At 41.2% G+C, this 60,948-nt stretch overlaps 1 protein-coding gene across 2 annotated transcripts; it reads left to right on the forward strand.

The window, feature by feature from the left end:
• Positions 1 to 19,455: 19,455 nt before the first annotated feature.
• Positions 19,456 to 60,478, forward strand: TMPRSS7 (transmembrane serine protease 7). 2 transcript variants are annotated; one of them, XM_059884624.1, is made up of 16 exons: positions 19,456 to 19,586; positions 23,901 to 23,968; positions 25,226 to 25,419; positions 26,929 to 26,967; positions 27,703 to 27,931; positions 29,374 to 29,504; positions 31,902 to 32,014; positions 40,067 to 40,173; positions 44,527 to 44,663; positions 46,538 to 46,645; positions 49,148 to 49,258; positions 50,188 to 50,304; positions 51,565 to 51,736; positions 53,684 to 53,952; positions 55,781 to 55,917; positions 59,926 to 60,478. In XM_059884624.1, the coding sequence occupies exons 1-16, from the start codon at positions 19,494 to 19,496 to the stop codon at positions 60,094 to 60,096; spliced, it is 2,196 nt and encodes a 731-aa protein (XP_059740607.1). In that variant the 5' UTR covers positions 19,456 to 19,493; the 3' UTR covers positions 60,097 to 60,478. The 2 variants fall into 2 exon arrangements, with proteins under 2 accessions (XP_059740607.1, NP_001192821.1); NM_001205892.1 differs by lacking the exon at positions 26,929 to 26,967 and having other exon boundaries at positions 19,494 to 19,586; positions 25,229 to 25,419; positions 59,926 to 60,195.
• Positions 60,479 to 60,948: the final 470 nt, after the last annotated feature.

Below are 60,948 nucleotides of genomic sequence, written 5' to 3' on the forward strand. Positions count from 1 at the left end.
CATTTAATGAGGGATTTTTCATTTGCCATTTGTGAATTAAGTCAAAGCTGTTGGGGTCTCTAATTGTGAATAATTAGGATAATGAGCAAATAGTCAGACAGTATGTATTTCAGATTTCAGAAACATGCACACAGCCCATGAGGAAGTTGAAATGCCAAGGGCTAAACTCCAAAGGAACTTGGAGCGTTGGACAGCATGAGAGATGAAACTGGTAGACAAGCTATTCCTAAAGAAAGCAGTGTAGACCATGGCTGTGCTGAAAAGAGAGGGTGTTCTCCAGGCCAAATTATGCCACGGAATACACATTTAAAATGTGTTAGTTGCTCCTATGCCTTTGCTTTCTTCCCCTCTTGTTTTTATTCCTCCTTTCCCTCCACCCTGCCCTATGCCACATGCTTTTTTGATTCCATTGTTTTCTTTCATACTTTTTATCCTAATTGTTCTCATTTTTTTTATCATCTGTCATTTCCCCAATCTTATCCTTTCAATCTGATTCATCTCATTTTTAGAATTGTTTTAAAATAAAGAATTTCTTTGTATTCCAGTGACCTTTGCATAATTTCCAAGATCAATACTTTCTAGTACAGGAGATTCACTCCTTCCTCAAACATTGAGTTGATTCAGTGCCTACAGCAAGCCAGAACTCTACCAGCTCAATGTGTTCATCGCTTTCTGTGACACTGTTATTTGCCAGCTTGGGCCAATCTGACTTTAGGGTTTATCCACTAAGGGATATGCTATAGAATGACTTCTGGTCTAGTTTACTAAGTGCCCCTTAGCCCAACCACTTGTTTCTGCTGAAATGAGTACTCTTTATATCGCACACTTAGAAGAGAAAAGAGATCTCTAATATATCTGTTGAACCAGAAAGAAAAGTCACAGTGGCCATCCATGCCCTTATTCTCCTGTTACTGGTCTGATGCAGGACAGTCTTGTCTGAACATTAGTCCCTTGGTATTGATATGACTGATCATGGATGATGATCAGCTCCTTCTGGACCATGACTGGGTCATACTGTACTATACTTCCCCCTCCTCATCAGGGAGGGAAAAGGAATCAGAAGAGCATGGCAAGGTTCAGGATAACATCTAGATAACATGATTAGATGCCACCTGCAGCTTCCCCAGACTATGAACAGACTCTAGAATTTTTGCAATACTGTCTACTTGCAAAACTTGAAAGCAAGTTTACTCTGTTGGAGTGACTGCCCTCCAAGAGTCCCTTCCATTCTTACAGACCTTGCATGGTGTTTTGGGTTTGTGTCATTTATTTCAGAAGATAAGTTGAAGTTTGAACTCCTACAACCTTAGAACATGACCTTATTTGGAAATAGGGTCATTGCAGATGTAACTGGTTAGTATGAGGTCAAGGAACGTGGAGACAGAATATACAGATGATAAGCTAAATAATCAACATGACAACACTGAGAAATGTCGCAGTGTTTGATGGATTATTCTAACAATATTTAAGTCTCAAGTACTGGTATGCACAATGAAGACTATGAGTTGGGGGAAGAAGAGAGTGCTGTGGGCTGGGGTGAAAAAGTAGGTAGAAAAGTAGGCTATTGAAAGTGGTAAGGACTTGAATAAGGTCATGTGGACGGGGGCGGGAAGCAGGACACAGCAAGATTGAGAGGAGAGGACTGCTGATATCAGCCTCCTCTATGATTCTAGGGCGTTTTGTTGACATATCTTTTATAGAAACTATTATATAATGTTATAGCCTCTATTGAGAGCTTTTATTTTTTGCTTTAAAATTTTTTTTAATTATGAAAGTATAGCACATTTACAGGAGACTTGGAAAATACAGAACAAATCTACATATAGTTCCACTATATATTGCAATTAATTTTTAAGTAGATAAATTAAGATTTCTAGTTGGAGTTTCAATATCAAACTCTATTGAGAGCTTTCTAAGGGCAGAGATATAGTTAATTCACTTGAAAAATATTTGGCATCTATAATATAGTAGGCATGCAATAAGTGTTGAGTTAACAGACAGATGGGTGAATAAATGGAGGAATAAAGGCTGAAACTGCATGATTTGACAGGCTACTTTGTAGCCTGGTACCACACTGAGGAGGACCCTGAATATCAGGCTAGGGGGCTAAACAAAAGAAGATCTGGCTGCCATTGTCAAAGATGGAGGTGACACTGGAGAGTTATTTTAGAAAGATGTATTTATTAGTGATAAACACATGGAAGGGATGAGCCCAGAGAAGGAAAACTTATTAAGGAAATATTTCAATGGTACAGACCTAGGGATTCTCTAAGATGTTCCACATCACTTCATTTTTAAAAAAGATCCATATGATGTTATGTAAAGAATTACTATCAGGTTCCCTGTGAGTCAGCAGGAGAGGAGAAGCTAGGATCACTCTAGTGTCCTTTATTACAGGACACCAGGAGAGAATGTTAAGTGGCTGGCTGACTTGCCAGGCTCCTTGTGCAACCTTGTGTTTGCTCAGAATTCACTCCCCTCTGCAGAGACCTTGGTGGTAAGTGATGATCAGATGGCGACTTTGCACATGGCCATTGGTCATAATGGAGGGAAGTGGATCCTAAGTGCAGTTCAGTTGCTCAGTCGTGTCCAACTGTTTGTGACCCCATGGACTGCAGCACGCCAGGCCTCCCTGTCCATCACCAACTCCCAGAGTTTACTCAAACTCATGTTCTTTGAGTCAGTGATGCCATCCAACCATCTCATCTTCCGTCGTCCCCTTCAATCTTTCCCAGCATCAGGGGCTTTTCCAATGAGTCAGTTCTTCATATTAGGTGGCCAAAGTATTGGAGTTTCAGCTTCAGCATCAGTCCTTCCAATGAATATTCAGGACTGATTTCCTTTAGGATGGACTGGTTGGATCTCCTTGCAGTTCAAGGGACTCTCAAGAGTCTTCTCCAACACCACAGTTCAAAAGCATCAATTCTTCAGAGCTCAGCTTTCTTCATAGTCCAACTCTCACATCCATACATGACTACTGGATAAACCATAGCTTTGACTAAATGGACCTTTGTTATGTCTCTGCTTTTTAATATGCTGTCTAGGTTGGTCATAACTTTTCTTCCAAGGAGTAAGCGTCTTTTAATTTCATGGCTGCAGTCACCGTCTGCAGTGCTTTGGGAGCCCCAAAAATAAAGTCTGTCACTGTTTCCAATGTTTCTCCATCTCTTTGCCGTGATCTTAGCTTTCTGAATGTTGAGCTTTAAGCCAACTTTTTCATTCTCGTCTTTCACTTTCATCAGAGGCCCTTTAGTTCTTCTCTGCTTTCTGCCATAAGGGTGAAGTCATCTGCATATCTGAGGTTATTGGTATTGCTCCCGGCAATCTTGATTCCAGCTTGTGCTTCTTCCAGCCCAGCGTTTCTCATGATGTACTCTAAAGTTAAGTAACCTAGGTGACAATATACAGCTTTGACATACTCCTTTCTCAATTTAGGACCAGTCTGTTGTTCCATGTCCAGTTCTAACTGTTGCTTCCTGACCTGCATACAAATTTCTCAAGAAGGTCAGGTGGTCTGGTATTCCCATCTCTTGAAGAATTTTCCACAGATTGTTGTGATCCACACAGTCAAGGGCTTTGGCATAGTCAATAAAGCAGAAGTAGATGTTTTTCTGGAAGTCTCATGCTTTTCCATGATCCAACGGATGTTGGCAATTTGATCTCTGGTTCCTCTGCCTTTTCTAAATCCAGCTTGAACATCTGGAAGTTCACGGTTCATGTACTACTGAAGTGTGGCTTGGAGAATTTTAAGCATTACTAGCATTACTAGAGTGTGAGATGAGTGCAACTGTGTTGCAGTTTGAGGATTCTTTGGCATTGCATATCTTTGGGATTGGAATGAAAACTGACTTTTCCAGTCCTATGGCCACTGCTGAGTTTTCCAAATTTGCTGGCATATTGAGTGCAGCACTTTCACAGCATCACCTTTTAGGATTTGAAATAGCTCAGCTGGAATTCCACCACCTCCACTAGCTTTGTTTGTAGTGATGCTTCCTAAAGCCCACTTGACTTCACATTCCAGGAGGTCTGGCTGTAGGTGAGTGATCACACCATTGTGGTTCTCTGGGTCATGAAGATCTTTTTTGTGTAGTTCTTCTGTGTATTCTTGCCACCTCTTCTTAATATCTTTTGCTTCTGTTAGGTCCATACCATTTCTGCCCTTTATTGTGCCCATCTTTGCATGAAATATGCCCTTGGTATCTCAAATTTTCTTTAAGAGATCTCTAGTCTCTCTTATTCTATTGTTTTCCTCTATTTCTTTGCATTGATCCCTGAGGAAGGCTTTCTTATCTCTCCTTGCTATTCTTTGGAACTCTGCATTCAAATGGGTATATCTTTCCTTTTCTCCTTTGCCCTTTGCTTCTCTTCTTTTCACAGCTATTTGTAAGGCCTCCTCAGACAACAATTTGCCTTTTTGCATTTCTTTTTCTTGGGTATGGTCTTGATCCCTGCTTCCTGTACAGTGTCACGAACCTCTGTCCATAGTTCTTCAGGCACTCTGTCTATCAGATCTAATCCCTTGAATCTATTTCTCACTTCCACTGTATGATCATAAGGGATTTGATTTAGGTCATACCTGAATGGTCTAGTGGTTTCCCCTACTTTTTTCAATTTAAGTCTAAATATGGCAATAAGGAATTCATGATCTGAGTCACAGTTAGCTCCTGGTCTTGTTTTTGCTGACTGTATAGAGCTTCTCCATCTTGGGCTGCAAAGAATAAAATCAATTGGATTATTGACCATCTGGTGATGTCCATGTGTAGAGTCTTCTCTTGTGTTTTTGGAAGAGGGTGTTTGCTATGACCAGTGTTTTTTCCTGGCAAAACGTTATTAGCCTTTGCTCTGCTTAATTCTGTACTCCAAGGCCAAATTTGCCTGTTATTCCAGGTATTTCTTGATTTCCTACTTTTTCATTCCAGTCCCCTATAATGAAAAGGACATCTTTTTTGAGTGTTAGTTCTAGAAAGTCTTGTAGGTCTTCATAGAACCGTTCAACTTCAGCTTCTTCAGCATTACTGGTCAGAGCATAGACTTGGATTACTGTGATATTGAATGGTTTGCTCTGGAAATGAACAGACATCATTCTGTCATTTCTGAGACTGCATCCAAGTACTGCATTTCAGACTCTTGTTGACCATGATGGCTGCTCCATTTCTTCTAAGGGATTCTTGCCCACAGTAGTGGATATAATGGTCATCTGAGTTAAATTCACCCATTCCAGTCCATTTTAGTTCATTGATTCCTAAAATGTCAATGTTCACTCTTGTCATCTCCTGTTTGACCACTTCCAATTTGCCTTGATTCATGGACCTAACATTCCAGTTTCCTATGCACCCCATTCCAGTACTCTTGCCTGGAGAATCCCATGGACAGAGGAGCCTGGTGGGCTGCAGTCCATGGGGTCGCGGAGAGTCAGACATGACTGAGCGACTTCCCTTTCACTTTTCACTTCCATGCATTGGAGAAGGAAATGGCAACCCACTCCAGTGTTCTTGCCTGGAGAATCCCAGGGACGGGGGAGCCTGGTGGGCTGCCGTCTATGGGGTCGCACAGAATTGGACACGATTGAAGTGACTTAGCAGTAGCAGTAGCAGTATGCAATATTGCTCTTTATAGCATCGGAATTTACTTCCATCACAAGTCACATTCACAACTGCGTGTTGGTTTTGCTTTGGCTCCATCTCTTCATTCTTTCTGGAGTTATTTTTCCACTGATCTCCAGTAGCATATTGGGCACCTACAGACCTGGGGAGTTCATCTTTCAGTGTCCTATCTTTTTGCCTTTTCATGCTATTCATGAGGTTCTCAAGGCAAGAATGCTGAAGTGGCTTGCTATTCCCTTCTCCAGTGGACCACATTTTGTCAGAGTCGCAGAAATGAACTTTGTTGGTTTCAAGACAACTGGCCTCTCCTCTGGTTAGGCAAGGGTCAAAGTGCCACAGCCCCAACCCTACTCCCTGGTAGGAGCCCTCCATGCCAGGGGTTTAGAATCTTGCTCATGTTAGATGGATGACTTGGCCCCACCTCTGACATGCTAAGCTCATCTTGCAGCCAAAGTCTGAAGCACTGCAAGTATTTTCATGTGGTGCATTGGTGTGTTGAGTTGTGTGCTTCCCACAATCACTACGGAATCCAATGGGGAGATGTCTCTCCTCCCATCAGGGCACTGCACACTATCTGCTCACCAGCCAGTGGGCAGACACCTGCCTCGCTTCCCTCAGCAAAAGGATCTTTGTTCCTGGGAAAGAAAAGAAATCCCTTAACTCTCTTTGAAAGCTGTTTCAAGCACCAACCTACATCTGGCCATTGGGATTGTCTTTGGCCATGTGTTCTGGCAATTGAAGGGATTTTTGCACCAGAACTTCCATCCCAATAAAAGCAAAAGGAGATGAATGAAAACTCATTCACCAAGACGTTACCCTGTACCCCAGCTGCCTTTGCTATTACCTCTCAAAACCAATGATTTATCTAGTGTTTTGACTCCTGGAGATGATAATTTTCTCTCCAATATTTAATCAAGAAAAATTTCAGAATATAGTTGAAAGAAATCTGTAGTGTAAATGCATATAACCACATCTAGATTCCAACATTAGTATTTTTTATACTTGCTTTATCATTTATCTGTCCACTTGGAGGGAATTGTTTTTAAACAAGCCCTGTCTTAATACAATGAACACATTTTCTGTAATAATCACGAAATAAAATGAATAATAATATCTAGAAAACAGAGTGAAAAGGTTTATTGGATTTTGTGTAATTTTGCTAGCAAAAATAAAATTAACAAAATAAATATTGCATACAAAATATTATATATAAAATATTATACCTTGCAGCTCACATTCAGTTCCCACTCTTGCTTTACATTTTAAATATAAATTAATTTTGAATGATCACATGAAATTAGCAAATGTGAAATAGTTGCAATTGTTTCTTCGTCTTTACAATCATCATTCTATTATTGCTTATTTGAATATTCTCTCTAAGTGCAGGAATTTGTAGTCCCACAGAGGTTTTTGGAAGCAGGAATTCTGCCCCAGTCAGTCAGTCAGTTCAGTCGCTCAGTAGTGTCTGACTCTTTGTGACCCCATGGACTGCAGCATGCCAGGCTTCCCTGTTCATCACCAACTCCCAGAGCTTGCTCAGACTCAAGCCCATCGAGTGGTGATGCCATCCAACCATCTCATCTTCCTTCGTCTCCTTCTCCTCCTGCCTTCCATCTTTCCCAGCATCAGGGTCTTTTCCAGTGAGTCAGTTCTTCCCATCAGGTGGCCAAAGTACCGGAGTTTCAGCTTCAACATCAGTCCTCCAATGAATATTCAGGACTGAAATGCTGAAATGCAAAAATTCTGCGCCAGGTGAGTTCAAGTGATTCCAAACTGTTAGAAACTTACTTTCAAAATGAACATGTTCAATAGAGTCCTTTTGTGTTTGAGGTCAACTATACAAATGGGTAGAGAATTTGCCTGCAGTGGAGACCCATTGATTCCTGGGTCAGGAAGATCCCCTAGATAAGGAAATAGCAACTCACTCCAGTATTCTCGTCTGGAGAGTCTCGTGGACAGTGGAGCCTGGCGGGCTATAGTCCGTGGGGTCGCAAAGAGTGGGACAAGACTGAGTGACTAACACGTTCACTTTCACACAAATGGGAGTTCTTCAAATTAACTTCTATATAACATTCCTTATTTATTAAATAATGAATAATAAAAATGTGCCATTTGAAGCTTATATATATATTATTAAAACTTAATTGTAATGGAAGCAATTGTTTAGAATTTACAACAAAGATTTTTTTTTCAGAGAAGAACATTTTTATCACTGACATTATTCAGAACTGTTGGCAAATAGAGATTTAAAAAATCAGCCTGTAGTTGGTTTCATGATTGTTTTAAAATTCTATACATATAGTGCAACCTCCTGTGATTTGCTGCCCCTTCCCATTCTTGGTGTTTCAAACACATAGTTGAAAGAATTCTATTCAAAGAGAATGGTGTAATAGGGGGAAGAGATTTCAGAATAGAACTTGGCTCAATTCCAGATTGAATAAAGACAGCTGGTTGTTGCTGCTGTTTATTGCTGTCATGTTGGACTCTTTGCAACGCCATAGATGGTACCCCTCCAGGCTCCTCTGTCCTTGAGATTTTTCAGGCAAGAATACTGGAGTACATTGCCATTTCCTTCTCCAGGGAATCTTCCTGACCCAGGGATACAACTTGAGTTTCCAGCATTGGCAGGTGGATTCTTTACTGCTGAGACACCAGAAAAGCCCCAAAGATAGCAAATGTATAGGGTGAGGGTATCAATGGATAGAAAACTACTAAGAAGAAACCTCAAATGTCAAGGGATTCTTACTAAAGGCAGGCCAAAGATTGAGATTCTCTACATCAAAGGTAGAGATTGAGGAACTTAATCAACTATCAGGGGTAATCAGATATCAAGGTAGTGGGATTTTCTCCATGTTGACAGCAGGATTCTTTCTACATTTGGGAAGGCAGATGAGATAAGGATCCCAGAATGAGGCCTGGCCATAAAGAGGGCTCAGAAGAGACTGTCTAAAGTTTGATTCTCAAGGAGAGGGTCTTTTCAGTGGCCACTGCCCAGCACATATATTTTACTTATATTTGTGAAATGAGTAGTTCTAAAAATATAGGAAATAAATACAAAAAGGACAGGCAATTAAAAAGGACTTCAATTTAAAATTCCCTGTCTTACCATTATAAAGCTTAAAGCATTCTTAGTCATTTTATCACTGCTAGTAATAAATAAAAAAGCCAGGAAGCAAATGTGTACAACATGACATAATTCGTTTGTCAGGCTTTACTTAGCTATCTTCCACCCCTTTCAGTAGGCAGTTTCTCACTTGCTTTCTGATGACTGTCCCCTGAATGATGCAGAGTTGTGTCCAGATCAGCAGAGCAGTGCTTCCCCTTTAAAGGGCGATTGATCAACTTTCCACTGATGCCCACTGCCCAGAGGGAATCATGCCTGTCTCACAGGGACAAGGGGAGCAATGTGTGAGCCTTATTCAACCCTCAAAATTGCAGCTTTACCTTGAATCTAATTCAGGTTGACCTGGGGAAGAATAGGAGAAATGGAAACAGGGGACTTTCATCAGCAAGGGCCTGGGTTTTCTGAGGACTGCAAGAGGAGAGGGGGTAAAAAAGGAAACCAAAAAACCTCTTGAACAGGGATTTTTAGAGAGTGTAGCTAGAAAGCTGAGAGCAGAATTAGAAAGTGAGGCTTCTGGAGTTGGCATGAGATACCAGCCAAAAAAATGGGTCTGTGTGTGGGTGGGGAAGAATTTTTTAAAAATATTTATTTATTTGGCTGCATTGGATCTTAGTTGGGGCACTTGGAATCTTTAGTTGCTGTATGCAAAATAAATTCTTAGTTGTGGCATGTGGGATCTAGTTCCTGAGCCCCCTGCCCTGGGAGGGTGAGTCTTAGCCACTAGACCACCAGGGAAGTCTCTCTCTCTTTTTTTTTAATTGAGGCAAAACTGGCATGAAACATTATATAATTTCAGATGTACAACATTATAAATTGATATTTATATACATTACAAAAGGGGTTGTCTCCTAAGTCTAATCACGACCCATCACCATACAATTGACCTCCTTTATGCATTTCACCCTTCTCTGGGCAGTGTGGGGATTTCTAAGAAGCAATGCTGAGGGTTAGAAGTTAGATTTCTTAATATTCCTTTGTAGATGCAGGCAAACATTTAAAAGACTTGTAAATATCTGGGGATTGTTGGCCTGTATCCTCCTGAGGCAAACTTGCCTTGAGGCTGGGCTCTAGGAGGCCTGATTCAGAGTAACATGAAGAAGCCTTTAGTTTGGATTTGCGAAGCTCTCTGCTAGGTCCCTTTAACATTCACTATACAGCAATGAGGCAGCTTCGGTTTCTGAACTGGACCCGGTGGAGGTAAATTGACTCCGTCCCTCTAGCTAGCTTGAATATGGCAACCAGTTCTTTTCAAGCGGGAATGTAAGGGACTGAAAAGCTGGCTCTGAGGCACCTCTGGATGTTCACCTGCAGAACATCTAAAAATGGACAAAGAAAACAGTCATATTTCATCCAAACCTGTTGATGTGAATGTAAGTACATTGTGAGAAACCTTCTCTGTTACTTGAATGCCATTTATTGTTGACCTTGTTAGTAAAATGAGACTGAGTCACTTTACAAAAATGAAGGAAACAATAATAAAATACTTAACCTTCCTTTGGTACTTAATGGACTTTACAAATATGAGCTTGTTTTAAAGTGCTATACTTGGTAATTGATTTGCAGCTGTTTTTCTAAAACTCCAGGGAAATTGTACTGATCTCTACACAAACTCCATTTTAAAATTTAATCAGGGCTAACTGAGACTGCCTGTAACGTGTTCCCGCACTTAAAGACCCAACTTTGGCCTTGTTAGTTCATCATGGCCTAGCACTTCTCTATGTTTTCCTTTTTTACTTGTTGGGGGGTATATTTTAAAGGAGCTTGACACCGTAGTCAACTCATCCTATAAGAGAATGTTTTCTTTTTAGAAACACCACCCTCAGTCCTACAGAACATCACATTAGATGAACTCTGGTCTAGTTCAATTTCACTGGGAGGCATGCAGGCTACATTTCACTCCAGGGGTTGACAAGAGTGTTTGGCACAAAGAATGAGGGAGCCATGAATAATTTAGAATGTTCTTGGCCACACATTATCCCATTAATTGGTAGCATTAAAGACTGGAAGACATGTACTTTGTAGGGAACAGTGAGAGAGAGTAAGAGAGAATGAGAAGACTCTTAGAGGAGAGCTCGAAAGAGGAATTATTTCTTTAACATTGGTGTTCCGCATTCTTGCCTTTAAAAGAATGTGTGGTTAAAAGTTATTTCATCATTGATGTTTAGTTACCTTGACATGTATAAATCTCTCCTTCAAAGAAGCTGAACTCTCACTTACATTATTAAAGAATTCACAGCATCAAATGACAGAGGGTAGAGGAGAAAAAAAAGAGGAAGGCAAAGAGGTAAATAATATACTTTTTTTTCCTGTTGCACACAACACTTTTTATGTCAGTGTGCTAAAACTGGTAATTTTTTAATCTAACATGAGTCTCCTATTTCATTCTTTATTTTTTGATCATTTTTTCATTTGTGATTGAGAAACTGAATTATTGTTCAGTCCAGTCACTGACTTCTAGAGCATGCCTGTGAGGTGATGGTAAAACAAGCACTTGACCCCTGTCCTTCATCACTACACAAACTGAAGGAGGAAAGGAACAGGCCGAGCTGACTCCATCTTGAAAAAGGAGGAAGCTCCATCTTACATTCCCAGTGAACTTTGGATTTTCAGTGAACTTTGGACTATGTGCCTGGTAGCCATGGAGATAACATAACCTACAGCAGAACAGGCCTCCCAGACAGATAAACACCAGATTCCATACCAAGATTTCCCATAGTCAGAAAGAATGCAGTAATCCCCTATGTAGTCAATCACCTTTATAATCTTTATGGCACCCATTGGTGTAGGCTACAATGTATAACCAGCTGACCCTTCTGATTATGAATCATGGCTGTAACCTGATTGTATCTCCCTTTAACATTTTCCAGGCTAGGTTTAGGGAATTTGGGGATGGGATCTTGAGCACATACACTTCAGGTATATAAGGTTTTCACAAAAGTCGGTCAGGGTCCCTGACTAAAGAGGAAACTCTGCCTCGGACCTGCCAGTGTAATACACTGCACTCCACTATCCACTCTGTCCTTCTGAGTGAGTTTGCTTCCCAGAGCGTTTGGCTACAACAAAACAAGAGAATCATTCTGAACTTTTCTCTTTACTGAAGCCAAACCCAGCCTCTGTACTTGGACAAAGAATTGATTTTCAGTGACAGTTTTTGGTGAAGTAGGAAAAAATAGCTTTATTGCTTTGTTAGTCAAAAGGAGCCACACTGGGCTAATGTCCTCAGAATTGTGTGTCCCAACCTGGAGGGGATAGTGAGAAATTTTATAGTAATGGTTCAAAGAGGTTATGACCAGTTTGTGGACCACCTTCTGATTGGTTGGTAGTGAGGTAAGTGGGAGTCAGCATCATTAACCTTCTGGTTCCAACCAGTCTGGGATTTACATGCTCGTGAGCAGCATACCATTAATTTCTCCTACCTGGTAGGGATTTCAGTATCTGCAAAATGGCTAAAAAATATTGTTATGTGTATCCCTTGATGGAGAACCAAAACTCTGAGCCAAGGCTGGACTATTGTTCCTCCCGTGTCTCTGCATCCACCCTTCCCTAGTTAGCAACAGTTTGAACCTGCTTGTTGGAACTCAGGAAAGGTAATGGACGCTGAATGAAGCCCATTTCCTGTAATCAAGAAATTGGAGACACAGAACAGCTTTTGTGTTCAGGAACTCCATAGGATCCTGCTTGGTTTCATGACCACCGGTTCATGAAGCCGTAATTAGGAAATCAATTCATTTCTCTGAGGAACTCACTTCTATTCTTACTGTCAATCCTGCCTCAGCCTAGAAGACACTGATTGTGGGAGGAAAACTATATATATTGCAAACACACACATCCCCAGAGATGTGGACTCATGAATCAACCCACATAGAATCCTAACTGTCTGCCCTTTAGGTCCTCTAGTCTTCACTACATAAAATTCAGGTCTATCCTCTCTAGCATCTATTTAGCAGAGTTGGAGAGTTGAGGGGAGAACCTGGATACAATTTCAATGGATTTCATATACTGTCTGTTTTTTTTTTCTGATTGGTCTTAATTGTGTGATTCAGTGCAAGTAGTTGCTTGTGTAAATCATTTGATTTATGCAGGCCTTTTAGCACTAATTTTCTCCTGACTGAGTGGTTGTATTTAAGCCCTAGACTACTTCTAATTGTTAACACATCTTTCATTCTTTTGAAGATATCCAATATCTCAGTTCAGGTGGTCAATACCCCAGGGAAGTTGCCAGGGAGACGACCACCAAGAAAACCCATCGCCAGAGCCAAACCCAAGAAGCAACTCAAGAAGAAAGCTCCCTTTTGGAACGTCCAAAACAAAATCATTCTCTTCACAGTATTTTTATTCATCCTAGCAGTCATAGCCTGGACGCTGCTGTGGCTCTACATCGGTGAGTTGAAATCCCTGATACCTTTGGTGTTAGGGCTTGCCCTGAGGGTTCTATTGGCAGTGCGGGTCCCATCTGCCCCTGGGTGTTACTGATAGAATTTTCTTACTTCTCAGACTGAAAGCCATTTTCAAAACTGTTGAGGTTTTAAGGAAGAAGCCAGAATTGTCTTTCCCATTTCTTATTTTACCACCACTGCTTTCTTCCCAGAGGAGCAGAGATGCCAGAATGAGAAAACTGAGGAAAATGCTTGGGAGCTTTTGACTGGTTCAGAAATGTAACGCATCTTTAGCTGTGAAAAATGAATGGAATGCTAAGCTGTTTTATTTCCTCATCCACCCGCTCAGGCCTGTTGCTAGGCAACTTCATGCTTCCAGCTCCCTGCACTTCAGTTTACTAATGCACCTTTCTCTTCTTTGTTTTTATGTTGTTTATCCAGTTGATTATGTTTTTGTCAATCTTACTGATGGTTTTGGATGGGAGTAATAACTAAGTTCTTCCTTAGAGAGTAGTTACCCAAGCAGCTCAGTAACTACAGCATTTATTGATTTATGCTGGACTTCCCACCCTACACATTATTATATTTAATGCAAGATACTCTCAAGGATATTAAAATTTGATTGGAAAACTAGATTATAGGCAAAGAATTAATGAATATTCTTGAGCAGTTCAGGTCAATTATATATAGAAATTGATCCCTATGATTTTTGTGGCACGACGTAAGATATCAGGCACACCAAGATGCATCTCCTACTTTTAAAAAGCTCAGAGATGCATTTTCTACTTTCAAAAAACTCACAGCTCAGTGCTGGAGAGGGAGTGAGGATTGATTTTTTTTTTTCCTTAAGCAATTACTTTGCCATCACAGAAGGGAGGCATTGAACAACCTGTTCAGGGATCGAGTCTAGATAAGGCTTCATGAAGTGGCTTCTGAAAATTCATTTGACACAACTTGGGAGTGCCCACTATGAGCTGGACCCTGTAAAAGGCATGGAACAGAGTGGTAGACAGGAAAGAATCTGTCTTTACAGACTAGCTGAGGCAGTCAAGTCAATGAGCAGTTAAGACAAACACAAAAGACACACAGCCCCATCCCAGAGCAAACCAACTTAGTTCCCATCAGTTCTCTGCCAGCCCTAAACTGATGTATTTGCATTGCCTAAGAGTCGGACACAACTGAGCGACTTCACTTTCACTTTTCACTTGCATGCATTGGAGAAGGCAATGGCAACCCACTCCAGTGTTCTTGCCTGGAGAATCCCAGGGACGGGGGAGCCTGGTGGGCTGCCGTCTATGGGGTCGCACAGAGTCAGACACGACTGAAGTGACTTAGCAGCAGCAGCAGCACATTCGTATAAAGTTTTGGGATGTCACTATGATGAGGTAATTTGTTTGTTGTCTAAACATCAGAGAAGGGCATTTCAGAAAGACAGGCTAGTATGAGGAAAGGAAAACAGGTATGAATAAGAGAATTGTTTCACAAACAACAGAGGTTAGTTTTGATAACATGAAATTTGAGCATGGAGGGTGGCCTTGAAAAAAAAAACAAAAATTCAACCAAGTAAATCTAGTGATATAACTGGCTTTATGCAGTTGCTCATGAATCATAGCATCCCATCTATTAATAGTTAATAAAATAGTAAATGGTAAATACTAGCAAGAAATCCCATGGACAGAGGAGCCTGGTAGGCTGCAGTCCATGAGGTCCCAAAGAGTTGGACACAACTGAGCGACTTCACTTTCACTTTTCACTTTCATGCATTGGAGAAGGAAATGGCAACCCACTCCAGTGTTCTTGCCTGGAGAATCCCAGGGACGGGGGAGCCTGGTGGGCTGCCGTCTATGGGGTTGCACAGAGTCGGACACGACTGAAGTGACTTAGCAGCAGCAGCAGCAAGAAAAAGTAAATAATAACAAATAAATCAATAAATACTATTTTATTTAATAGTAAATAAAAACCTTGGAGCTGATGAACAAAATGGAAGCTTTTATAGGTAGAAGGAGGGTGGGGCAAGGAAGCTACTAGCAGAAGAAAAGACAGGATTGTTTCTGGGTAGGCCCTCAGATCTTGGGGGAGCAGGGGTCTTTATCATAAAGTTTGCCTCTCTAGTGTTGATCAGGAAATTTCAAATTGTCTGTTTAAAGGTCACATTCCCGGGAGAGAGTGAAACTGCAATTAAGCCTTTTTCTTTACAATTTTATTTATTTATTATTTTTAATTTATTTTTTGGTTGTGCTGGGTCTTTGTTTCTTTGTGCAGGCTTTCTCTTGTGCATGGGGGAAGGGGGCTTCTCATTGTGGTGGTTTCTCATCGCTGCAGAGCACAGGCTCCAGGGTGCATGGGCTTTAGTAGTTGTGGTGCATGGGCAGGGCATGTGGCATCTTCCCAGACCAGGGATCAAGCCTGTGTCCCCTGCACTGTCAGTCAGATTCTTATCCACTGCACCCCTAGAGAAGTTCTGCAATTAAGTCTTAATTTGCAATCATGGGGGCAAAAGACTCCATTTGGGGCTTGTGGTTTTTTTTTTTTTTTTGGATGCACCTTGAGGCTTGTGAGATTTTATTTCCAGAGTCCAAACTCTGTCCATTAGCAGTGAGAGCATGTAGTCCTAACCACTGGAGCAACAGGAAATTTCCATGTGATTTTTTTTTTTTTAACAGAAATGAGGTAGACAGCTCATCTGGAATACCATTTCTTGTTGAATGCAAGCTTGCTCAATGTACCGTGAGGCCAAATAAACCGTAATATTGGAGGTTGGAGCAGAGAAAGGTTTATTGCAGGGCTCAGCAAGGAGAATGGGTGACTTATGCTCTTAACTCCCTGATAGTTTGCAGGGAGAAGTTATTACAGGTAAAATCTGGAGTGAGGACTGCGGGGTATACAACTATCCTCTAATTGGTTGGTTAGCTAACAGGGTGGTATTTAAGGATTATTGTGCTTAGCCTGAAGTTACCATCCTCCATCTGTATAGGTGGCTCCTGCAGAAGAACCAGGATCCTGGACTATAGTTTGTTGATCGTTCCTTTGTTTCTGCATTCCTTTACTTCCCTGATTTTTTATGAATAAGAAAACAGGGAACACAGAAAGGCTTTTGTGCCTAGGAGGGCCCCACAGGGTCCTGCTCAGTTTCACAAGCAGGGATTGTATGTTGACCTGAGCAGAAGAGATAGATAAATGTAAGCTGGCTAAACTGAACTCTCTTGCATTGTTTATCCCTTGAATACCTACGGATAGAAGAAGGATGTGTGTGAGCTTCCAGGTGGTCAGAGCTTTCATTTAAATTTTAAGAATCTGCAACAGGAAAAAAAAAAAAAAAAGAAACACCCAAGGATGACTTTCTGGGTAAAATCAGAGACAGAAACAAATGTTTCTTTATACAAAAGGCTTAATGAGGCAAAGCGGTGTGTCCAAGGTTACATAACTGTTGTTGAACCCAAGTTCATGTGCCCAACTCACAGTGAAGCCAAGCAAACTGCAATGTCAGAATTTGGAGCAAGAAAGGTTTATTTTATGAGCCAAGCAAAGAGAATGGGCAGCTCATGCTCAAAAGATGCTAACTCCCTGATGGTCTTCAAGGAAAAGTTTTTAAAGGAAAATTTTGTGAATGTGGGCTGAGGGGTGTGTGACTTTCTTCTGATGGTTGGTGGTGAGATAACAGGATGGCATGTGAGAAATCTCAACCTTCTGGTTCAATCTGTTTCAATCTCAGCCTTCTGGTTCAAGCCAGTCTGGAGTCCACATGTTTGTGCTCAGCCTGAATTCACCATTTTCCACCTGTTTGGGGGCCTTAATTCCTATCAGTTCCTATAGAAGAACTCAAAGATGTAGACCAGATTGTGATTGTTAGGCAGTAAGAATAGGAAAAAGGAGTCCAGAATGGCAGTGGCTAAAAGACAAGGAAAGGAAAAGCCCTCGAAAATAGAACAAAGGAAGGTCTGAGGACCAGAGTGAGGACCTCAGGTAGAGCAAACAGCACTCCTGGCTAGCCGAATTTACATAGGGCAAGTCCAGGGGGAGGAGAAAAAACATATAAAAAGAGGAGCCAAAGGGCCAGGGCTCTCTCTCTGTCTCTGTCTCTTCTCTTTGTGTCTTCTGGGTCGGCAAGCCCTCATGCCTCGAGGATGTATTTTCCTTTATTTTCTAATAAAACTGAGCTGTGACACTGGCCTGTCCGAGGGCTGTAACACCGGTCTGCCACTTCAAACTTTTGTTGTGACGAAACAGAACTGAGGAAATTACACACTCCCCCGACATGATGTGTATCCCTTGAGGAGGAACTAGGTCTCTGCTTTATCACTGAACTATTTGTTTCATGACCACATTTCCTTTATTTCTGCATTCCTACATTTCTAACTGGTAACTATTTGAATCTACCTTTTGTAATTCAGGGAAGGTCTGGGAGGATGAATCCTTTTTCCTACAAAAAAGAAATGGGGAAAACAGAAAGGCTTCTATACCCAAGAGGGTCCCACAGGGTCCTTCTCTGTTTCAGTTCCCTCTTTTCTTTGAGGTGAACAGTTGTAGGACAAGAAAAGGAAGAGAGTTTGGGGCAGAAAGGTTAGTCCTAAACTTGGCAGAGGAATTCAGTTTTAGGAGGCTCAGCTTCATAACTTGAAAGAATAAATTTAGGACAGGAGCTCAGGTCTCTGGCCCCTCTCCCACCCTCCACAGCCTCACCACATGGCTAACGTGACCCCTGAATGGATCACACAGGGAGGTGGCCCCCCACCTTCACACAGGTTGCGCCTTCTTTTATTTTTTCCTTTTAATATTTGTTCCGCTGTGTCTGGTCTCAGCTATGGCATGCATGGTGATCTTTGTTGCATCATTCCAGACCTTCCGTTGTGGCACACAGACTCTCTACTAGTGGTGTGCTGGCTCAGTGGTTGTGGCACATGGGCACGTGGAATTCTAGTTCCCTGACCAGGGATTGAACCTGTGTCCTCTGCATTGCAAGGCAGATTCTTAACCACTGGACCACCAAGGAAATCCTGGTTGCACCTTCTTTTAATTCAGCCATCACTTATTTAGCATTTCCAGGTGCTGGGCATTGTACTAAGAGAGACTATTTCTTTTCCTCTTCCCTTCCTTCCCACCGACATTTATTGGGCTTGAAATCTAAGTCAGGCACTCACTACCCTATGTTAGGGGCTGAGGGACAAAAAAATTTACTGTTCATTTAGAAAGGCAGAAATGCAGATAGAAGTTCTGATACCATGGGACATGTGTCTCAGGAAAGAAATATACCATGGCCATGAGAGCCTGGGGGTGATGCCTCATAGCAATAAAACCTTGTAACAAAAAGGAACATTTGAAAAGAGAGTCCCTCATCTCCCTAGGCTATTCTCAGGGACCTGAAGGCATCTCAAACATGGCAATATCCTTGTCTGTCTTGGCAGCAGTTTCTGGCCCAAATGATACCCAGTCCCGTGGTCCTCCTTGGACAGAATCTTTGAGCAGGAGTTATCTGACACTGGACTGAGGACCACTCTTTGTGAATAAGCTCTCCATGAATTTCTCAGAGCTAAAGATCGGCCCAGCACCCGGGGCATCATCCACAAAAGTCAGAAAGGGGATGAGAGACTTGGGGCTGAGTGGAGGTCAACTGGGGGAGTCCTTCCCTCTTCACCACTGTGCTCATGACACTCCAGAGCTTGGCAGTGTACATTTCTTACCTCCTCACCTGCCACAGATGCGAGACTTGTGAACATTGTTTATGCTCTATGTTTCTGGCCCCTTAGTGACTCTGAAAGTGAGAGTTGCTCAGTCCTGTTGGGCTGTTTGTGACCCCATGGACTAAACAGTCTATGTAATTTTCCAGGCCAGAATACTGGAGGGGGTAGCTTTTCCCTTCTCCAGGGGATCTCCCCAACCCAAGGATTGAACCCAGGTTTCCTGCATTGCAGATGGATTCTTTACCAGCTGAGCCACAAGGGAAGCCCAAGAATACTGGAGTGGGTAGCCTATCCCTTCTCCAGTGGATCTTCCCGACCCAGGAATTGAATCAGGGTCTCCTGTATTGCAAGCGGACTCTACCAACTGAGCTATCAAAAATCCTTATTTAGTGACTCCAGGACAGATGTAAAGTCAAAGAAGTCTGTGACCTTAAATTCTTATTCTTAAGCATTTGCCAGAAGATGATAGAAAGATTAGAATATAAAGGGCTATGATGATTACTGCTGATGGAAGAGATGTTGTAAACTACATTTAGAGCTTCTCAGGCTACGACCAGTAAAATACAGAACTGTCTAAAATAAAAGCATTTTAGAACGGTGATACAGACATAGATCATGCCTTACCACCCCACAGATGGGAAAGCCTCCTGACCACCTTCCCTCCTGTCTTACAGGTAAGACAGAAAGCAGAGATGCTTTTTACTTTGCTGGGATGTTTCGCATCACCAACATTGAGTTTCTTCCTGAATACCGACAGAAGGAGTCCAGGGAGTTTCTGTCAGTGGCGCGAACTGTGCAGCAAGTGGTGAGGTGATGGCGGGAGCTGGGAGAGGCTGGGAAAGGTGAGGTCAGTGGGGGAGGGACGGGGGCTGAAGGAAGAACTCAGGAAAACATGGGATTTAGCTCATCATGGTTGTAAGATAAAATGCTATTTTATAAAATTATTTCTTTTTTTTCTACTGAAAATAAAAAGAAATGACTTCCTGAGCTTCAGTTTTTCTTATCTATAAAGTAAAGTAATTGGATCAGGTGAACTTTAAAATGCCTTCTAGTACAGAAATTACATGCGTACTGATTAATTCTGTGACCCATACACATTTATTTCAACACTGATACACTGGCATCTCTTCACTTAAAAAAACCCACTTTTCCTATTATAGAACTAATTTGTATTATTATAAACATTTATAAAATTTAGAAAAAGTATTTAAAAAATAAAACCTCCTTTAATACAATCTCCAGAGATACAGCCTCTTTTGACTTTCGACCACACAGACATAGGATATAGCACAGAACTGGAGTATTAGTAGATATTCAGTTTTACAATCTGACTTTTTCTTCTTAATATTGCATGTTTCTATGTGAGTACATAGTCTTTGGGGGAAAAAAACATAAATTTTGATAGCTTTGAGGTTGGCAAGTCCCTTTTTATTAGATATTTAAGTTGTTTCCGATTTTTGCTGTTACAGGGAAGCTGTGTGTCTCTGATTACTTCCTTAGCTGAGTTCCTAAAAGTATAACTGGTCGAACAGAAAAATATCTGTCATGGCCTTTCCTAAACATCAATGATCTCTCCAATTAGCCCAAAGAGGGAGGCATTCTTTTTAAATCTCCTTAACGTTTTTTCCAATCCCAGGCAGTATTCCTCTATCCCCACCCAAAATCATTCCTCTCTACCGCTGGAGTGATCCTTCAACAATAACATTTCTCCTTTGGCATAAGGATAACATACTGATTCTGAAGAATGGCAGGCAAACACTTTTCTAAATCTGTCCCCTGATCATCCCAGTCTCATTTTTCACCACTTTCTCCCACAGAAACTTTGTGAAATAAGGCAATCTTTGCTTGGTATGAATAATCGTTGCAGGTTATGAATAATTGTTGCACTTACATGTCTGGTGGCTCTGATTTCTCGTGTTACTCACTTTGGACCTAAACCTTTCTGTCCAACCTCTAGGTAATGAAATTCCACCCATCATTCATGACCCATCCAAAAAACCTCTTTCTCAAAGCAACCTTCCTTGGCCTCCTGCAAACTCAATGCTGGCTTTGTGTAGACCCTGTTTGTATAGTTAGTACTGTGCTCAACCCATTTAACTATAACTATTTATCATCCCACCCAAAGAAGTAGGCATTTTTATCACCTCTTTACAGAATTAAAAAGAGAGAAGGCAGCGGGGGAAAGGAAGCTCAGTAGGCCAAGGTAACATGTTCTGTGTTGCATAGTGAATTTAAACTCCATGGATCATATTTTTCCATGATGCTGTATTATTTCTAAGGTTTTGGGAGTTTTGTGATTTTCTCATGGGTCATTTGTTGTTCAGTCATGTGTGACTCTTTGCAACCCCATGGACTGCAGCACTCCAGGCTTCCCTATCCATCATCATCTTCCAGAGCTTGTTCAAACTCATGTCCATTGGCTGGGTCATGCCATCCAACCATTTTGTCCTCTGTTGTCCCCTTCTCCTCCTGCCTTCAACCTTTCCTAGCATCAGGGTCTTTTCTAATGAATTGGCTCTTCACATCAGGTAGCCAAAGTATTGGAGCTTCAGTTTCAGCATCAGTCCCACCAATGAATATTCAGGATTGATTTCCTTCAGTATTGACTGGTTTGATCTCCTTGCAGTCCAAGGGACTCTCAAGAGTCTTCTCCAACACCACAGTTCAAAAGTATCAATTCTTCAGCACTCAGCCTTCTTTATGGTCCAACTCTCACATCCATACATGACTACTGGAAAAACCATAACATTGACTAGATGGACCTTTGTTGGCAAAGTAATGTCTCTGCTTTTTAATATGCTGTCTAGGTTGGTCATAGCTTTTCTTCCAAGGAACAAGTATCTTTTAATTTCATGGCTGCAGTCACCATCTTCAGTGATTTTGGAGCCCAAGAAAATAAAATCCATTACTGTTTCCATTGTTTCCCCATCTACTTGCCATGAAGTAATGGGACCAGATGCCATGAACTTAGTTTTTTGAAAGTTGAGTTTTAAGCCAGCTTTTCCACTCTCCTCTCACCTTCATAAAGAGGCTCTGGTAGGTTAGGTAGGTGATTTTGCTACTATGTATCTACTATGTAAGAATGCTCAAACTACCACACAATTGCACTCATCTCACATGCTAGTAATGCTCAAAATTCTCCAAGCCAGGCTTCAGCAGTATGTGAACTGTGAACTTCCAGATGTTCAAGCTAGTTTTAGAAAAAGCAGAGGAACCAGAGATCAAATTGCCAACATCGGCTGGATCATCGAAAAAGCAAGAGAGTTCCAGAAAAACATCTATTTCTGCTTTATGGACTATGTCAAAGCCTTTGACTGTGTGGATCACAATAAACTGTGGAAAATTCTGAAAGAAATGGGAATACCAGACCACCTGACCTGCCTCTTGAGAAACCTATATGCAGGTCAGGAAGCAACAGTTAGAATTGGACATGGAACAACAGACTGGTTCCAAATAGGAAAAGAAGTACGTCAAGGCTGTATATTGTCACCCTGCTTATTTAACTTCTATGCAGAGTACATCATGAGAAACGCTGGACTGGAAGAAGCACAAGCTGGAATCAAGATTGCCGGGAGAAATATCAATAACCTCAGATATGCAGATGATACCACCCTTATGGCAGAAAGTGAAGAGGAACTAAAAAGCCTCTTGATGAAAGTGAAAGAGGAGAGTGAAAAAGTGGGTTTAAAGCTCAACGTTCAGAAAACGAAGATCATGGCATCTGGTCCCATCACTTCAAGGGAAATAGATGGGGAAACAGTGGAAACAGTGTCAGACTTTATTTTTCTGGGCTCCAAAATCACTACAGATGGTGACTGCAGCCATGAAATTAAAAGACGCTTACTCCTTGGAAGGAAAGTTATGACCAACCTAGGTAATATATTGAAAAGCAGAGATATTACTTTGCCAATAAAGGTCCGTGTAGTCAAGGCTATGGTTTTTCCAGTGGTCATGTATGGATGTGAGAGTTGGACTGTGAAAAAAGCTGAGCACCAAAGAATTGATGCTTTTGAACTGTGGTGTTGGAGAAGACTCTTGAGAGTCCCTTGGACTGCAAGGAGATCCAACCAGTCCATCCTAAAGGAGATCAGTCCTGGTTGTTCATTGGAAGGACTGATGCTGAAGCTGAAACTCCAGTATTTTGGCCACCTCATGCAAAGAGTTGACTCATTGGAAAAGGCCCTGATGCTGGGAGGGATTGGGGGCAGGAGGAGAAGGGGACGACAGAGGATGAGATGGCTGGATGGCATCACCAATTCGATGGACATGAGTCTGAGTGAACTTTGGGAGTTGATGATGGACAGGGAGGCCTGGAGTGCTGCGATTCATGGGGTCACAAAGAGTCGGACACGACTGAGCAACTGAACTGAACTGAGGAAGGGGAACCCACTCCAGTGTTCTTGCCTGGAGAATCCCAGGGATGGAGGAACCTGGTGGATTACCTTTTATGGGGTCACACAGAGTCAGACACGACTGAAGGACGCAGCAGCAGCAGCAGCAGCAGGAAGGGGAATACAGGGGAAGACTTGGTAGAAGAAACTGGTTTTAGAAATGCTCAGTAAGGGCACACCATGTCAGTTGATTGAAGTAGCTCTCTTTTTGAGATCCATTTATGGTGTTAAAAAAAAAAATTCCTGGAGACTGGAGAGTTCTGAAGGGAGATTTAAGACCCTACCGTGGGTATTACTCGCCCTCTAGTGGCTAATTTAGGAATATGTCCTTGAGAATATACATTTTCCACGGTGTACACTGATTGAAGAGATGGAGTCAAATACTTTGAAAATGTGCTTAAAGGAATTTTACTTATTGTGGGGAAAATTTACTATTGGAGTAGCATAGTTCTGAAGTTAAGCTTGATTAAGGTATCTAAATACAGCAATAAATGAATAAAGGTAACTGATTAATTTTCACCAACAGCAGAATGACAGAAACTCTGATACAGGAAGTAATAAATTATTTTAATCCAAAGAATAATGCCTGAGTTTGGCATTAGAAGCCTTTAGTTTGAGCCTGGCTTTTCTCCTTGATAACTGTCAAAGCTTGGACCTATAGAACGCTGGGTACTGTGCATGGAAGCCAAGTTTGAAAGACTTCAGATACCTTTGTTCTTCTTTTGCAGATAAACCTGGTTTACACAACATCTGCCTTCTCCAAATTTTACAAGCAGTCTGTAGTTGCAGATGTCAGGTATGGAAAGTCCCTTGCTTTGGGACTTCTACATTCACTGCTGTAAATTCCTCACAACAGTGTGGAAGGGCTGTAATAACATCATTTTCAAGTAACTTCTTGGGGATAGTTGTGGGTTAATACCCTTTTAGCACAATTATGACCCAGATCTTTGTCATGCTGAGTTTTTCTGTTCATTTACCAAAACTCACCAGGAACTCCCCTGGAGAAGGAAATGGCAACTCATTCCAGTATTTTTGCTGGGAAAATCCCATGGACAGGGGAGCTTGGTGGGCTAAAGCCCATGGAGTCACAAAGAGTCAAACACGACTGAGAGACTGAACAAACATAAACACCAGGAATTAACCTGGACCTCTGTACTAATGCTGCTAGGCAAAATGGCCATAAACGTGTCCACTAGTATTAGGTGAAGGCAAAAATAAAACACTGATCGATGCATTTCAAAATATGTTCAGTAAAAAACGAGTTGCTAGAAATCTTCTGAGAAAAAAGCATCCCATGTTCAAATGGTTTTTAGGAAAATTTGTGTGCTGTGTCCTGTATCTTGCCTTCCCCCACTTCTGCTATATCTACAGAGATTCACAATTCATTTTGGCAGATTAAAGGCACTAAGAAAGTCTTGTAGTAAAGCAATTTGTTTCCTTTCCTTCACTTTCCATTTCCCAAAATATGTGTGGTAGAACACTATCTTATGTTTTTTTTTCATAAAACATGACAATATTTATGTCTTCGGAGATTCTGCTCCAAGAGCAAACTGAAGCAGGAGCAGCTACCTGAAAACCAAGTTAGGCTTGAATTCTAGATTTGTTACTCAGCAGCTGTATGATTTCGAGTTGACCCTCATTTCTTCATGTGTAAATTTGGAAGAGTAATAGGACCTTCCTCACAGGATTAATGGGATGAAGCAGGTTTAACACTGTGTCTAAAGCTCCTGAGGTATCAAGCATTCTAACTGTTGTTATTTGTAGTGACAGTGAACATTAATTGATACCCATAGAAACAGTGTATTCTCCATGGAGATGCAAAATATACTAATGGTTCTAGATTTGAACCCAGCACAAGAATACACAGATCAAGATGCTTTTCTTTCTAAATTCCCATAAAAGTGGTCAATGGCTTCCTAAAGAAGGAAGTTATGTTTATTGAAGGGTGTGCTCATTGGCTTCATCTTGAATTTATCAGCTGGGTCACTGGCTCCTTGTGAATGTCTGCTTCCTAAGAGGTATATCCCTGAACTTCTTTCTCTTTTCACTGTAGCAGTAACAACAAAGGTGGCCTCCTTGTCCACTTTTGGCTTGTATTTGTCATGCCTCATGCCAAGGGCCACATCTTCTGTGAGGACTGTGTGGCTGCCATCTTGAAGGACTCCATCCAGACGAGCATCATAAACCGGACCTCTGTGGGGAGCCTGCAGGGTCTGGCTGTGGACATGGACTCTGTGGTATTAAATGGTGATTATTGGGTAATTCTCCTTCAAGCTCTCCTTCCAGCAGTACTCTTGATACTGTTTTATTGTAATCAATGTTGTCACGAAGTACAGTCTTCCCTCTGTATCCACGGACTCTGCATTCATGGATTCAACCAACCATGGGTTGAAAATATTCAGAAAAAAAAATCCAGAAAGTTCCAAAAAGCGAAACTTGAATTTGCCGCCGGCTGGCAAATTTACACAGCATTTATGTTGAATTAGCTACTATAAGTAATCTTGAGATGTTCTGAAGTATACTGGAGGATGTGCATGGATTTTAATGCAAATACTATTCCACTTTATACACTTTATACTTGAGTGTCCTTGGATTTTGGCATCCTTGGGGATGGGGATGCATAGTCTTGGATCCAGTTCCTCGTGGATACTGAGGAATGACTGTATTCTTTTCCACAATCTCAGTGGAACAGGATTAGCTAAAGACTCTGGAGCTACATTGATAAAGAAAGTTGCTAAATGTTGTATACAATGATTAGACAATAGAATTGGAGTCAAATATATTTATGAAATTAAATTTATTAAAGGATACCCTTCCCTATGGGGCTTCCCTCGTGGCCCAGTAGTAAAGAACTTGCCTGCCAATGCAGGAGACATGGCTTCAATCTCTGGGTCTGGAAGATCCCCTGGAGAAGGAAATGGCAACCTGCTCCAGTATTCTTGCCTGCAATATCCCAAGGACAGAGGAGCCTGGCAGGCTACAGTCCATGGAGTCGCAAAAGAGTCGGATAGGACTGAGTGACTAAACAACAAACCCTTCTCTATACTTAATTTGGCTTCAGGCATCTTCAAACCGAGGCTCCAAGGGACAAAGTCCTGAAGAAGGAAAGTTTTGCTGAGGTTTACTTTCCTTGTTTCTTCGTTCAGACAGAACTGTGTCTATGTTCTATAGTGTGTTCCAATGCTCCAAAATGGCCTGCTCCATAGCACAGTCAAAATGCAAACTCCATCACTTGTCTTAACAGAAAAGTGGTTTAATTATTGTTTAACCCCAAATTTATGCACCTTTCTATTTTGATTTAAATTAGATAGATAGATATGTGGGCATGTAGTAGGTAGATGAAAAGTATTTGGAATAAGTAATGAATGAATGGAAAATGTCTAGTGGAAAATTCTGTACCACATACACTATTTCAGATGCAAAAGCAGTTATTTTCATATTTTGTTGGGGTATTTTTTGTCATAAAAAGTGTTTAAAACTTGTTACTACAGATGATTTGAAGCATAAAAGTAAAGAGAATAGTTTAATGAACTCTTACACCCTTTATTCAGCTTCAACAACTATCAACTCATTACTGTTCTATTTGATCTCTAAATACCCACATGACCTCCTTTACCTTACAGGATTATTTTAAAGCAAATCTCAGATACACTGATTGCTTTTAAATGACTGAAAATATTTTTACTAAGCAAAATTCTGACAAATTGATTTCTGGGACTGACAGGTTTTTTTTTTCTGTGTACTTTTTCATTGCAGCTGGTCTTCGGTCAGATTACTCTTCAACCATAGGATCTAGTAAGTTCTATCTGTGGTTTCTTCCCTGCCCTTCCTCCCCCCACCCATGTCCCTGCCTACAAATCTACATCCTTTCTGGCTGTAGCTTTCCTGTTCAGTGGTATTTGTTAGTGTTCTTTCAGTTGCAAGTGACAGATGGATATTCAAACTAGGTTAAGCATGAAAGAAACTTGATTGACTCATATAACTGGGACATACATGGAGTATGTTGGCTGCAGGCATGGTTGGGTCCAGGTTCTAAGATAAAATGTCATCAGGACTCTGCATTCTTGCTTTCTTCTGTTGAGGCTTCATCAAGTGGTTCTTCCAGTGTGGTGGCGTAAATGGCCACTAGCAGATCCAAGCTTATAATTTATCAGTTTAGCAACCATGATGGAAAAAAAGAAAATCTCACCTATATTTCATGATAGTTTCTGCAGAAGTCCTGGCACTAAGTCTCATTGTCTCAAACTGGCTGATATGCCGCCTCTTTGCTTCTTTGGCTCTGATTGGTCAGTCTGGATTGTGTGCTCACCTCTGGATCTAGGGGTGAGTTTAACCCCAATGAAGCCATGTAGAGGATGGTTTCTCAAAGTAAAATCTAGGCACTGTTATCAGAAGATATGAGAGTGGATTCTAGGCTGGCAAAAGCAGCAGATGTTCTCCATGTGAGCTCTTTTGTTTATTTTTTATAAAGATTTCTAGAAAAATCATTCCTAAAACAAAACAAAGCAAAACCCAGTGCTGTCTCCGCAGACAAAGGCTGCTCCCAGGACTTCTACGCAGATCATCTGTCTCTCCGCTACCCTCTGGAGATTTCAACAACCTCAGGGAGGCTGATGTGCCACTTCAAGCTGGTGGCCACAGTGGGCCATCTGATCCGACTCTCGATAGAGTCTGTCCAGATTGAAGCCGACAACTGTGTCACTGACTCCCTGACCATTTATGACTCTCTCTTGCCAATCCGGAGCACCATCTTGTACAGGTATGATGCCGGCACTCTAGTTGGCAAGTGAAAAGAGTTTTTATAATGTCTCTCTTTTACAATGTCGGGGTTGCCCTTGGATTTTTTTTTTTAACCATTTTTGTGTATGTTCATGAGGTCAGAGGTTGACCCATGACTTAGTGCCCCACGGATTAGCCAGAGCCTATCAGACTCTGTTTCTTTTCATTTATAGCATACAACAGTCAAAATCAGTACAGTGGGAACTTCGGTCAATAGTTTTGATATATAAAGATTTCTGGGGGGTGGGGAACCTTAATTTTACTTCATTACAATCACAATGAAGACCATTGTTTCAATAGAATGTTTAAATATGCTCTCCTCCAGGGGATCTTCCTGACCCAGGGATTCAACCCACAACTCTATGTCTCCTGCATTGGCAGGTGGGTTCTTTATCACTAGAGCCACCTGGGAAGCCCATTTGAATAAATATTCTATTATGATTACATAGCTGTAGAAAAATAAATTTTTTCCTTATTATAAAGATAACACAATGTTCAATGTGAAAGTGAGGTCAATCAGAGAAAACAATGTCAATTATTTTGCATTTCCATTACCCAGAAAAAATAAATGTTATATTTTTGCATACATTTTTTCATTCATACATGTACATTATTCTACACGTATATACATATACATATCTTAGTTTTTTCTACTTACTAGTAGACATCTTTTTGTGATTGCTTAATAGTTTGATAACATAGTAACGTCAGTTAGGCTTTATTAAGAATTTGTTATTTTTACTCATTGTGCTAAGAGACGTACAAATTATCTTATCATTTTTAATAATGTTTATGCATGTATAGAATAATATTTTTGTAAGTGTTATTTCTTCATATTTTGGTGGTGAATGAACATGTTAAAAATTCAGTGTCTAAAAATTTGTAATGAAAAGTACTTGTGACTACTTCTCATCCCTCAATCATTGTTATTGGTTTCTTTCCACTATTCCCAGACATAGTTAGTTATTATCTCATTTAATCCCCATCACAATGCTATGAGGAGTATACCATTATTATTACTACCATTTCAGAGTTGTGAAAGTGTCATTTATGAAGAATTAGTTACTTCATTGCTCAGTTAAGTGATGGAGCTAAGTTTCGAGCCCAGTTTTCCCTGGTGAAGAGCTGATGAATTTTGCCATTAAATACCCTTCAGGTATACCTTGTTTGCTCTCAAGGAGGGTCCAGGGACAGCCATCCAGAATTCTTCCATAGTCACTGGACAAAAATTTCTGTACCTAGATCAGCTCCCCTCCATCTGTAGTGCCCTGTGGCAACTAACTGATGAAGACCTGGCTGGCAAAGTCCAAGACATGAGAATCGTGCAGAGGGCCCAAGAAATGTGCAGAAGTAGTGGCGAATGAAGGTCCAACCCTCAACAACCTATTATTTATGTGCTTTTGTTTTGTTATCTGGTTTCAGAATTTGTGAACCTGCAAGAACATTAAAATCATTTGTTTCCACAAATAATCTCATGTTGGTGACATTTAAGTCTCCTCAGGTATGGAGGCTATCAGGAATTTGGGCATATTTTGAAGTCATCCCAGAGCAAAGTAAGTCTTTCCCAGTTGAAATAAGTTATGGGAAATACTTGTTTTGATAAGATACTCCAGTCATATCTCTCCTGAGGCTATGTTGTAATACTAGTTGCATTAAGTCAGGATCCTGAGTCAGGGTCTAGTCAGAAGAGGGAGATCTTACTAGTTATTCTAACAGAGAGGATTTAATATAAAGAACTCTTAGCTCAGTGCAAAGATGTGAAAATGGGTATCTCACAAGGCAAAAAACAAAAAAATCCCATAAAAACATGAAAACAAAAAGACTGTAAGTTATCACAGATGTAACACATGGTAGGAAGCAACTACTATTGGTAGATTTGGAGGAACAAATAAAAGCAATTGGAATGATTACAGTTTAGGACTTGGAGGAGGGGGTCTGTGGAATGAAATTCAGGCCTCTGAGGAGGGGGTCCTGCCTAGCTGGTGTTCATGTCTATGATTTCGGAAGTTCATTAACTTGGGACCCAGGCCTTTGAGGGGAGGGTGCCAGACAGCTGAGCTGGTATCTTTGAGGGAGACACAATAAAGTGGGAGTGGGAAAACTGCTAGCAGTATTCAATTCTGCTACAAGAAGGAAGAGAACCTGCAGGGGTGAAGCGGCATTGCTGGCAGAAATAAGAAACAGGCACAAGTCTTGTTCTTCCTCTCCAGATTTCTAGCCTCTCTTTAGCACCCCTTACTGGCAGAGCCTGTGTACGTGCCTGCTAAATTGCTTCAGTCGTGTCCGACTCTCTGCAACTCTATGGGCTGTAGCCCTCTAGTCTCTTACGTCCCTGGGATTCTCCAGGCAAGAATACTGGAGTGGGTTGCCATGCCCTCTCTAGGGGATCTTCCCAACCCAAGGATCGAACCCTCATCTCTCACGTCTCCTGCATTGGCAAGTGGATTCTTACCACTAGTGTCACCTGGGAAGCCCTCTGGCAGAGTCTATCAGGGGGTAAAAGAGAGAAGTTTGCAGAGTGCCAGACCAGCCTTGCAGAGCAGAGAGGGATGGGTTTGGAGCTGAGGGACAGTGGCTCAGCAGAGCACATTCTTTTAGCACCTTCTTTTGTAAATTCCTATTTACAGTAATGCACATGAGTGCCAGGCTTCCAGGTGGTGCTAGTGCTAAAGAACCAGCCTGCCAACGCAGGAGACAGAAGAGATGTGGGTTTGATCCCTGCACTGAGAATGCCCCCTGCAGAAGGACGTCACAGCCCGTCCCAGTGTTCTTGCCTGTAGAATCCTATGAACAGAGGAGCCTGGCAGGCTACAGTCCATAGGGTCGCAAAGAGTCGGACACAACCAAAGCGACTTAGCATGCGTGCACATGAGTGCCATCCTAGAAGGTGCTTGTGATGTAAAACCCAGAGGTTTTCTAGTGAGCAAAAAGTGACCTTTGTCTTCATTCTTCTTTTTTTGACTTGGGTTGAAATAGTCAAACAGAACAGAATGAAAAGAGCCCTCACTGAAACTCTCATGATTTTATAACATTTGTTGCCTTGGAAACTGCTCAAATCTTACAGGTCATGTTCTGCTGACTTTTTTATGAACATCAACAGAAAGATCAGAATGGGAGATGAGGGTAAGGAGGGAAGAGAATTTGGCTTAAATAGATGGTGAGAGCTACAGATTCATCGATTTTTTAGGACAGTGGCTCATTTTGATAAATTTTTACAAAACCAAATGTAAAATTAATTTATTGAACAAAATTGAACTCGATATTTGAGATATTGTTGCTTTGAAAGTTATCTGTAACTCCAATGGTTAAAAAAAAGAATTATAACAGAAATATGGTACTGGAATTTGTCTTTTCACTCAAAATATACTTATTGAATGTCTGTTGTATGCCAGGAACTACTTAGGTGTTGGGAAAATAATAAGCGAAATAGATAAAAAAAATCAGTGCTCTCAGACAGCTTATATTCCAGCAGAGGGATGACTGTATCAGTAAGAATAGACATTTAGATTGTCTTAAAGAGTATAACATGTTATGTAAACTGGGTATACCCTTGACAACAAATACACACTAATTTGAACAAAATTAACTCAGAGCTTTAGAAATATATATTTATAGTGCTGTGTCAAAATATATATACAGGGTTAATATTTTAATTATAGCTCAATAAAACTGGAAGAAAAAATATATTTAAACCATGTTTTTTAAAGAAAGGAATAGCATCCTATAGATCTGTAACCAAAATAAATTATTTGAAAAAAAGTGTAGACTTTGAACAGTATAATAGCTATATATCCTAGGGTACTATTTCTTTTTAAAAAGTAGCTTACATTTCAAAGATAAGTATTTATTGATCAAGAAAATGTGTATTTATTGTTAAAGAAATGTATGCTATCTATTTCTCATAATTTCACAACTGCAAATCACTGTGTGTTACTGGATATTTTTTTCAGAATGTGAAAACACAGTGTTGGTCAAAGAAATCACTGGTTTTGAAGGGAAAATTTCAAGTCCATATTACCCAAGCTACTGTCCTCCGAAATGCAAGTGTACCTGGAAATTTCAGGTAGCCTAGTTTTACCACTATCTTAGAAAAAATATTGTTATCTTATTCTTAGTAACAATTTATCTCTGAATTTAATTATACTGATTGTTTAAATGATTGAAAAGAATGTTAGTTTTATAATATTTAAGCTTTATTAAAATATTTTACCTACAACATGCAAGTTTGTTGTAATTTCAACTTGTTTCCCACAAATTAACTGCCATTTGCAACCTGGAGCTTACTTATCCAGATTCTTATTTTGTTTGTATTAAAAAATAAAGGCTTCTCTGGAGGCTCAGATGGTAAAGAATCTGCCTGCAATGTGGGAGACCCTGGATTGGGAAGATTCCCTGCAAAAGGGAATGACTACCCACTCGAGTATTCCAGGGGCTTCGCTGATGGCTCAGATTAAAAAATGCAAAGACATTATTACAGGATCAAACAACTTATTTTATTATGATAGACCTCATTTATTATTAACTTTTAATTACTTTGTCAGCAAGATAATTTAAAAAATAAAAATTGGATTAAGCAGGAAATGGCAACCCACTCCAGTATTCTTGCCTGGGGAATCCAATGGACAGAGGAGCCTGGAAGGCTACAGTCCATGGAGTTGCAAAAAGTCAGGCACGATTTAGTGATTAAAACAAACAAAAAACATATATTTCATTGTATAAACAAATCAGTGCAAATTTATATGAAATACACACAACTTCTTCTAGTGCTAGACAGGGAGCTCCTGGTTTTTGTTTGTTTCTCTGTTTGTTTTTAAAATCTCAGTCTGTTACCTATTTTTCCTTCTTCAACTTAATATTCATGTAGAGGGAGATAGGGCAAGGTGCCACCTTTGCTCTTGCAGCATATGCATATGAAGTAATTTTTGTGAGACCATGCAATAGCTATGAGATATTGGATGTAAGCAGCAAGAACTGTCTAGTTTGTATTCATTCAGCATGTTGTTATTAAATGCTTGCTATGTGTTAGGCAGTATTCTAGACACTAGGATCCATGAAGTCTGACACACACACACACACACACACACACACACACACACACAAGCTCTGCTCTCATGGAATTCACTATAAAGTAGAGGGAGTCAGTTCAGATCAGTCGCTCAGTCGTGTCCGACTCTTTGCAACCCCATGAATCTCAGCACGCCAGGCCTCCCTGTCCATCACCAACTCCCGGAGTTCACCCAGACTCACGTCCATCCAGTCAGTGATGCCATCCAGCCATCTCATCCTCTGTTGTCCCCTTCTTCTCCTGTCCCCAATCCCTCCCAGCATCAGAGTCTTTTCCAGTGAGTCAACTCTTCACATGAGGTGGCCAAAGTACTGGAGTTTCAGCTTTAGCATCATTCCTTCCAAAGAAATCCCAGGGCTGATCTCCTTCGGAATGGACTGGTTGGATCTCCTTGCAGTCCAAGGGACTCTCAAGAGTCTTCTACAACACCACAGTTCAAAAGCATCAATTCTTCGGTGCTCAACCTTCTTCACAGTCCAACTCTCACATCCATACATGACCACAGGAAAAACCATAGCCTTGACTAGACGAACCTTTGTTGGCAAAGTAATGTCTCTGCTTTTGAATATGCTATCTAGGTTGGTCATAACTTTCCTTCCAAGGAGTAAGCACCTTTTAATTTCATGGCTGCAGTCACCATCTGCAGTGATTTTGGAGCCCAAAACAGTAAAGTCTGACACTGTTTCCCCATCTATTTCCCATGAAGTGATGGGACCGGATGCCATGATCTTCGTCTTCTGAATGTTGAACTTTAAGCCAACTTTTTCACTCTCCTCTTTCACTTTCATCAAGAAGCTTTTGAGTTCCTCTTCACTTTCTGCCATAAGAGTGGTGTCATCTGCATATCTGAGGTTATTGATATTTCTCCCGGCAATCTTGATTCCAGCTTGTGTTTCTTCCAGTCCAGCGTTTCTCATGATGTACTCTACATATAAGTTAAATAAGCAAGGAGACGATATACAGCCTTGACGTACTCCTGGTGACAAACAAATAAACAAGTAAAATGTTTAAAGGTCCATATAGTCAAAGCTATGGCTTTTCCAGTAGTCATGTGCAAATGTGAGAGTTGGACATAAAGAAGGCTGGCGCTTAAGAATCGATGCTTTGGAATTGTGGTGCTGGAGAAGACTCTTGAGAGTCCCTTGGACTGCAAGGAGATCAAACCAGTCAATCCTAAAAGAAATTAATCCTAAATATTCATTTTAAGGACTGATGCTGAAGCTCCAATACTTTGGCCACCTGATGTGAAGAACTGACTCATTTGAAAAGACCCTGTTGCTGGGAAAGATTGAAGGGAAAAGGAAAAGAGGAGGGCAGAGTATAATATGGTTGGATGGCATCACCAACTCAGTGGACATGAGTCTGAGCAAACTCATGTTTGCTAGGAGATGGTGAAGGACAGGGAGGCCTGGTATGCTGCAGTCCATGGACTTGCAAAGAATCAAACATGACCAAGCGCCTGAACAACAGCAACAAAAATATTTATAGCGCATCCCATGATGGTAGAATGCTGTGGAAAATGAGGCTGGGGAGGGGCTTCGTAGCGGAGTTGGAGTGGGGGTGTGAAAGGTAGGAAGTCAGGATTTGTTGTCTCAAACAGGGTGATCAGGGAAAGCCTCACTGACAAGAGGACATTTGCACAGAACCCTGAGACACAAGGGAACTAACCTGGTGTGTGCCCAGGACAACAGTTTGCAGGCAAAGGGAAAAGTTGAGGCAAAGCCTCCCAGGCAGGAGCCTGCTTACTGCACATGTAGGATTTATGCAAGGTCATAACCTTTAAATACTGAAATAATTTCATTATACCCAAATCTGTACTTGGTGTCAATGTCCTGCTGGCATGCAGCCTTAAATTATTTTTTTGATCATTATCATAAACATTTAAAATATATTTAAGACATAAAGGTGCTGAACTCTGGCTTACTGCCAGATTCTCAGTGCCTCAGGGAAGCAGAAGCTCAGAGCCTCAGGTGGCTAGCTAGTATGAAGGTGGGGGAGGCGGGAAGAGGGAAAGAGAAGATGAGAAGAGTTGGGGACAGAGAAGGGAAAGACATCAAATCTGTCTCTTTTATCTCTTCAATGAACAGTTATCTTCTTTATAATACCTAGGAAAAGAAAGGGGTTTTCCAGGTGGTGCTAGTGGTAAAGAATCTGCCTGTCAATGTAGGAGACGCAGGAGACACAAGAGACTCAAGTTCCATCCTTGAGAAGATTCCCTGGAGTAGGAAATGGCAACCCACTCCAGTATTCTTGCCTGGGAAATACCATAGACAGAGGAGCTGGGAGGCTATAGTCCCTGGAACTGCAAAGGGTCAGACATGACTGTGTGACTAAACACACAGAACAAGAAAGACTCCATTCCTAAAACCTCCAGATGACTTTGAAATTCCTTTTGAGATAAAACAGCTATTCATCCCATGTATAACGTAAAAGTTCCTAAACATTGCTGTGATTAAGTTTTAGTTTAAGGTACAAATAAAAATATCAAATCACTTTCTATTTCACTGAATCAAGGGTTAGAAATGCTGAATAAAAGGAAATCTTTATAAGGAAAAGAGCCTGGGGGTGGGAAATGGGAAATGAGAGACAGGAAATACTGGGGCCAGGCTTATGGGGTGACACCATTTCCCAGAGATCAAGGTCAGTCCTTCTCAGTGTGAAGGTTAAATAAAGCTGTTCCTTCCTTAGAAAGCTTTGAGCAACCACCGATAGCTGCGTGAGAGCATGTTTCTGAGTGGAAATCATGTAAAAAATAATTTGTCACCTGCAAAATAACTTTGCATTTATTAAAAATGATTAAGAATCAGATGACTTAAGCAACGAAAATACTGACTCGAGTCACGATAAACCTTTTTTAATGCAAGAGTTGATTATGTCATCCGCAGTCCTTCTTAGAGCCTGGTCCAATTTCCAAATCTACCGAAGAACAATCAATTCCCTTTGCCAACTCACTTTCAGCTGAGTTTTTAAGGTCTTATTTATCTGAGAAAGTTTAACTCTTGCTCCGACTTAGAGCCCATCTGATTCTTCTCCCAAGCTCTCCTGTTAACTCAATGAACATTTATAGAATGTCTGCTACATGTCAGGCATTGTACCTGGACAGGGTTGCCTAGTAGCAAGGTGACCAAAGTCCTTGGCAGAGCTTGCAGACTACAGAGAAGGGAGATATTAAATCAGAAAAACCAAAAGAGGACTTTGAGGTTATAATATGTTGTCTACCTTTGTTTACTGTGCTCCGTGGCATCGACTCTTTGTGACCCCACAGATTGTAGCCCACTAGTCTCTCTGTCCATGGGATTTTCCAGGCAAAAATACTGGAGTGGGTTGCCATGTCCTTCTCCAGGGGATCTTCCCAACCCAGGGATATAACCAAGTCTCTTACGTCTCACTAGTGCCACCTGGAAAGCCCCACTTTTGTCTAGTACTTTAGTGCTTTCAGCACACATACATTTTGCTCTTCAAAATATAGCTCTGAGGTAGGGTAGATACTCTAGTTATGGTTTATAGATAAGAAAACAGAAATGGGGGCAAGTCATTTGCCAGAAGCTACTCCAATAGTGAGCAATCCATGTGGAATTAGAAGGAATCATGCCTCCTCCATAAATAAATTCAGCAGCCCCTTCTTTTCTGGGCTCCTAAAGATGTTCAGACCCTAAAGAAGGCAGAAAGCCAAAGAACAGACGCCCTCAAACTGTGCTGCTGGAGAAGACTCCTAAAAGTCCCTTGGACAGCAAGGAGATCAAACTATTCAATCTTAAGGGAGAGCAACCCGGAATATTCACTGAATGACTGATGTTAAAGCTGAAGCTCCAGTATATTTTGGTCATCTGATGCCAATAGACAACTCATTGGAAAAGTCCCTGATGCTGGGAAAGATCGAGGGCAGAAGGAGAAGAGGGTGTCAGGCGATGAGATGGCTAGATGGTATCACTGATGCAATGAACATGAACTTGGGCAAACTCTGGGAGTTGGTGAGGGACAGACAGCCCTAGCATGCTGCAGTCCATGGGGTCACAAAGAGTAGGACACAACTGGGCAACTGAACAAAACAACAACAGAGATATTCAGCTCCCTTGTGTGTCATAACAATCACTTCACTGAACATTCACCTCCCTCTCTCTTCCTTTTGTTTTCCCCCCCAAATGATCGGTTTTGCTTTAGAGTCTCAGAAGCAAAGAAAGAAGCTGTCTTTTGAGTTGCTTTATCACAGATGTTATCAGCCCAACACCCTATACAATTAGGTATGTTCTGCCAGACATAAGCAGGGATCACCGTGGGCCATGGACGTTCACCTCCTCATATCAGATGGGATTCCCAGAAGGAAGTCTCTCTTCCATGCTTCTGTGACAAGCATCTTTGCTGCAGAATTCCCCAGTGTTCATCTGAAGTTCATCTGAGCTGTGTGTACACAACCACTGGCGAGCTAGGGGTGATTGAAGATAAGGCATGTCCTGCATTCTGTCATCATCGCTGACTAGAGAAATATTTAAATACAGCAGGTCCAGATCAGGAGAATTCCTCCCCTTATTTGGTTAAAGTTCACAAAGAAAAGGCAGGGGCTGGGCAGTGGGAATAGAGAATACAGAACATTGGAGAAGGCAATGGCACCCCACTCCAGTACTCTTGCCTGGAAAATCCCATGGACAGAGGAGCCTGGTAGGCTGCAGTCCATGGGGTTGCTAAGAGTCAGACACGGCTGAGCGACTTCCCTTTCACTTTTCACTGTCATGCATTGGAGAAGGAAATGGCAACCCACTCTAGTGTTCTTGCCTGGAGAATCCCAGGAACAGGGAAGCCTGATGGGCTGCCATCTATGGGGTCGCACAGAGTCGGACATGACTGAAGTGACTTAGCAGCAGCAGCAGCAGAAGGAGATAGAGTACTTAGTAGATTGTTTATGTTTCTTGTTCATTTGTCAAAATAACTTGCAATGCTTTGTGGAACTGCACTTTGCCCCTCTATTTATCATCACAGTAATATCAACAGCTCCTCCTGGTTAATCTGAGTATGAAAGTAGAAGTGTGCCATTCTGCATCAGTGGAATCAGTGTGCAAGGGGACATATTTCCTTTCACTGTAGACAGCCTTTGTGCTGGGGAGAGGGGTAGTGGTGCCTATCAGTTCATTTTGTTTCGGTGCCCTGGAACTAAGTGAAAATGCCTAAGTGAGTTTCTTGGTGGATTAACACTGGAATATGTTCTTATGCTGTACAATTTAATTGATTCCTTAAAGAGTTTACTATCTCTCAGTTTGCATCTTTTTTTTTTTTTTAGTATAAAGAAATAGTCAGATGATGAGTGGAAAAAATGTGATATGTGTTCTCATGAATCTTATGGTGAATAAAAACCAATCCTGTTGAGTTCCTAACATGGATCTCTACTTGGGACTAAGAAAAAGGAGGCCTTCAGAGACATGCAGGACTGGTTTGGACATGCAGGAGTAGTTCATTTCTTAACCTTGGGAAGGTTCCTTGTCTTTGGTTAGCCTAGACTTCTTCTGTAGGATGGGTATCATACTACCTGCCTAATGGTGATGTTGTGACATTTAAATCAGAGTCATAAAGTATCCAACCCATTTCCTCTTAAAGGTAGGCTAAGGGGGGAAATCTACTATATTTAAACACACATTAGAAAGAAGCACACCACACAGCAAAGAAACTGTAACATGAAATATGATGACATAACTGAAAAACCAAATGTCTGTCAGAGAAATAACAGCCAATGGACAAAATTCATATGTTAAAAGAACAAGACAGTAAGATTGAATCACAAAATATTACCTAAAACTTAACTATATACTGTTTTTAAAAGACAAAATGAATTTAAAAAGTGATTTAATAAAGCTGAAAATAAAAATAGGCAGTTACAACAGACCATATAAACAATAAGAAAGCAGGGATCTCAACCTTGATGCCAGACAATGCTGAAATCAGGGCATTCAATGAGAAAAGGAAGGCAATCTACGGTGATATAGAGGGCAATCCACACAAGGATCTAAGTACTACAAGTATTTATGCACCAAAGGACATAGTGTTATTGCTTGTAAAACTTATAGGAAGTACACAGAGAAGTGGAGAGTGCTTCAATAAGAGATTTCTTTTTTCTTGGCTCATGACAGAGACAGTGGGGGTAGGGGTCAATAAATAAGGCTAGGAAGAGTATTAAATCATACAAATAATAAGTTTGGTAATATATGTATAAACAGAAATTACCCTCCTTTTCAAAATGACCTTGGCGACTTCACACATTTGATTACAACAAAATTCTTGGTAAATTAAAAAGTTAAAAGCTACACTGCAATAAATACTCTCTTATCTAACTTGGATAGAACTAAAAGTTGAAACTAAGGAAATCAAAATTCTACTCCCTAAAATGTGAGAACTCTCTCTTAATCCCTAGATCAAAGAGAACATAAAGCAAGTATTGTGGCATATCAGATGTGATGGATGTGCATAGCATACAATGCCACAACAAGGCCAGTTGCACTGTGTGTGTGTGTGTGTGTTCACTTGTGCGTGTACCAAACAGGTAACTACTTCTCTTATTTGATCTTTTCTGATAATAGGGATGACTCATTTACTGCCTTCCGAAATACCAAGGTTTAATATAAAGAGGATATTGATTCATTCTTCCTTTTTCTAAAGAATCAGAGTAGTGTCTTAAATAAACTATGTCACTATTGAATCTAGGGAGGAAAGTGTGTACACTTGCTAACAAGTGGGTGTTTTCAAAGTTGAGCTCATGTACTAGGAGGAAGCAGAAATGTAGAGATGAACTAGTGCGTCTATCCCAGGTCACCTGGTTCATCACGCTGGTGTCTCACGGCTGCTCCCTAAGCGCTGAGTGCTTCACTTCCATCTCTCTCATGTTCTCCTAGCTCGGCGTGTTCAGGGGAACTGGTCTACTTCACCAAGTGCCACAGTGCACAAAGAATAAACTGCCTTTTAAACAGCAAGCCCAGGGAGTGAGCTCTGAGTAACAAAATCGTCGTCTGAAACATATTCTTCAATTGAATCATTTTTCTGACACTGACTTACCTTTGTTTTTCATAGTCTCCCCTGTCAACTCTTGGCATAGCACTGAAATTCCATAACTATTCAATAACCAAGAAGAGTATGAAAGGCTGTGACCATGGATGGTGGGAAATTAATGACCACACGTAAGTGTTTACTGTATGTGAAGAATTTAATGAAAAGCCTTGCCCAGAAGTTCAAAGCCTTGGGTGCCTTTTCTCCAGAGTTTTCACTTTGCTATTTACAGATAGGGGAACTGAAAATACAGAAGTTAAGTAATTTTCTCTAGGTTGCTCAGTTCATAAAAGATTAAGCCAGGATTCATAAATCCCTGTTTCCATCGCTGCTCCGTGCTGTTGAGCTATGGATATACATACTCCATACTTCGCAAAAATAATTGTAGATAAACCATTGCAGTCCTGAAGGAAAATAGTAAAGAGAAGCCTTGGTGATTATAAAAGCTAGAAACCGTTAGCCAATTCTGTGCAGGAGAAAGAAACTGAGAGAAATCTAGCTGTCTGGGCTTCCTGAATTGACCTTGTAGGTCCTCACTCTTTCCCTTAATTCGTTCTTTGGTGTTCCTACTGTTTATTTGCTTCTAAAGTTAAAATAGGTCTCATATTAAAAAAAATTACAGGATGCCCTGTTTTTGCCAATTAGCTTCTCAGTTTACTATAAGGATCCTTGTGAAGTTAGCCTGAGGAATCTGTCTGCTGACTCTTTGCTCCTTGCTCTTCCATGAATGAAGCCTTCCCTTTCTAAATGATTTTCCTGAGCAAACTTCTTCGATTTTCTTTAGACTCTTAGATGGCTTTCCAGGAGACGCAGATTTGACACCTGGGTCAGGAAGATCCCCTGGAGAATTCCATGGGCAGAAGAGCCTGGTGGACTAAAGGCCGTGGAGTCATATAGAGTCAGACACTACTGAGCAACTAACACTTTTCTTTCATTTTCTGCTTGTTTTAAAGACTTTTTTGGATCCATTATTAATATGTGGCCTATGCTCCTTTGGAAAGTATTTTTGAATCAAGAGTCTATTATGCAGAAGGCAGAAGACCTAGGTTCAAGTTGCAGCCCTGTTATTTAGTAGCTATATTAACTAGGACAAATTATTTAATTGCTTTGATTGTCAGTCTGTAAAATGAGGTAATAAGGTGGAGTTTTTTCGGTAAGCATTCAGTGAAATGATGCTTATCATACATCAAAATATATTAGCTATGATTAATATGTTAAGATTTCTAAGGAAATGATATCAGATGCATAAATACTGTGGCATATGCCCCAAGGCTTTAAAGATACTGCATTTTGGTATTTAATTAGAGGTCCAGAACACAAATCTTCACAAATCTTTTGTAAGCTTATATGCTTAAAGCAGTCCTTTGAAAATGGGATACTTCCCCCACCTAAGTAACAACCCCTACCACTCACGATGTATTGCTGCCAAAATATGGACAGTTTCCTCCCACAAATACCAGGAAGCTCCCTGCCCTAAACACTTTTCCTGAAGGGCCAGTTCTTCCCCTCATCTTGTGGGTTGGCTGAAATCCTGTCAGATTCTTTTGATACTGGCAGTACCCAAAGGATTTTAAATGCCAGCCCTTTTCATTATCAGTTCTTTTCATCAGAAAGGCTCTAATTGAATTAATTTCTCAAACTTTGCTGCTAAGTAGCCTAAAGGCTTTGGATCTATAGTCGGGAAGGAAGAAAAAGTAACGCTGATACCAGGAAGCCTGGTGATCCTAAATTTAGAGAACACAGAGTAGGGTATGAGTGCTCAGGGCAACTAGAATGCACTACACAAACCTGAAAAAGAAACAGCCCTCCCTCACAGCTTTTATACAATCAAGTTCCTGAGAGGAAGGCAGTTGGTTTGTTAGAAAGTGTAAATGTTTAGTATCTGTTGAACTCTACCCTAATCCTGTCTCTTCTTATTTGCTATTTGAACTTTAACAAATTACTTCACTTCTTACATCTCAGTTTTCTTACCTGTCACCCGTCTGTCTGTGTAAACTAACATTTGCTGGGCTTCTCAGTCTCTTACTTTATTTTTCGTTCGTTTCATAAACTACCACTATCAGTTCAGTCACTCAGTCGTGTCCAACTCTTTGGGACCCCATGGACTGCAGCACGCCAGGCCTCCCTGTCCATCACCAACTCCCTGAGTTCACTCAAACTCATGTCCATTGAATCAGGGATGCCATCCAACCATCTCATCCTCTGTTGTCCCCTTCGCCTACCTTCAATCTTTCCAGCATCAGAGTCTTTTCAAAAGAGTCAGTTCTTTGCATCAGAACTACAGTATGCCTCTTCCATACTGTCCCCTGTAAAGTCTAGCCCAAGCAAGGTTTCAAAGGTCCCTTTCCCCTTGACTTCTCCTTAACATCATAGTGAGGCTCATCTTTGCAAGAAAACTCTAGTAAATGTTAAAATCACTGTGAGATACTGATACAATCATCATGATATTAGAAAGCAGGATTCTGATTCCAAGATGAACACCTAGAGTAGACTCTGGACCCAAGAGCTTGACTCAGCTTTTAGGTGCCTCTTGGATGCTGGCTCCCACTTAGCCAGTTGGGCCCTTGCAGCTCCTCATATCTCCAGAGCTGGTATATTCACCCATCAGCTCCTGAACTTCAGCCAAATGCAAAAGATTCTTCCTGAATTATACATGAATGCTTTGAACTGTGGGGCTTCCCTGATAGCTCAGTTGGTAAAGAATCCACCTGCAATGCAGGAGACCTGGGTTTAATCCCTGGGTTGGGAAGATCCCCTGGAGAAGGGAAGGGTTACCCACTCCAGTATTCTGGCCTGGAGAATTCCATGGACAGTATAGTTCTTGGGGTTGCAAAGAGTTGGACACAACTGAGCGACTTTCACTTCACTTACTTTGAACTGTGAAATGATAGGCTCTTCCCACTGAACAACAGCATCTGATCCATGGAACATGTGTGGTTCCCAAATGCTTTGGGGACCTGGAGTGATTGCCATTCACAGATTCCAAAGGAGAATGACCCCCCCTCAAGCCTAGTGTTTACTGGTTCCCTTTGGAAACTTACATATTTCATCTGGAAAAGTCTTGACCACACACGGCAGAGCCTAACATACCATGGGTACCCAGTGTATTAATGATTATACTTCATGTTCCACTGACCATCAGATCAGATCAGATCAGTCGCTCAGTCGTGTTCGACTCTTTGCGACCCCATGAATCACAGCACGCCAGGCCTCACTGTCCATCACCAACTCCCGGAGTTCACTCAGACTCACGTCCATCGAGTCAGCAATGCCATCCAGCCATCTCATCCTCTGTCATCCCCTTCTCCTCCTGCCCCCAATCCCTCCCAACATCAGAGTCTTTTCCAATGAGTCAACTCTTCGCATGAGGTGGCAAAGTACTGGAGTTTCAGCTTCAGCATCAGTCCTTCCAAAGAAATCCCAGGGCTGATCTCCTTCAGAATGGACTGGTTGGATCTCCTTGCAGTCCAAGGGACTCTCAAGAGTCTTCTCCAACACCACAGTTCAAAAGCATCAATTCTTCGGTGCTCAGCTTTCTTCACAGTCCAACTCTCACATCCATACATGACCACAGGAAAAACCATAGCCTTGACTAAACGGACCTTTGTTGGCAAAGTAATGTCTCTGGTTTTGAATATGCTATCTAGGTTGGTCATAACTTTCCTTCCAAAGAGTAAGCATCTTTTAATTTCATGGTGGCAGTCACCATCTTCAGTGATTTTGGAGCCCAGAAAAATAAAGTCTGACACTGTTTCCACTGTTTCCCCATCTATTTCCCATGAAGTGATGGGACCTGATGCCATGATGTTCGTTTTCTGAATGTTGAACTTTAAGTCAACTTTTTCACTCTCCATTTTCACCTTCATCAAGAGGCTTTTTAATTAGTGCTCATATAATAAAAGTTACTAATAGGAGGGACATTTTCTACTAGCTGATGAGAAGTAAGAAATTGAAGTAGGGAAATATTGCAGATAGATATCACTATTTTGAAATTTTGCCAAGGATAAGCCCTGAAGTTCACCAGAATTCAATTTAGACTGAAATATTGTTGTCTTTTGTTTTAAGTGTTGCTGGAATTTTTTGCATGCTTTTAATTTTAGTTGATGGATTACACTCTGTTCTGTAGAAAGGTCTGTAGCCGAACAAAGTAGGTAATTCTTTTTTTGTTTGGCAGTTATATATATGCTGAAAGAAGAGAGAAGACTAAGAGATATAAACCCATATTTCTTCCAATTTTAAGTATTGGTGAGGAAAGTAGCAGGTAATAACGTTTAGAGCACTACTATTGTTTTATTTAGCAGGGGAGAAAATCGAGGGGACAGAAGTGACTCAGTCACAACCACTTAGCATACGATAGATGACTACCATCAGTGTTACTATAAGCATCTCTGTTTACGAAGCTCAAATGACCAAAGTATCAGTGAGTTTGGTCAACAAGCAGTTAACACAGTCTCCTGCCGTGTGCCCCCAACCCTTGCTGGCAGGTACTGCGGCTCCTACATGGATCACCAGACGATTTTCCGAGTGCCCAGTCCTCTGGTTCACATTCAGCTGCAGTGCAGTTCAAGGCTTTCGGACAAGCCGCTTTTGGTGGAATATGGCAGTTACAACATCAGTCAACGTAAGATGGAGATCAGTGCCTTAAGAAACCGTGACAAAAGGTTAAACAGAGGCCAACATTTTGTGACTCTAAACTTTGAGAATTTAAGGGATGAAAACTGCTTCCTTACTTCTGCTATTGACTAGCATACTTTTATAATAATATTTAAATAAATGTATAGTAGAAACAAAATATATGATAAATAATACATACAATTATGTATTTATTCTGCTGAACTCTAAATTATAGGAAAAATAATATAATTGCTTGTTATAATTGAAAAATAGTGTCTTACATTATTCCTGAAATATCAATTTCTTGATTCATTGTTCTTCTTGCTATCCATAATATTTTGTAAATATGAGGTTTACACCATCATTTGGTGGATTGAAGGGCAATAGGTGCAATTTACTGTGGCCTCTGATACACAGGGAGAGCTGTGAGTCCAAGGACAGTCCAAATGTCCATCTTCAGAATGTTGAACTTCACACTGAGAACTACTGGAAACATGGCCAGAAAGCAGTCAGCAGAAAAGGCAATGTCTGAGGGAAGTCATTAGTGCTGGAGTGAGTAGACACTGACTCAGGAAATTCACGACCTGTTTTAAAAGCAGGGAAAGTAAGGGTTAACCACGTAGGAATCCATGAGGTTAAGACTTGAGAGAAAGCTCAGTTAGACCCTTCCATCTCTGCCAAAGCTAATATATCTCCTTCTGGATTCAGAATGTTACACTTCTGAATATCAGAATACTACAGTCACCAGTGAGGATAGAAGTAAATAGTAAGCTATCTTATTTTTAACTATTTTTTCAAACGATGAATATTTTCTAGGAACTCATCCGCTCCATTGTGTGCTATTGAGACAGTGGTTGACCTGACCATGCACTATGCCTATTCATCTGCACAAAGCATAGACTAGGTAGCTTATAAAGAACAGAAATTTACTTCTCACAGTTCTGGAGGCTGGACGTCCAAGATCATGTTCCAGCTTGGTTGAAGGAGAGCCATCTTCTGGCCTCAGACTTCTCATTATGTCCTAGAGTGATGGAAGGACTGAGGATGCTCTGTGGGCCTATTATTGAAATAAAGGCACTCATCTCATTCATGAGGGCTCTGTGTTCATCATTTGTCACCTCCTAAAGGCCCCATCTCCTCCTACCATCACCTTGGGCATTAGGATTTCAACATAAAAATTTGGGGGGGTGAAGAACACAGTCCTTTAGACCATGGCAGAGAGAAAACATTCATTATTACTACCATGTTTAGCTACAAGCCCAGGAGTAAAGATTCTGGGCCAGGCAGGCAATGCATCTTTGATGAATAGGCTGGTTGAAGTGCCTTAGGAGTCCTGAGTTTTGAGAACAATTGTTAATCTCTCTAGGTCTAACCTTTAAGATCAGTGGTTACTAATACATTTTATGGCAGAGACCACTTGAAAATGTAATTAAATGCACAGACTCAGAATAATGCATCTGATCATAGAGGATTCAGAGACTTCAGAAAGCCATTTAAATTCCCCAGAAACTATAAAGACTGCACTCTGAGCCTACTAGATTCGAAGTCCTGCTCCAGTTTTCTCTCTCTTCGAGTCTGGGATAAAGCCAAGACTCACATCCTTGCTGAGTCAAGGATGGAGGTGTAGGAGTTTGACTGTACGTGGTGACCTGGGTGCAGTGTTGACTCAGCTTCTCGTGGGTTCGTTTGCTTTCTTTGCTCTCTTAAATTCTCCCTTTTGCTCTTTCAAATATCAGCTATAGCTTTGCTTTGATGGAGAAATTATGTTATTACTATTGCCACATTGCTACCCCCGTCACTTAGCAACTCACATTTCTTTGTTAATGTGGTCTGGTGCGCTTTAGGAACCCACACAAGATTTCCTATTTTTATCGTCTCTAGCCTGTCCTGTTGGATCTTTTAGATGCTCCTCCGGTGTGTGTGTCCCTCAGGCCCAGCGATGTGATGGAGTAAATGACTGCTTTGATGAAAGCGATGAACTCTTCTGTGGTGGGTATTCAAGCTTTTACTATGACTTTTCTTAGGAATAAGTAGCTTGCCAGGACCATTGTTGGTGCTGATACCTATCCTGGTCTTTGTAGCTGTTATCTATTGCCACATAACAACCCTCCCCGCCCCCGCCCCGGCCACACACACACACACCCAAACTCAGTGACTTATGACAATCATTTGCTCCAGATTATCCCTCTGTGGGTTGTATGAGGTATGATTGATCTAGGCTGGACTCAGCTGGGTGTCATTACCTAAGCCGTGGGTCCTCCTGAGCTTGGTTCTTCTCAGGCTGGAGTCCGGTCTACTTCTCACAGTTCTTTTCCTCATTGAACTAGTGGACTGGCTACAGCAGTGGTAGAAACAAAGGAGGGGTGACCAAAAATACAAGTTTCCTCTTAAGTCCTGGGCTTGGAGCTGGAACGGTGTTACTTGTATCATATTCCATCAGTCAAATAGTGAGGCCATAGTTAAGGGCAGGAGAGTTTATTCTCTACGCTTTGGGACCATGGCAAAAGTGGAGGTGCATAATACTATTATAGGGAGTAAAGAACTGTGGCTAATAATTCAATCTACCACAATCTTAAACATGATCTCATTTTAAAGCACATATCTTTCTTCTAGAAACAAGTTCAGAATCTGTGGAGAAGTAAACTATTTCAGAATGCTCGTTTACGGAGTGAATACAGGTGTTGAAAATAAAAAGAGATTTTTTTTCCCCCTGTATTGTTTGCATCAATATTACAATGGTGATAATTAAATGGTAGGGTATTGGATAGTATTATTTTGGGGCAAAGAATCTGATTTGGCTTTTCATTACTATTTGCACATCATTTCTGAATCTTTCTCCAATTTCAGGGAGCAATATGGGGAGAATAGTTCACCAGACCATATGACGCCACTGGCAACGCTTTCTCCTAAAGATCCAGAGTTTGGGACTTCCCTGGTGGTCCAGTGGCTAAGACTCCATGCTCCCAATGCAGGGGACCTTGGTTCGATCCCTGGTCAGGGAACTAGATCCCACATGTTGCAACCAAGAGTTCGAATGCTGCAACTAAAGATCATGTGTGCTGCAAATAGGACTTGGTGCAGCCCAAATAAATAAACAAATATTAGAAATAAATAAAGATCCAGAGATTAACTCCAGTACAATTGCTATGGTGAAGCTATTTAATCTTTTTCATATTTCAGAGGAACATAAATAACTGAAAACTTATAACCTGTGACTCTACACCTTTTTTTATTGGCAAAACAAAATAAAACTCTCTTAACTTAGGCTTCATGAAGAATTTAAATCTATAGGATCTTCTATTTCTTAAGAAAATACATACTATTATATAGGGATTGATGTTGCCTTTGTTTTTTATGTTATTATTTCCTATTAATGCATCACAAGTGAAAGTGACTACTATTACTTTGTAATGAGAACCGTGTTTTAGTAATCATCATTTCTCATCATGCCATGTTGCGAGCTGTTCTCTAGGAGTTGACTAGGTTACTAGATACTCTCAGAATAGATAAATGAACTATTTCAGAGCAGCAATGTCCTCCTTTCTGCTCCCCTCAAGATGTACCTCTGAAAAAACAAGAGCAGATAACACAAATAATGACTTCTCAAAAAACCAGAAATGTCTAAGAAATTATACCTTCTAAGAGTACTCGCCAATATGTTGTATCTGTCACTGGTTTAAAGGAAATTCCTGAAAATATTTCAAAGAAGAAAAATTGTAATAGATTTATACTAGTATTTCCTAATTCAGGAAATGAATATCTCCAGGGTAAAATAATTTTAAAGAGAGTTTTCCTTACCAATAGACTACAAGTCTGTTGTTTTTTAAGATCTCACATTCGTTAATCTATTCAATAAACTTTTAGTGAGCACCTACTATTTGATCGGGCTTCCCTGGTGGCTCAGTGGTAAAGAACCTGCCTGCCAATGCAGGAGATTGATCCCTGTGTCAGGAAGATCCCCTGGAGAAAGAAATGGCAACCCACTCCAGTATTCTTGCCTGGGAAACCCCATGGACAGAGAAACCTGGTGGGCTACAGTCCTTGGGGTCACGAAAAAGTCAGACATGACTTAGCATCTAAACAATAACAATTACTCGATCAGGCACTTGAAGTACAGAGATGAGTAAGACAAAATCCCCAATCTCAGGACACTCCATCCTGTTTAGGAGGTTAAACAAGTTCAATTTAGCTAACAGCTTACAATTTTTATTTTCCTTAAAATCTTATGATACATTTAATTATAATGAAATAAACCACCAAAATGTAATATGTTTACATACAGCAAAAGTCAGATCTGACAAACTCACAGTACAAAGAATTACACCAAAGCTTAAACATCTACTTTTCCTCTTGGAGCCGTCAGTTTTGAGCAAACCCACATTTTGTTTTGTTTAAGTCATCTTAACCACTTGGGTGTTTCCAGGGGCACTGCTGGTCCTCAGGGGTCCTGCTGATGTCAGGCTCACCAGCTTCTGCCTGTTTTCCTTCCAGTGACTCTAAAGCCTGCCTGCAATGCCAGCTCCTTCGGGCAGCAGAGCCCTCTGATCTGTGACGGCTTCCAGGACTGTGAGGATGGCCAGGACGAGCAGAACTGCACTCGCAGTGAGCAGGAGTGCTCTGCACTCTGCTGGTCTCCCTAGCACGCTCTTCTTTTTTTTTTTTTCCAACTTTCCTATTTTATTATTTATTTATTTATTTTAAATTAATTTATTTACTTTAATTGGAGGCTAATTACTTTACAATATTGTGGTGGTTTCTGCCATACACTCACATGAATCAGACATGGGTATATACACCTAGCACACTCTTCTAAGCCAAAATCAAAATATCTCTGTTGAGCTAGGCCGATCGACTTGCTCTAGTTTCCCCACTGAAAGTCTCAGGTCCCAGGAATCCTCCTGGGCCCAGATAAAATGGATGAATTGTTCACTAACTGGGGTGGAGTCTGTGCACGTGTGTGGAGAGAGAGAGAAGGAAAGAGCGAGAGAGAATACTGGAAGATTTTCCTTGCTGACGTAATTTTAATGTTGCTCTTGACTAAAGTATACTGTGGATCTGATATAGATGAATGTGCCAGATACCGTGATCAGGTATAGTCTATTTAGCCCCTACAAAAACACACACAGCCAGAGTTGTGAACAAATGTGCTGTATATTCACAAAATCTGTCCATCCACCCTCCCCCCACCACCCCCAACGGTGTAAAAGGACTGAGTATGATTTTTGCTTTAAAATTTTCTTGGAGAACAAGTCAAAGTAATGGCAAAGAGGGCATAGCTTAAGCCACTGATCCAGCCGACTGCTTGGCATCTCCCCTACCGTGGAAGAAAGGAGAGGCTGTTGGACTGATTCTCAGCTAGTGCTTGCCTGCCTTTCTGTGGCTCTGCTGAGACGCAGGGACAGGACACTGTGGGCTTGCTTCAGTTCCCTCTGCCATGTGCAGCAAATACTGACCCTGTGGCTCAGCCATCCTCGGTGGACAGAGCTCAGTGTCATTCACTCAAATCAGTCTCTTCTTTTGTTGGTTTTTAGGTATTCCATGCAATGACAGAACTTTTAAGTGTGGCAATGATGTTTGCATTAGGAAACAAAATGCAAAATGTGATGGCAACGTGGACTGTCCGGATGGAACCGATGAAGAAGGCTGTCGTGAGTAGAAACATGTTCCTTCGGATCTTTTGTATTTCTCCCTCAATCTGTTTTTCATTTTAATTTCCTTCTTGGTATAATTCCCCTGGCAGAAGTTGCCACAGACCAGGGAAGAAGAGTAGATACTGATGAACGGAATCTGAAATGGTTTCTCAGAATTAAAAATTCTAGAGTGAATTCTTTTCATTCTTTCTTAATTCTTAAGAATAAGAAATAATTAAAAATTACTTATTCCTTATTTTCTGCCTTATTTCTTGATAATAACTATTCATGCACTAGATGTTTACATAGAGAACTCCCACTTTCTAATAACCCTAATCAAGGCATAAGCTCTTAAAAAAAAAAAACCTATGAGAAAAGAAATAGGTACTGGAATACTGTGGATGATTTTATTAATTATGCCTTATGTTGTGATCAATGTCAAGAGCTGGTTCTTTCTTTAGCTATAACCTGAGAACTATAGTCTGCCATGTGTTATTATTAACCACAGGATCTCTAATTGGCCATGTGCCGACATATTAATTATATATCCTTCTCAAGGCAATGGCACCCCACTCCAGTACACTTGCCTGGAAAACCCCATGGATGGAGGAGTCTGGTAGGCTGCAGTCCATGGGGTCACTAAATCGGACACGACTGAGCAACTTCACTTTCACTTTTCACTTCCATGCTTTGGAGAAGGAAATGGCAACCCACTCCAGTGTTCTTGCCTGGAGAATCCCAGGGATGGGGGAACCTGGTGGGCTGCCGTCTATGGGGTCACACAGAGTCAGACACGACTGAAGTGACTTAGCAGCAGCAGCAGCAATACTATTTACACTGGAAAATAATTACTTTGATACCTAGTTTTTCTTAACTAGGTTTTCATTTGTATTGGACTTACAAATTCTCTCCTGAATCAACACAATTTCAAGGACACTCTCAATTTGGTTGCTTTTGACACTAATCTTTCTTCTCTGTCTAACAACCTGAACTCCATAGCTGCTGTTTTTATCGATACAGCTGTTACTAATAGATCCCTTCCTCCCCACATGTGTGTTACTTTACAGAGACTCTGCATCAAGGCCTGTTTTCAGGAAGGAGGTAGTGGTTTGTTGGTGATGGTTTCAGACAGACCCACGTATTGCCTCTCTAGATAAGCAAGGGATTTCCAGTTGCTTACCTGGTTAGTTACTTCCCAACCCAGCTCAAAATTTGACTGAATGCTTGGTTTTTCTTCCAAGTCTGCCTTTAACTCATGGGACCCCTCCTCTCCTAAAGGCTGCAGCAGCAGTTCCCCCACCCTCCACCGCATCATCGGGGGCACTGACACCCAGGAGGGGGGTTGGCCGTGGCAAGTCAGCCTCCACTTCGTTGGATCTGCCTACTGTGGTGCCTCAGTCATCTCCAGGGAGTGGCTCCTCTCTGCTGCCCACTGTTTCCATGGAAGCAGGTAGAGCATCTCAATTCTTACTCTGACGTGACCACAGACCACATAGCTGCTCCGACATTGTGGGAAGAAGCTCACATTTGGATCCATTCAATCAATCAATTCAGTTGGTGACTGGAGTATGGAGATCCCTATTCAGGGTGTGAAGGCAACGATTCTGTATCCAGTTTCCAGTGTGGTGGTGGGGAGTGTTCCCACACCCCCGAGCAATTGTCTGACACCAGCTAGGTGTCCTGTAATTCAACTCAGTTCTGACTTTGTCTACCCAGATAGACAGATTAAGCACTTTAGGGGCTCAGTCTAACAAATCTACTCCCCTCCCCCCAATTCAGACACCAGTAGAAAGTCCAGGTTGTCACCTGCACTTTTGACTGACCGGCTATAGAGTGTAGGTTCCAGTGACCCCCTCCTTGGATTTTACTAATTTGCTATAGCAGCTCACAGAACTCAGAGAAACACTTTACTGGCTGGCTTGCCAGTATATTATAACAAGATACAATTTGGGAACAGCCTGATGGAAGACATACATAGGGTGAGGTATGAGAAAGAGTGCAGCTTTCCATGCATGTACAGTTTCACTCCCAATCTTCACATGTCTACCAACCTGGAAGCTCTCCAAACCTTCTGGGCTTTTATGGAGGCTTCCTGACACAGGCACAATTCACTGAATCATTGGTCACTGGACACAGATTCAACCTCTAGCCCCTTCAGCCCTCGTTGCAGTCCCAAAGTAACCTCAGTAACAACAAAAAACACCTTGGTCCCTCTCATCACTTAGGAAATTCTATGAGTTTTAGGAGCTCTGTGCCAGGAATGGAAGGATGACCAAATGTATGTTTTTTATTATAAATCACAATATCACAGAGGAGGATCACAAACAAGTCCTTTAGGGTAATTGTCGGGAGGGCTGTGTCTGCCCTTACCAATGGGATTATCGTGGGCCAGACGTTCTCCCCGCTAAGGGTGAAAGGAAAGCTCAGAAAACAACTTCACTTAAAATGTAACCTTAATTGGAACCAGTTTGAATCCTAGGTACAAAAATATATCAGTTATTTCTCACTTAGAATTTTTAAAAGTATTTCAATGAATTTATACAGTTAGAGTATTTGTTTCTCCTGGAAATTATAGGATTCATGTTAATGACTGAAATGGCTATGCTTCTGTTCCATCGCTAGTCTTTTATGTAATATATGACCCTTAATACTCCCCTGGGTCCCTGTACCACAGGTGGGATTAGGGAACAAGCACTTTGGGATCTGTCCTTACTTTTCTTCCAAAGCGTCCACATTTTCTTCACCCCACCAGAGCAAGGCTGCTATCTCTTTGCTGGAGATAAGAAACCCCAGATGGAGATTACAAAGCCCTCATGACTTCATGCCAGTCCACTGTGGGGCTCATAGGGAGTGGGGCCCTGTGAACAGTCAAGCTTGAGCAGTTAGAACAGCAATCTTTAAGGCTTCTGGTAGTTTGCAAAAAGAAATCTCCTTAAATTCCTGCTTGAAACACTTTGATTTCTAATCTGTCTTGGTATCACTTGAATTTGGTAAAAGGATCCCCAGATCACTGTCTTACTGGCCCTGTCTGTCTCTGTCAAATACCACTGTCAGCATGAATAGGGAGAAGGTACCAAATAAATTCCAGTCACTAACAATCTTGACTTGTGGGTGGTTCCTGAAATACCGATGGCAAGAAAATTTCCAGCATGTCCTTAGAATTCACTGAGGAAATGTTCTGGAACCCAGCTCTCATTTGCCAGCCCTACTCTACCTTACTTCATTTTCGGTTTTACTAAGGAGACAAGGGAGGCTCAGAGGCAGAGTCAGTTACTACAATAGGGAGTGAAAGTCAGACCTCCCTTCCCGCAGCCCCTCTCTCTCCATGGAGTGCTCTTTCCAAACCATATATGGTTCTACAAGCCTCTGACTTCTTGCTTCATTCCTTTTGTACCAGGCTGTCTGATCCCACACCGTGGACTGCTCACCTTGGCATGAATGTGCAGGGGAATGCCAAGTTCATCTCCCCAGTGAGAAGAATTGTGGTCCATGAATACTATAACAGCCAGACCTTTGATTATGATATTGCCTTGCTACAGCTCAGTGTTGCCTGGCCTGAGACCCTGAAGCAGCTCATCCAGCCAATATGCATTCCTCCTGCTGGCCAGAAAGTGCGCAGTGGAGAGAAGTGCTGGGTGACCGGCTGGGGGCGCAGGCACGAAGCAGGTGTGTGTCAGTGAATGCCCTCCCCTCCCCTCCAGATAACAGTTACTCATGTTGATGTGGTGCTTTGGAGTTCATGGAGAGGGTTTTCATATATGATCTTATCTGAGCCTTCTGACAACTCTGATAGATAGGCTGGAGGAAAGTATTAGAATTCCGGTTTTATGATGTTCTCCCCTTGTCCCCCAAAGAAGTGAGAACCTCTTCTTAAGGGAAGGCCTATGAGCAAGACAGGATAGTATAGTACAGGCCCTTTTCAATCTCGGAGGAGTTTGCTATGTTTTCTGCTATAGAAGAACATTTCCTCCGTATTTTTAGGTTCTCTTTCATGCAAAAAAAAAAAAAAATGACTCATTTTCATAAAAAAGAGAAGGTTGCCCATACACAATTTACTATGTCAGCTCATAGACAATTGTCTGGAGGATTGTGCAAGTATGTCCTTCACGAGGGCAACTGGGCAAGTGGATGAGAGTGAAGGCTGAAACCCAGATTGTCCTCAGTTCCCCAGACTGCAGATTCAGGCCTGGAGGGTGGTCACATCAGTCTAGGAATGGTCCACCAAGAGAGAATGCCATTTTACAATTACCCCGCCCAGAGGGGGCATCTTTATCATATGCACAAAGGTCAGATTATATGGCAGGGAAGTCTTTACATCTGTCCTGCCAAGGTTTTATGGCTTAGGATTCTAAATACACAGTAAAGAGAATAATCCAAAACTTTGTGAACATCTCCCCAGAGGTGAGAGCTGATGCTTTCCCTCGCTCTCCTAGTCTTTATCTTGGATTCCCTTATAGTCATTTCTAACTGCTTAGAACAGGTACATTATCTTTAAATCTTGAACCGTATCTTGGCCTTGCTTTGACACTCTCTAAAGAGTCACTATGGGCAGTTTCTCCAGTGCTAACTACCTACTTTTAGCTATTGAACTCACGAAATTCACCACCTGTCTGGGCCTTCTGGGAGAAGGCAGATCACTGCTCAAACACCTATAAACCATCAGGACTGTGCTCAGAGCTTTCATTACATCATCGTATATCATAAGAGGAAAGAGTTTCTTCAACCACTTTATCATGGGGGTTTTCTTTTCTTTTTTTAAAAAATCATTCCGCTGACTTTAATGTTTCTGATAGTATTATTGAATATTTACTACACACAAAGAACATTTTTAACATTCGTGCAAAGTACAAAACTGCACGACGCTGCTGTGTTCCCCAACCCCAGAGGTGGACGTGACCACCACTGCAGCTGCCGCGCAGCTGTGAGCAGGTGGAGGTCACTCCCACACCTTTCCAGAAGCCTGGGCAGCCTGACACTGCTGATGGGTATTTTCTTTACAAGCATGAGTGCGTCAATGAATTATCTTAGCCATATAGGTTAAAAAGGAAGTGAAAGGGCTGTATCCGAACTGTTATGTTTTTACGGTTCCTAGGATACTCCCAGATGTCAGTTATCATGTTCCACTTAAGGGGCCCTCTTAACCAGGGAGTGTTGGTAACGGCTGTTGCTGACTCACAGTCTTGAAGGCAGGAGGTATGTGGAGAAGGACCATGGCACCATGGCTTAGATGGTTGAGTCTGACATTGGCACCATCAGATGGCTCAGATGGTTGAATCAGACCTTGGGTCTGAATCCTGCTCTATTTTTTGCTATTTGTGTGCCATTAGATAAGTCCTTTATTCTCCTAAGCCTCCATGTCTTCATTTGAAAAAATGAGAATCATAATAGAATTTACCTAAAAAAATTGTTATAGAGTAAAAGGAGAAAATTAATAAATTGTCTAATAAAATAAATGTAACCATTGCCTTGATTTCCACTTCTGTGTATTTTCCAGACAATAAAGGCTCCCCCATTTTGCAGCAAGCAGAGGTAGAACTCATTGACCAAACCCTCTGTGTTTCCACCTATGGCATCATCACTTCGAGGATGCTCTGTGCGGGTGTCATGTCAGGCAAGAAAGATGCTTGCAGAGTAAGTCATCTTATGTTTTCTTTGCCTAACATGTTGTACTTTCCATAAATGCTTTCATGTTTAATCTATACCATACTGGGTAATAATAATAATGGTAATAATAATAATGGCAATAACTTGGGCAGGTGATTGCCTTAATTCAGATACTAATTATAATCCACTTGTCTGAGATGAGGGAAAGGATTAAATACTAATTGGATCTGTAAAACTCATTTTCTAGTCCCATGTATTTTTCTCCAACAGTTAGAATGGGGTCAGCATTTATCATTTTGCCATGGAGAAGGAAATGGCAACCCACTCCAGTGTTCTTGCCTGGAGAATCCCAAGGACGGTGGAGCCTAGTGGGCTGCCGTCTATGGGGTCGCACGGAGTCGGACACAATTGAAGTGACTTAGCAGCAGCAGCAGCATGGTTGTCTTATACCAGAAACTAAAAAACATAGCAAGACACCCACACACAGTGTTTTAGGATTGCTACCCATTTCCCTAGCAGTGGCTGTGTACCTTCTAAAATAACAAGTATTTTATTCACTTACTCCTTTGACACACAGGCTGGGGGAAAGAAAAGAGGAGTGGGAAAGGTGACTGGAGGCCTCCTGACAGTGGTGAAGTTGAAGGTCACCTTTGGGGGGATATTTCTATGAGTCTTAGATTCCAATCTATGCAGATACCTATATGATTCCCAAAAAGTGAGCAGATGTTTTAGAGGATGAGCCAGTGCAGGAGACTCAGGTTCCATCCCTGGGTCAGGAACATCCCTTTGAGGGCAGCATGGCAACCTACTCCAGTATTGTTGCCTGGAGAATCCCATGGACAGAGGAGCCTGGTGGGCTACAATTCCTGGGGTTGTGAAGAGTCAGACATAACTGAGCACACGTGCAGGCAGAGGAGTTGTTCCCACATCTTTCCATAACCTTAGACACTGTGTTACAAAACCTCAGTTATAAAAATGACTTCTATCTTCTGAATTCCTATTTTGTGACAAGGACTGTGCTAGGATCTTTACACAAATTCATTCAAATTATTCTTTCATCCACATCTTATACAAGAGGAAACTGGGGCACAGAGAGCCTAAGTCAGCTAGCTGAGCTGGGATTTGAACTCTTATCTCTGAAAGCGACTGTATTTTGGGTGCTACCTGCAGGTAGTTGGTTATATAGTCCTGTTCTCTATAGCTACCAAGGTTTAGAGGTTAAATGAGGCTTCAGAGAGTTGGTGTGAGAACAGTTAAAATAAAAAGATTCCAGTCTCTCTACTACTTAGAATTTACCTAATCAGGTTTAGAATTGTGAGGGTGGCATCCAAGGACAAATCTGGAATGCTTTTTTTAACTTTGCCTCTGAGTAGGCAGCTTTAGGGCTTCCCTGGTGGCTCAGATATTTCTCCCGGCAATATTGATTCCAGCTTGTGTTTCTTCCAGTCCAGCGTTTCTCATGATGTACTCTGCATATAAGTTAAATAAACAGGGTGACAATATACAGCCTTGACGTACTCCTTTTCCTATTTGGAACCAGTCTGTTGTTCCATGTCCAGTTCTAACTGTTGCTTCCTGACCTGAATACAAATTTCTCAAGAGGCAGATCAGGTGGTCTGGTATTCCCATCTCTTTCAGAATTTTCCACAGTTGATTGTGATCCACACAGTCAAAGGCTTTGGCATAGTCAATAGAGCAGAAATAGATGTTTTTCTGGAACTCTTGTTTTTTCCATGATCCAGAGGATATTGGCAATTTGATCTCTGGTTCCTCTGCCTTTTCTAAAACCAGCTTGAACATCTGGAAGTTCACAGTTCACATATTGCTGAAGCCTGGCTTGGAGAATTTTAAGCATTACTTTACTAGCGTGTGAGATGAGTGCAATTGTGCGGTAGTTTGGGCATTCTTTGGCATTGCCTTTCTTTGAGATTGGAATGAAAACTGACCTTTTCCAGTCCTGTGGCCACTGCTGAGTTTTCCAAATTTGCTGGCATATTGAGTGCAGCACTTATGGCAGAAAGTGAAGAGGAACTAAAAAGCCTCTTGATGAAAGTGAAAATGGAGAGTGAAAAAGTTGGCTTGAAGCTCAACATTCAGAAAACTAAGATCATGGCATCTGGTCCCATCACTTCTTGGGAAATAGATGGGGAAACAGTGGAAACAGTGTCAGACTTTATTTTTCTGGGCTCCAAAATCACTACAGATGGTGACTGCAGCCATGAAATTAAGACACTTACTCCTTGGAAGGAAAGTTATGACCAACCTAGATAGCATATTCAAAAGCAGAGACATTACTTTGCCAACAAAGGCTCATCTAGTCAAGGCTATGGTTTTTCCTGTGGTCATGTATGGACGTGAGAGTTGGACTGTGAAGAAAGCTGAGCACCGAGGAATTGATGCTTTTGAACTGTGGTGTTGGAGAAGACTCTTGAGAGTCCCTTGGACTGCAAGGAGATCCAACCAGTCCATTCTGAAGGAGATCAGCCCTGGGATTTCTTTGGAAGGAATGATGCTAAAGCTGAAACTCCAGTACTTTGGCCACCTCATGCGAAGAGTTGACTCATTGGAAAAGACTCTGATGCTGGGAGGGATTGGGAGCAAGAGGAGAAGGGGACGACAGAGGATGAGATGGCTGGATGGCATCACTGACTGGATGGACGTGAGTCTGAGTGAACTCCGGGAGTTGGTGATGGACAGGGAGGCCTGGCATGCTGCGATTCATGGGGTTGCAAAGAGTCGGACATGACTGAGCGACCGATCTGATCTGGTGGGTCAGATGGTAAACAATCAGCTTGCGATGCAGGTAGACCCAAATTCAATCCCTGGGTCAGGAAGATCCCCTGGAGAAGGGAATGGCTACCCACTTCCAGTGTTCTTGCCTGGAGAATCCCAGGGACAGAAGAGTCAGTGGACTACAGTCCATGAGGTTGCAAAGAGTCAAACATGACTAAGCACTCACAAACACCTTTAGCTGAAAATAAAATTTCAAGTATTATACTTTAAATAATGAGCACTGTAAAATTCTATTTAAACATTTATTATTTCATCCTTTGCTTTTGGAATTAAGATACTAGAAAGGGCTCTCCAGTGAGAGTGATTTCTCTGTAACAACTATCAGCCAGTGATCCTTGGGGTTGTGTCATTGGACTTTGCCAACTAAAGCGGGTCTCCTTTCCTTTTTTTCCTCGCAGCCATGAGCCAACACTGAAGTTGCATGGCATAGAGGTAGAAGTCAACCAATCCTCTAAGATAACCATGCCTCAAAAGGTTATTGTGAAGATTAAATGACCCAAAACAGTGCTTAGCACATACTACCACTAAATGAAAGTGAAAGTCACTCAATCGTGTATAAGTCGTCTTGATCCCTCCCTTGTAGTATACTGAACACCTTCCAACCTAGGGGGCTCATCTGGTGTCATATAGTTTCATGTTTTCAGACTGTTCATGGGGTTTTCATGGCAGGAATATTGGAGTGGTCTGCCATCCCCTCTTCCAGTGACCATGTTTTGTCAGAACTCCCCACTATGACCTGGTCATCTTGGGTGGCCCTGCACAGCATGGCTCATAGCTTCATTGAGTTATGCAAGCCCTTTCACCATGACAAGGCTGTGAACCAGGAAGAGGCAAAAGGTTATTATGAGGATTCAATGACCCAAAATAGTGCTTAGCACATCCCAGCACTAAATAAATGTTAGCTATTATTATTACTATTACTACTACTTTTATTATTGAGATTTTCTATCTGTTTGGAGGTATGTGAAAGTTGATTCCTTTGCAAGAATCTTCAAGTGTTACTCCTGGCCTAAAGAATCAAGTTTCTTATGATGAATGCACCTTTTTGATTACAGGAAAAATAATTCTAAAATGACATTAGAAATTTCACATTATTTCTTGATACTTCCCCAAACTGCATAGGAATTAGCTAAGAACCCTGTAAGACTGGGAGTTTGAACACAATTCATTAGGCACTTTAATAACAAAATTGACAACCATGGAACAAAAATGCTTTTTACTTAACGTTATCTTCTTCTATAGGGAGATTCAGGTGGACCTTTATCCTGTCGAAGAAAGAGTGATGGAAAATGGATTTTGACTGGCATTGTTAGCTGGGGTCATGGATGTGGAAGACCAAACTTTCCTGGTGTTTACACAAGGGTGTCAAACTTTGTTCCCTGGATTCATAAATATGTCCCTTCCCTTTTGTAATTGTGCAAGTTTGATTTTTGACTGTGTTTTATGTGATAGATTCTTTTAAAAGGAATGCAGTAAGTGTCAATAAAATGAGATAATTTTTTTCTTCTGGAAATTTCAGATTGCATACATTTGATATTGATTGAAAGATAGAAAGATTAATATGTATTTTATTCCAAGAAAAATTGCATCTAGGATACAGCTGTATTCATTCTTAGGGATCAAAGGGCCCTCGATTCAGGAATGGAAGAAAACCAATGTAATGCCATGAACCAAGCCTCTAAAATGATAAGTCGGTGAGATGTTCAGGAATCCACACCTTAATTTATGTTCCTATTCAAGGGCAGATATTTATAAAGATCTAGGTAAAAATGATTTATTGAAATAAGTTCCATAAAAAAAGCCACACCTGATCTTTGGTGTTCTAATGGAATGTATAAAATGACTCCTTCACAAATGCAAATAAAGGCAAACTCTGTTACTGGCAGAGGAAATACCTATATTGTCATTTTCCAATATTTGGTCTAACCATATCATAGGGACATTTTTTCAGCAATAACACGGTAGTATTGTGTGCAGAGAAACCATCAAACAGCTAACAAAACTAACAATTCGTACTTTTCATTAAAATGATAGAATGAAGCATTGTGGTAGAAGGATTGAAACCATTTACATGGGATTTTAAAAAATTGTGGCAAGGCTGGCCAACAATTGAAAGACAAAAGAGTTTTTGGATGATTGTTTTGAAAGGGAAAATTTTCAGAAATCATCTAACTTCTGATCCTTTTATAAAACTCAAATGGCCAAGATTTTCTTTTATTTTCAGAGCCTTATAATATCTAGCATAGTTGTAAATCTATAGTACAT

This window comes from Bos taurus, chromosome 1 (genome assembly GCF_002263795.3).
Source record: "Bos taurus isolate L1 Dominette 01449 registration number 42190680 breed Hereford chromosome 1, ARS-UCD2.0, whole genome shotgun sequence".
NCBI classification, from domain to species: Eukaryota; Metazoa; Chordata; class Mammalia; order Artiodactyla; family Bovidae; genus Bos; species Bos taurus.

Coding starts and splice junctions, on each gene's coding strand:
- TMPRSS7 (XM_059884624.1), top strand. CDS start 19,494: ATGTTTCGCATCACCAACATTGAGTTTCTTCCTGAATACCGACAGAAG. Junction 25,420..26,928: donor GGACTCTGTGGTATTAAATG/GTGATTATTGGG, acceptor TTTTCATTGCAG/CTGGTCTTCGGTCAGATTAC. Junction 50,305..51,564: donor AACCGATGAAGAAGGCTGTC/GTGAGTAGAAAC, acceptor CCTCTCCTAAAG/GCTGCAGCAGCAGTTCCCCC.